Source organism: Macrobrachium rosenbergii, chromosome 19 (genome assembly GCF_040412425.1).
Source record: "Macrobrachium rosenbergii isolate ZJJX-2024 chromosome 19, ASM4041242v1, whole genome shotgun sequence".
Lineage (NCBI taxonomy): Eukaryota > Metazoa > Arthropoda > Malacostraca > Decapoda > Palaemonidae > Macrobrachium > Macrobrachium rosenbergii.
Window position 1 is genome coordinate 22,575,776 of NC_089759.1, and position 72,089 is coordinate 22,647,864.

Here is a 72,089-nt window from a genome sequence, read left to right on the forward strand (position 1 = left end):
AAACACACACATACACACACACACACACACACACACACCCACACACACACACACACACACACACACACACACACACACACACACACACACACACACACACACACACACACACATATATATATATATATATATATATATATATATATATATATATATATATATATTTCTTTTTCAATATTGGGTTGCTTTCCCTACTGGGACCCTTGCGGTTGTAGGATTCTACTTTTCCAATTAGGGTTGCAGGTTGGGCTACAATAATAATAATAACAATAATAATAATAATAATAATAATAATAAAAGAAAAAGATGTCTGACTTGCTCAAAAAATTTTAAATGAAACGTAAGCTACACGTATAGTTCAAATACTTTCCATAACGAAACAAAGTATTTTTTCAAGATCTAAATTCTGTTGTCCGATTAAGGGGTCCTGGAAATTAGCATGGCTGAATAAAGTTTGGTTGAGTTCATCCAAAAATCATGTCAGTTGGATTGGAAGTTCTGTTCAAAATTCATGAAATGACATCAGTGAGAAATATTAAGTACTGACAATCGTGTATCGTACATCTTATTGAAGACCCCAAATATAATAGAGGAATTCCCACCCTAAATCTGCTTGAAATTTATAAATAAAAATAAGTAAACATAAGTGATGGAGACAATAAAGAGGATTTAGATCATTCGTGATAGCACCAGGACCGGATATAAGAGAAGTGATAAGCAACAAGCCCTGGAAGTCTGGTGCAAGCGGCGGTGGACCGCGATCAGACCGAGATGATGACGCAGACTAAGATTATATAATTTTTCAAGAAAATAATGATTAATAATGTTGTGAATTAATGCTGCATGATAAAACAGTTTCAGAAATAGTTATCATTGGTGGATGGCTAGCAACCTCATTCTTCGTGAAATTCCAATAAAATAAAACATCATATATAAAAGTAATCAAGAATACAGTAATCAACATAATATGATTGATGAATTCTCTCTCATATCCAAAGTGATAGATACACAAGCGTAACTTTACGTATTTAAGTAGGAGTAAAAACATTGTTCTGCACAAGCAAATATATCTTAAGACATCAAACATTGATTTCACGATTTACCAAGACAATAATTCGCCGAAGCTTCTTCGGCGCATTCGAGTTTTCTGTACGGCCGCTACGGAGTATAATCAAGGCCACCGAAAATAGATCTATCTTTCGGTGGTCTTGGTATAATGCTGTATTTGCCGCGGCTTATGAAACTTTAACCACGGCCCGGTGGTGGCCTATCCTATATCGTTGCCAGAAGCACGATTATGGTTAACTTTAACCTTAAATAAAATAGAAACTATTGAGGCTAGAGGGCTGCAATTTGCTATGTTTGATGATTGGAGGGTGGACAATCAACATACCAATTTGCAGCCCTCTAACCTCAGTGGTTTTTAAGATCTGAGGGCGGACAGAAAAAGTGCGGACGGACGGACAAACAAAGCCGGCACAATAATTTTCTTTTATAGAAAACTAAAAACTGTTAAATAAAGGAAATCTTGTGCTCTCCGGGCGTCAGCATACTCGGTTTACAAAGAAACACTTCTTTTTTATGACTCTCCTCCACGCAGCTTGACAAAGAGGGGCAAAGTACACGCAATACTGGAGTCTTTTGTCACGAATACGAGGTTTTTTCGGCTACTGGACTTCGAGTGCGGAACTTTTACTGGTGGGGCTACTTCTACTACTACTACTACTACTACTACTACTACTACTACTACTACTACTACTACTACTACTAATAATAATAATAATAATAATAATAATAATAATAATAATAATAATAATAATAATAATAATATTAATTATTATTATTATTATTCTTAATAAAAATGCATTATCATTGCACAAGCCAAAAATCTCTTCATTATTATTATTATTATTATTATTATTATTATTATTATTATTATTATTATTACCAAACGTGCGGATTCACTGAACAAGACAAAACCATCTTTATTATTATTATTATTATTATTATTATTATTATTATTATTATTATTATTATTATTATTATTATTATTATTATTATTATTATTATTCATTCAAGAAGCCAAAATAAACTTGAAATTTCTGTGTAACCTTCCACGAAGCCAAACATCCAATTAGCAAATAAAAAAACCAAGGCAAAGAAGGAAATGAAAGAAAAAAGTCTGTTTGCTGAAGAGATCGATTTAGTCTGTTGACTAAAGCTATTTCTAACGCAGCTGAATATATTTGATGAAAACAAATAAAGAGACTGAGTCAACGTAATGTTTAAGTTTTATAAGTTTGACAAACTCGTCGGGAAGAACAGTCCCTTGTAATGATGACGTCATTCTTTTTTTAAATAATAATAATAATAATAATAATAATAATAATAATAATAATAATAATAATAATAATAATAATAATAATAATAATAATGTGTAATAAAATCCACAATTACATAGTAAATATATTACTATGTAAAATTGTATAATTGTGGATTTTTATTACACAAATTTTTTTCTCGAGATTGTGAATTTCTTAGCAATAATAATAATAATAATAATAATAATAATAATAATAATAATAATAATAATAATAATAATAACAGCAGAAATGGAAGAATAGACAACGCTCTACGATAATCGTCCACTTGCCCAAATAGAATATCTTATCGAAAAAAGGAAGAGAATTGCTTTGGTCTTTTCGAAACAAAAACTTCTTGACACGAGAATCATTGATTTAGCGCTGTAATCTAGTGTCACAGAGTCTTTGGTCAACGACGTCTGCCAACCACATGTTTCAGGAAAGAGTAATTCTCTCTCTCTCTCTCTCTCTCTCTCTCTCTCTCTCTCTCTCTCTCTCTCTCTCTCTCTCTCTCAGAGAGGAACACGGGAAATGTGCTGTTACGTTCTAAAGAATAACTCCCACTATCTTATCGCCATATCTTCAAACACCACGCCTTACCTATCGCTTAGATTTACCTATCGCTTAAATTTAACTACTGTTTAGATGCTTCACTAGTCCACGCCTTAAGCAGGAGAGAAGCTTAAAGCGCTGGGAATTCGATAAGGTTACAAGATAACCAGATAACTTTATCAAACGAAAAGTGGGTTACGATATCACTCTCAGTTAAGGAGTGTTCACTTTTCAAAGGTATCTGAAGATTTCTAAGTATCGCATTGGGGATATACCCATTAATGTCGATACTTCCTTTCTTATATTTAATTTTGATCGAGGGTTTTGTGTCAGATAATACATGGCTTGCTAGTTTTACCAAAAGAGCAAACTTATAAAGTGAAGTATAAAGATTAATAATTCTTTCGCTCCAGTTTCAGATATTTTTACTAAAATGTGACTAAACATCTAAAAAAAATAACTCGGTTTTCGTAAGAACAGAGCTAAAAAAAAAACACTTAATATCTATAGTAAATTAGAGCCTTTTCAAAGTTGAAGGAACAAGTTAGTCACTTACACATTACGCAAAAGATAAGCTTCAGCGTTGATTTGCTTATACAACAAAATAACATGCTTAGTGGCTATGTGATCGTGAGAGACAGACCATCCGTTCGCTCACGCTGTTCGAATTTTCATCCCTTGATAAAGCAACTGACCCCATTTGACGATCATTTGTACGTTTTCTGTTATTCCTTTCTAATAAACACCATATTCTTTGAAAGCTTGAATTTCAAGTCAATGGCCCCCGTGGGATTGTTCCGTATGAATAGGGTTCATCTTCCGAATAATATAATAATTATAATAAGTAAAAATACGATCCCTTATTGATGTGATGTGATGTGATGGCTTCATGAATATCTATGGAACTAAAAGCAAAGCTATTAATAAAAGTATTTCCCTGGGAAAAAATGAAGCAGGTTATATGATTAGGTGCATTGGAAAATGATAAAGATATACCATTATACAATTTTTCTCAACTCTGGTATATTTTTGTACCGTTTATATTTATTTGTTTAGTGACATAGTTCACTGTTGCTGTGTTTCTCCTCCGCGTTTTGTGATACTTTTTTTTTTATCTTGTTTTCCTCTTTTGAAGAAAATAATAAAAAGGTGGATCATGCCGTGACGTCATCTTATGACCCCTGTAGCAATGAGCGGTCTAACGGACTTTCATCACATGCACTGAAACACATTCTTACAGGGAGCCAGATTGAAGACCCATTCCCCAGTTCCTTTACATAAATATGCCAATCATTCAAGTTTTTCTTATGCTTTGGTGACTGACTTATGATTTCTCAGTCATATTTTGTTCAGCTTCGCAAAAAGCTTCTGCGCAGTCTCAGAAGTTATGGCAATTACACGAGCATAAGCAGGTTGGAAACAGGAATATATAACTGATCCCCGCTCTGGCAAAAAGGCAAGAAATATTGTTGGACAGAACAAGGCTGTAGTTTCTGTAATTAGATCTGATTCAGATCGCTTTGTGAAATTGATTTTTCTACTTAATTTTATAAACAGATCTTGACCAAGTCTTGAATCGAACCAATCTTAGTTTATGTAACTGACTCTCTTTTTACTTCTGGGTTATATTCCAGATTTTATGGATTGGTCATTCTGGATTTTCATCATCATCTTCGTCATCATTACAGTTTTAAAATCGGATTTTCTGGACCATAATAGCGATGTTAGTTTTATAAAAGGACCTCACTAGGTCTAGCCCATCTTTGCATTTCTTCAATTCTGTATTCACATACATCCACATACTACTGTCGTCTGTAACATGTATGGTGGGTCTCGTCTTTACTTGTATAGTCGACCTCCCCCTCAAAAGAAAAAAAAATAGCAGACGCTGTATCCCCATAAGCTCTTAAACACTCACTGGGCAAGGCACTGGGCTAGTGGGCTATTCCCTCCTTCTTAAATCTTGTTGCACCATTACCCCTTCAGTTAGCTTTGTAACTCCCCCTCTTTCCCTGATGCAATTTTCCAACGAGCTTGAACTCGCATTTTGTCATCGTTTTTCCCTCCTCCTGCCAGTCGTTTTTCTAGTATTGATCCCCCTTGCCTTCAAAACCATTTGCGTGCTCGAAATTTCCCTTTGGCTCCTGGTCTTTAAATAATCCGTGGCGTGATGGGTTCGTAAGACGCAATCTCTGAAACATGATCTCGGATTATTCCTAATTACCTGGGTGGTTGCCTGTTAAGATCCCGGGGCAATCCTTTTCAAGCTTACGTAGACGAATTAGGAAAGCTTCTCGACGCCTATTCGTGGCTGCCTCTACCGTCACAGCTTACGTGACACTTCTGGCACGGCGTTTGTCTTCTTGGATCAGTGTAATTGGCGGTGCCTTACAAATTCTTTATTCTTTTCTCTTATGACTGGCTAATGGTGCTTTCTTTTTCCGGTTTCTGTAACTTTTAGTCTTATTTATCAAAGACTCGTTCCTTCTTTTGACGTCCAGTGCGCTCACGTTACCGTTTTCCTTCTTCGCATCTCGGCTGTCTATTGTCTGATTACAACTTCACTAATCTTAACGCCAAGAAGTTCAAGAGTAACAATGCCCATTAAGGTAATTATTAATAAAACTCTCTATTTCAAAAGTGTATTTGAGAGTCATAAAAACAGGCTTTTCTCAACAGAAGCATTTGGCGAGGAAAGATTGCTTACCTGAGAATGCTTGGTATAACTTGGGGAGGGGTAAAGCTTCATGAAATCTGAGACAGCCTTTATTGGCTATCCTTGAATTGATTTTAGTTATAGAATCTTATCTTCTATTTTCTATAGCAAGTTTAATGCATCTCTTTGATTCTTGCTTGCCTCTCTTCAGTTCTTTATCAAGAAATTACTAAGTTAGATGTAGGCCCAAATTTCCTATGCCGAACCTACAGTCCTTATCTTCTAATACTTACATATTTGAATAAGAAAGGTACCAGGTTACAAATGACAAAGAAAGACATGGAGTGACTGCAAAAGGAAATAACAGTGTCTTCAGTCCTATGTTGAGATGAAATGTGATTTAAAAGTGTACCGAGTAAGCTATTCAGGGAGAAACGCGGCGGTGCAAGTTAGTCCTATGTTGCTCTTTTTGAAGAAAGTATCAAATGACGAGGTCCCACGCGGCCGACATCGGTATATATGACATGACTGAAAAGACAGGATAAATGAGGACATGTTATGAGTCACAGTATGACAAAGACTGGATTCACGTCAATTGCCCGAGGGCTCCTGGGATTAACGAAACATTTCGTTTGGAATGGAATTCACGCCACAGTTTACGAGGGAACTATATAATTGATCCTTTGCGGTAAGAGACACGATAAGGGAACCATTTCTCTTCCTTCAATAGTCCATGTTATATATTTGATGAAACTGATAATCTTACTTTAGTTTGGGTAATCAAATTGGCTAATAATCATTAAACGCACCTATACTTAGATATAGTACTATTAGGAAAAGTGAGTGACCTAGGATATTAGGGTCTAATTGATAGTAAATATAACTTTAAAAAAACATAAGTATTAGCACTTGAGTAGCAAGCGCTCAAAAGCAATACCATTTCATTTATGGGAAATATGATGATAATAATCAGGCCTATGGTAATACTGATTATTGTAAGAGAAGGAACAGCAACCATATCATTCATTACGATTGAAAAATGGGAATGTCTCCCGATAGCTTTAAGAAGTATAATTATAATATCAGTATTATTATTTGTTTTTGGTCGGTAATATTTATATCTTAGGTTGATGGCGTTTGATGATTAATATTCGTTTCTACCGTTTTTTATGGGACTCATGCAAATCCAGTGATTTCTATGAAACTGTACCTCTCATCTAAAAAGATTACATACAGCACCTTTACCGTAATCTTTCAAATAATTGAAAATGTCCACAATTTTTCAAGCCAGTATAAATGTAAGTACAAAGACTTCTGATCGTTTAGGAGGAATAAGCCTTTCCTTAGTGGCGCTCAGGAATACCAAAAATATACATGCGTAGGTATGCCATGCTTACAAACGTCTTCTGCTTAGGGAAACGTCACATACTAAACATGGCTTCTTGTGGTTCATTGAGCCTATTCCACTAATTTTTTCTAGATTCCTAAGGCATTTTGAAAGTTTCCAAGCAATCACTTTTGAGAAGAGGATGTTACCATTCTGCCTATGTATGGTTACGGGAGTTAATGCGCCAACGATATCTGGCAATCATTCATTGTAAGTCCAGTGGTGTAGAAAATGCTTCACTACTGTAGCCATAATCAGGAAAGAGAGTTATATAAATAATCCTTTATAGATTCTGTATAAACTTTTTGTTTACATAAAGAACAGGAGGATATAAGTCTACAAATGTAACGCGACCCGGTGATTATAGATGAGGACGCCTGTGGATCAGCCCTTTCGAGCTGAAAACTAAAATATCGTCTCTTGATTTCTAACCCTACAGCCTAGCAGCCCTCTCCGTTCCCTGTGACACTCAGCAAGGGAGGTAAAACGGGGCTGTTTTATTGGCCACCTTGACAATATCAGTCCATGACCAGCTATGGGAGAGGGATGGAAACGCCCATCCCCCGCCCCACTAAACTGCAGCACCAAACCGAACCCACCCACACCACCTCCGCGCCCCTACGAGCCTTGGCTTAGCCCTTAAAAAACGCGTGGAACGACACGTGAGACGGAAGAAGGTGAAATAGGTGAAGGTTGAAGAAGAAGCCCGGAGAGGGGAAAGGACGCCTTGGCATCAAAGTTGTGGGTCAAGAGGAGCAGGGAAAGGTACAGCGAGGCGAGGTGGTGGTTCCTCCTGTAGACGACTGTTGCGTGGGCGAGAGAGAAAAAAAAATATCGATTGTGTCCGTTATACGACACGCACAGAGGCAATCACTCGATTTGCATGAATCCCATAAAAAACGGTAGAAACGAATATTAATCATCAAACGTCTTTCCCTCTCCTGAAATCGCCCTGCAGTCCGTATTTTAAAAAAGTAAAACATGCAAAAGCGGCTAGGAAGCAATTTGACGGGAAGAGGTCGTAACTGAAATGTGGCGGGAGAATCCCGTAGATTTATGTATCGGTTCGTGCCGAGGCATCGACGGGGCGGGTTTTTCTTTCCGTTTTAGGGGGGAAAAGCCTTTAATCATTCGGGGTCACGTCATCCAAAATGGATCAAAACCTAAGGATAATCGTTTTTTAATCATTATAGGGGTAGTTGCGCCATTATGAAAACTTCTTTCTGTCTCCTTCCTTTTGATATTCTGCAGAGGGATCATCAGTGACCTTGCGTTGAAAGCTGGCGGATGAAACTTCGTGAACTTGCAAGAAACAGTTCGTGAAATGGGATCGTTTTCCCGCGAAAAACTGAGGTGATTGTGGAAGCCATGGCTTCCTAAACATAAATTACGACAAAGAAGTGGAATGTAAAGGTAATAAGATGGAAGAAAGGAGGGCAGTCCTTGCGTTCACAGAAAGGTCTGACGCACGAGGTCCCTTCTCGGTTTTTGAAGCCTCGCAAATGAGTCATGATATCCTTCAAAGAAGTGTCTGATGAATGAGTTCACCTTACGGTGTGGTGGGGCGAGGGTTTTACCTTGGTCGAGCCCTTCTCTTTTTAATTACGTAAAATGTAATCTATAAAGACACATTTTCCTTGTACTACACAAAAGAGGAAGAAGGGAGATGGCCTTTCGAAAGCTACGCCAATTCCTTTTCCGTGTTTTGTGGGTTTCACTAAATTTATGATGGCAGTCATTCTAACAAAGCCCTGATCACTCAGGTCTCTTGTTTTCTTCTGCATTTTTCTCTCCAACCATTACCTATCCACGGGAGTCTAGTAACAACCAAGTACCAAATTCACCGCTTGGGTAAACAGTCATATGGTATTTAGAAGGAACGCGTATTCCTTTGTGATGCGGTTGCACTAAGAGAGAGAGAGAGAGAGAGAGAGAGAGAGAGAGAGAGAGAGAGAGAGAGAGAGAGAGAGAGAGAGAGGAGAATACTACTAAAAACAAAACAGGACGAAGAGAGAGAGAGAGAGAGAGAGAGAGAGAGAGAGAGACAGAGAGAGAGAGACAGAGAGAAAGAGGAGAATACTAATCAAAGAAAAACAGGCCGAAGTGAAGAGAGAGAGAGAGAGAGAGAGAGAGAGAGAGAGAGAGAGAGAGAGAGAGAGAGAGAGAGAGAGAGAGGAGAATACTATTCAAAGAAAAACAGGCTGAAGTGAAGAGAGAGAGAGAGAGAGAGAGAGAGAGAGAGAGAGAGAGAGAGAGAGAGAGAGAGTGAGAGAGAGAGAGAGAGAGAGAGGAGAATACTAGTCAAAGAAAACAGGCTGAAGTGAAGAGAGAGAGAGAGAGAGAGAGAGAGAGAGAGAGAGAGAGAGAGGAGAATACTATTCAAAGAAAAACAGGCCGAAGAGAGAGAGAGAGAGAGAGAGAGAGAGAGAGAGAGAGAGAGAGAGAGAGAGAGAGAGAGGAGAATACTATTCAAAGAAAACAGGCCGAAGAGAGAGAGAGAGAGAGAGAGAGAGAGAGAAGAGAATACTAACAGAAAAACAAAACAGGCCGAAATGATAACGAACTTGGAGCTCAAATCGAAGAGGGTCATTATAGATCTTTCGCGTCGAGTGAAACTCCATTGATATCAGCAGCTTAATGTCTCCGAAGAAGTTACGCTGACGTCCCGTCTGCTTCGGGAGACACACTGCCCCCTAATCACCGATGGCTGATGGCGAGTTCGCACGAATGACCGACCAACAGACCGCTTTCCCGAATGCGACGGTGATTATCGCAGAAATATTACGGCGAAGTGTGTTTTTGTTCTTGTTCTTGAAGTATGTTGGTTTTGAATGCTACTACTGCTACAGCTGTTGCTACAGCTACTTCTACTAATACTGCTACTACTACTACTTCTGCGCTACTAACAGCATTAGCAAGGATGATAACCGTGGATATTATCGTAGCTAGTGATTGTGTATTTATTGGAAAGCAATAATAATAATAATAATAATAATAATAATAATAATAATAATAATAATAATAATAATAATAATAATAATAATAATAACAATAATAATAATAATAATAACAAGTCTTCGTTCATGAGCCATGAAGTATTAATAATAATAATAATAATAATAATAATAATAATAATAATAATAATAATAATAATAATAATAATAATGGCTTTCGTAGTTGGTAGTCTTTGATCACGAGTGAAGAAGTAATAATAATAATAATAATAATAATAATAATAATAATAATAATAATAATAATAATAATAATAATAATAATAATAATCACTTTATGATCTTGATCTTAAATTGTTCCCCGTTTCCTTAGGAGGTTAATGCCCAATTTCTATTTATTTTTTTTTCTTTTAACAAGCCTGGTCCAGGCCGGGAACTGAGTTGTTGAAATAGTTTTTTGCATGTAATAAAATTTACGACGGTAATCACGCGATGTAGAGGAGATAGAAAAGAAAATGGAGAGCCCACGCACATACACACACACACACACACACACACACACACACACACACACACACACACACACACATTTTTTCTGATACCAAGCAACCCTATCTATTCATACGTTTTTTCATCTGTATAAACGGCTCTTTCATCGCCATCCAACTATTCCACGGAATGTCAATTTGCCTGATTGATATGATTATCGCCACGGGGCACTGGTGGCTAATCGAGGTCACCCACCCAGTCGGAAGACAGCCTCGTCAGTAGCCACAGGAGTCAACTGGACCGAAGGGGCGTGAATTCGCCGAATGTTGAACCTCATTTCTCCTGCGAATTACAGTAATTCAGTCCGACATATTCTTCGCTCTTTACGAAATATTGTTCTTACGCGAAATTATCTTAATAATTGGATGATTGCACATAATCATTCGAATTTCCAGCTTATCAAGTTTCGTCTTACAAATCTGACGGCGAGACGGAATTACTGACGCAACGTCATTTTCTATCTTCCTTTTTTTCTTCTTCGCGAAGGCACGCACGTTCTCACGTACCGGAGGAAAAGCTTCCATTATAAGCAAGAAAAAGGTTTCTATTTTACGCCAACTTTAAGTACTGCAAGAAAAAAAAAGAAGCACTTCAGAACAAAGGTAAGAAAAGAGTTATATTATAGATTTTCTGTCCAGGACGCGTGAAATAAGTAGCAAAAATGTCTCCCCGCCACTTGGGGTTTATTTGACGAGAGAGAGAGAGAGAGAGAGAGAGAGAGAGAGAGAGAGAGAGAGAGAGAGAGAGATTTAATACCACTGTTTCCAGTACAGCGTGAGTTCCGCGAACTGATATTCGCGGAAAACCGCATCGCCGAATGATTTTTCTATGGACGACAGCAAGAATGAATCATGTTCCCTCTCAGGGTAAGAATTCGTTCCTACCCAAACGATAGAGCGACTTCCTCCTGTAATGCCGTCTGGAAAGAATCGTCGTATCGCATCTTCGTGGAAATTGCTCTGTGTCAGCCTCTGTTGCCTTCAGAGAAACGAGCTGCCGTTTAAAATTCGGAGGGACAGGAGCAAAAACAATTTCGACATTTAATGCCAAGGCTGACATGGCGGGACACTTAGGAATTCAGGTTTTGCACGATTCCTTAACTCGCTTCTTTTCTGAGGACATGTGGTTTATTTGTACTCAAAATAGTATTTAGGCAAATTCTGTTTCAGTTTTGACACATTCTGAACAAAAAAAAAGCAACAGCAACACCAATAATAATAATAATAATAATAATAATAATAATAATAATAATAATAATAATAATAATAATATACTTCACAGCTACTTGGCTGTGTTAGGCAGTCTCTTCTCTGACCTGCTTACAGACATTGATTGCCAGGGTTCTCTTTGTGCGCTGAGAAAAAATTATAATTCTTCTTTATATTACAAGATGTTTATCGTCGCATAAGACGACTGATCCATAATTAGATCATTTTCCTCATCGATTTTACAAGTTCTCGGGACTAAAAAACACGAAGTCTGAAAGTGGAGAATAAAGTAGAATAAAAAACGAATATTTAAGTGATCTTTCTACTCTGTGTACTGACTCAGGCTTCACGAGCAGATGGTTCACAAAGGAAAGCGAGAAAGCGAAAAGCGGTACTGGGAGTGACCGTTTGGTTGTTCTCGTCTGAAATTCCTGCATGACTGGGTAACTTGGCCACGTGACCTGTATTTTGCAGGCTCTGTTTCAGGTCAGTATGCGAGATCATATTGATTCTCTACAATGTCATTTCGCTGGCGGAGAAAAGTAGACGCATTCCTACATTTCTGTGCAATGATTATTCTTAAGAATAACACACTAGATAACAAGGAAAAGTGTGACTTTATAAGTTTCTGACACGACATGAGGAGCAATAACGTTCAACGGAGCCACTGAAATCTCGATAGTTCCATCGGTGAATTACGAAAGAGCATTATGTATAGACAACAAACGGGTCAAAAACTAGATTACTTGTTGCCTGCAAAATATGTTGATTAACATCACGAAAAAATCGGAATGATTAACTGGATTAAATAATCTGGCGTCGCAGAGGCTATGATAATCGACGTCGATTTCTGAATATAGATGTTATTTGTTGACCGCAAATTGCATCATCGACGCAACGAAATGACGGTTCAAGTGAAGTATGTCAATGCAGGAAGTAAACAAGCTTAAAAAGGATTTACTGAAACTATAATTACTGCAGATCTTATCAGAGTTTCAAGATTAGGCTACTTCAGCAATGGGGACTGGCACGCATAGAGTGACAGAGCCCTAAGTGTCGTACTACAAGCACATTTTCCCGCGTCTTTTAAAATCTTGCCACTTTAATTGTCCCCAGTTTTCTAAGTATCCCATATTGAAGGCGGAAGTGAGGAAAACTATACATAAAAATTGCCTTTAATACCGGCTGTACTTGGTATAAAGATGCCAAAAATGCCAGAAAAGTGGAAGCGTGGCCACACCTTAAAGAAAAGAGGAAGAAGAAGAAGATGAAGATGAAGCACATGCCACTGGACACACCGGAAGGTTCACAGGACCCGGTAACCTAAACCGGCATTTTTTCCTTTCTCCTAAACAAACCAGACACGCGTATGGAAGAAATCTACTCATGCGAGCTGCTCACTGAGCATGCGCGAAACAATTAACCAAGCAGGCCCCTATCAGGAACGATCGAGACGTTAGCCAAGTTCAAGGGGAACATGAAATGACCGAATCTCCCCACGCCTACTTCCCTGTTTGTACAGCTGCCTTTCTCTTCGTCGACATCGCTGAGACTGGTGTAATAGGGGAGGAAGAGTGATGAGGGAAGGGGGTGGTTATGGGGGAGAGGGGAGGTCTCCCCATTACTCACTTATTCTTCGAAAACCGCCTTAACTTTGCCTATGCCCCTTTAGACCTACAGGACTACTTCCCATGCAGTTGAACGTGTTGCGAGTGAACTCCTTAAATGTTAATGAGTTGAAGGCTCTTGGATATGATACGAAAAACCGTATAGTCAAACTCTGATAGGAAGTATGCAGTTGATTCATTCTAATTTTAAAATCATAGTCCAGCGCCGGAAGAAAGGAATAGCTTTTCGCAAACTTGAAAGAAATTTAAGAGGAAAAAAATTTTACTTTGATCTATATTAATCAACCTTTAGAAAGAATTCGTGCCTCAACTCCATATTTCTTTTTTTACATGATATTAAAGTACCGAAACGTATAGTTTTAAATTGTACTGTACAGAACATGGTTATTAAAGAAATAGTTTAGTTTAGCATATAAAAAATGTAGTAATATTATTCATTGCGCTCTGCCACCAGTCCTTTAAAACAAGAATAGTTTACTCTTAGATTTCATTATAAACACAGTAGTTGAAATAGTCTTGCGGGCTGCTTTCAGAGCAAGAGCCCGTGCGAGCAGCAGCTGGCTTGATCGTACAGCAAAATAAATAAATAAATAAAAATAAACAAATAAATAAGTGAGTAAACAAGATAAAATAAAATAAACAGTTTAAGTCGTAAGTACGATTCTGTGAAAGCGTTTGGTGAACTGTAACGCCACGTCTATGAAATTAATAAGTCCCTTTAGTTGATGATCCGTGCTTTTGTAGTATTACTTAGAGAGCTTGTAGAAGAAACTGAATGGGTCAGCGTATAATAAAATAAAACTAGAAAATAATACTTCAAGAGAAGAGGACTGAAATATAATCTAGAATCCTGGTTTAAGTAAACTTTATAGTCGACACGCCTAAAGCATAAAGATAGTTAGAGAGAGAGAGAGAGAGAGAGAGAGAGAGAGAGAGAGAGAGAGAGAGAGAGAGAGAGAGAGAGAGAGAGAGCATTAGTCTTCAACAACACTTCGTGCACAAAGTATCTGCAATCCGACAGAAAAACTTTTTTTATTATGTTTGTGAAAAAAAACTGCAATAACACAAAATTATCAATCCCTCTGTCAGGTTACTGAAAGAATGATTGAAGTTCACAAGGACCATAAACATGTTGATTAAAAAACCACTACAAGAGGCTTAAAAATAATTTCCCCTTACCTGCAAATTATAAACGTTCTGATAAATAAAAAAAAGTGGCTCGCCCAAATCAATAACTAAATAAAGTGATAAATAAATAAGGCAACAACAGATTGCCATGGAGTCTAGAGTCAATTCGTGTCAAACTGACCGACCCATATCCCCAGGGAACAACTGTACCTACGTCAGATCAATAAGGTATGGATTCGAAAATCATACCTCCCCTTTCTTGGTAGTGATCAAGGTCATATCATTATCAGGAGCGATCCATCTGGACCAGTCTCTCTGAAAGAAAGGTGTGGGAATCTTCGAGTCTTCGGTTACCTGGAGAATACTTATAGTACAAGATCCTCACTGAAGCAAAAATAAGAAAATTGCGCCGAAGTTTCCTCGTCGCAATAGATTTTCTGTACAGCCGCTGCAGCATATAATCAAGGCCACCGAAAATAGATCCATCTTTCGGTGGTCTCAGTATAATGCTGTATGAACCGCTGCCCATGAAACTTTAACCTGGGCCCGGTGGTGGCCTATCCTACATTGTTGCCAGAAGCACGATTATGGCTAATTTTAACCTTAAATAAAACTGAGGCTAGAGGGCTGAAATTTGGTAGGTTTGATGATTGGAGGGTGGATGATCAGCATACCAATTTGTAGCCCTCTAGCCTGAGCAGTTTTTAAGATATGAGGGCGAACAGAAAAAGTGCGGACGGACAGACAAAGCCTGCACAACAGTTTTCTTTTCAGGAAACTAAAAATTAACAAAAGGCAACAATAAATCAAAATTTAGTTGTTTGAAAAATTTATCGTCTGCCTGTCTCGTTTATAAATGAATTTGCTTTTATTTATTTGCTCTTTTTAAGTATGTTTTCATACCGTATTTCCCTTAACCATAGGTTTTTTTTGTTTATTTCTTCAGGATTTATATTGGTGATCCTGTTCAGAGGATTCTTCTTTAGTTCCTTAATAGGTTGTTTGTATTAATAATGACATTTTTACTCTAAAATGTCAAGATGGAATTATATATCAGTTCACTAGAGTACCCGCGACTGTCTATTCCTGTTATGAGTGCGTGATTGCGGGCTTCCGTTAGCGTGTGTTGACATGGTCTGAAATATCCTATAACTGACGTTGTTTATAGGCAATAATTTTGAAAGTTTACACATCCCCTGTTTCTTGTGACTAGGTTAACAGTCCTGAGTAAAATATTCATCTCTCTCTCTCTCTCTCTCTCTCTCTCTCTCTCTCTCTCTCTCTCTCTCTCTCTCTCTCTCTCAGAGATAATCTCCAAGAATTTATGTTCTCTTCCTCATTCAGGTCAGGGGCCGTCTCGAGAGAAATGGTTCCACGGGTGCCTCACACGACTGGCTGAGTCTAGCTACTCCTCTCCTTCCTTCCCTCTGTGCCGCAGCTCATTTGAGCGGTCTCTTCTGTAATAATACTTCACAAAGGGTTCAAAGGGAGGCACTGAAAAGAGAAGAAGAAGAAGAAGAAGAAGAAGAAGAAGAAGAAGAAGAAGAAGAAGAAGAAGGAAGGGTAAGGAATGACCTCTCTGCTGCGAACAACAACGTGCACCAGAAAATTCACATGTGACGATTTCTGCAATCAATAGTAGGTCACGTATGGTGGTTCAAGTCTCTCTCTCTCTCTCTCTCTCTCTCTCTCTCTCTCTCTCTCTCCAGCCGTCAGTGTTCGTCTGTCTGTCTATCACATGAAATGCGAAGAGAAATAAACGATCGGTAGCTGTCATGAAATGACAGCTCGACAGAAATATAGAAACCTTTTAATGTTATTGTGGCAAAAAAAAAAATAGAGTAAATATTTTCCGTAAAACGAATCAGATCTTTTATTGTAGACATTTATTATGAAATATACTTGAACTAATCATAGTTTTTTTTTTTTAGAAGAATCACTTACCCCGTGGTTTCTCGGGTCTTATTGTAGTCCATTTTCACTGACCTGATGAATTTTATCTTGTATCTTACACTGGCGTCACAACAGTAAAGGTCACTGATGACAAATAATGAAAAAAGGTACTTAGAGAAGAATACGTAAAGTAAACTTGATAAAAAAGAATTGAAAACATCAATCGTATTAGACTGTAGCTGAACTTCCACTTCCCATATTTCTTCCAGGAGAGAGAGAGAGAGAGAGAGAGAGAGAGAGAGAGAGAGAGAGAGAGAGAGAGAGAGAGAGAGCCAAGCAACGTTCCGTGATGTCGTCGTCCTTCGAGGAATTCCACAACACTGTATCGAAAATTATAACGACGAAGAACACTATTTACGCCTTCGGACGAATCACGAGTAAGTAATGCATGACCCTCTTTATTTCAATCTTTGTTGCTTGTTTCGTACAACGTTTCTTTCCAGATTCTACCACAGTGAATCTGATACTTGTTTATTTTAGAGAGCTGATAAAAAAGAGAGTATATACTTTACATAAATATCTTGGTATGTAAAAAAAAATACAGTATTTGATCTAGAGAATCATTTTTTTTACTGGAAAAGACGGAGAAAATCAATATTCCAGTGAAAAGTCCTGAAAAATAAATCACATCTATCGTTTGTTTCTCTTCGATGTCTGTCAACAACAACAATTCTTCTCTTCTTCTTCTTCTTCTTCTTCTTCTTCTTCTTCTTCTTCTTCTTCTTCTTCTTCTGTAACTTTATTCACTTCTTTGATAGATGCCTCTGAAATTGCTGTTTGTGAACCCGAATGGCCTAAGTTAGTTCACCGAGAAGCAAAAAAAAAAAAAAAAAAAAAAAAAAAAATCGATGATCCAGAAAGGGTTGGAGTTTGGTGGGATAGGAGGGATACGAAAGATTATTATCATTATTATTATTATTATTATTATTATTATTATTATTATTATTATTATTATTATTATTCATAATGAACGACGAGCGTACATTGAACTTGTACGAGAAGCTTCCATAGAATAAAGGCTACAAAGGGAAAACATGAAATGCGAATGAATTAGTAGATATGAATATATATCTCCAAGATACAATAATCTGAATAAATATATCTAATAATAGCAATAAAAAAAATGAAAATATGTAATCAATAACGTTAAATGAAAAGGAATACGGTGGAAGTATCTGACAACATATGAAAATGAGTCAATAAATAGAGGAAGTATGCCCTAGCAAGCGGTAGACAGCAGACAACGAAAAGCAGAAAAGCAAGTGACTTGGGCATACCCATCTGCTCTACGCTGGTGGCGTGCCACGTCGAGAAAGAAGGAAATATTGAGAGACTGGCGATAAACGGGGAGGTCACTTCCTCGTAATTCAAATGTCAACAAAGAGAGAGGGAGAGAGTGGTGTGGGGGGAGGGTGGGGGGGCGGTTGGTTGGCGACCTCTGTTGACTTTTTCATAAAAGTATTTTCTCCAGTCGAGATCATAGACCCCTGGTACCCCCTTTTGTGTCCAGACTGGGGCAGTCCGAAATTAGGCATAATTCGAACGCTGTGGAGATTTCTTTATTAGGATTATCGTCTCTAATGCATACATATATTTTTTTGAGCAAACTTTTCCTGCCGCACTTTTTCTGTCCGCCCTCAGAGCTTAAAAACTACTGAGGCTAGAGGTCTGCAAATTTGTATGTTGATCATCCGACCCCCAATCATCAAACATATCAAATTTCAGCTCTCTAGCCTTAGTAGTTTTTATTTTATTTAAGGTTAAAGTTAGCTATGATCGTGTTTCTGGCAACGCAACAACACAGGCCACCACGGCCGGCTGAGAGTTTCATGGGCAGCGGCTCATACAGCATTATACCGAGACCACCGAAAGATAGATTTATTTTCGGTGGCCTTGATGATAAGCTGTACAGAAAACTCGACTGCATCGAAGAAACTTTTTACTTGTTTTTTGTTATTAAAAATTCCATTTATCAGAAGTTTGCTTAAGTTTCGTGTACGCTGGTGTCAAGTCCATCGGGTGATCTCTAAGATAAGATCACCAAGGGAGATAATTAGAACAATCTTTCTTTCGAAACCACCAAAATAAGAATTCGTAAGTACCCGACTAAATCTATTTTATTGTTCCATCAGAATCCTCTTCGAGTAGTAGGGGATAAAGACCTTTATTTATGATGGAAATTTGGATGTATAAATCACACACAGAGTGCAGTCTGGATGGAATAATTGGAGGAAGATGTCAGGTGTCTTGTGCGACCGAAGAATCAACATACAAGTTAAAGGAAGAGTATATAAGACAGTAGTGAGATCAGCTTTGATGTATGGAGCAGAAACCATGGCTGGTAGAGTGCAAGACAAGAAACTGGATGCGGTAGAGATGAAAATGTTCAGGTGGATGTGTGGAGTAACAAAAATGGACAGGATCAAAAATGAAAGAATAGGAGGAACTACTAAAGTCGTAGAACTATCAAGGAAGGCCCAGCAAAGAAGACTGCAGTGGTATGGCCATGTGATGGAAAGTGGTGGGACATATGTAGGGAGGAGACTGATGCAGATGGAGGTGCCTGGTGGGAGAGCGAGAGGAAGACCGAAGAGGCGAAGGTGGATGGATGTAGTTCGAGAAGACCTGAGTGACAAACAATTGTCAGAGGACGATGTATCTGACCGAGCCAGGTGGAGGAGCAAAGCTGTCAGAAACATCGACCCCGACTGGGAAGTGGGAAAAGATGCAGAGAAAGAAGAAGAAGATTTTATCATTACCAAATGACAATAAAAGATTAGATATGATAAAATAATAATCTAAATCAACTGCTGTATTCTGAAGTCTAGAAAGCCCCTTTACTTTTAACCTTTTAAACAAAAAAAGGGGTGTCTACATTACAGCAATTATTCAGAAAGGCAATTACCAAGAAATGATGAGGTGATCAGTACCAGATAATGCTACAGAATGGATGCCACATTATAGTGAAGTTTCTTTATATTGATGACTGTGTGATCAAAGAATCGAATTATTTACCTAATTAAAAAACTCTCTCTCTCTCTCTCTCTCTCTCTCTCTCTCTCTCTCTCTCTCTCTCTCTCTCTCTCTCTCTCTCTTACGAAACGAAATTGGAGCAAATGCACCTAATTCAGCTGCAAGCGTTCCACTGCCTCATATTTTGATTTCAAGAAGAAACGTATTTTCATGTAATTGAGGAAAATTTAACGCATTATCAAATGTCATTGAGACAGACTGCATTTTCTGTTTGTATTTAGTTAGCTGAAGTCTGATCATAATTTTGGTCCTTTTGGGATCCATTGCTTATAGTCAGTATATGTATATATAAGTGTATATATAATATATATATATATATATATATATATATATATATATATATATATATATATATATATATATATATTATATTATATATAAATATATATATATATATATATATATATATATATATATATATATATATATTTATATATATATATAAATAAATATATATGTATATATATATATATATATATATACATATATATATATATATATATATATCCATTGCTTATAGTCAGTATATGTATATGTGTATATATATATATATATATATATATATATATATATATATATATATATTATATAAATATATATATATATATATAAATAAATAAATATATATGTATATATATATATATATATATATATATATAAATATAAATATATATATTTATTTTTTTTTACATATATATATATCTTTACATATATAAAGACACAATCCAAAGATCAGTTTTCCAGCTTAGTCTTCCAAAACGCGTTCCCATTTACCTCAAGTTATATATACCTGGGTGCGAAACACGTTGGCCCAGGTCGCGATCTCATTAACCAGACTTCCCTCCCCCTCTTTTTTTTTTAATGACCTTTTAATTAGCTGTTTTTATTTCGACCGTTTTCCCCATTCCCTATCATGCCACATTCATCACCGGCGTGATAGGACATAATCTTACTTAAACAATGAAAAACAAAGACTTTGTTTTTTGCGAATCGCGCGGTCGAGTTCAGCAATTTTTTGGTTGATTTTTTCTATTTGATCAACATAAAAAGGGCTAATTATATCTAAACATGGAAAGAGCTGATTATACATTTTTTTATGACAAGACCGTGGTGGGGTCGGATGCCCACAAAAAAGGTAAAAAGGGTAAAAAAAAGGGGATATGTGGTATTTGACTTTTATACTGACAAACCTTTCTGAAAGGAATTACGTAAAAGAAATTTAGGGTCGTTCATGATTTCCATAACGTTTGTGCAATTTCTCTATTTACGGAGACGGTTGATTGTATTAATGTGAAATTATAGTCAGTTTTCGAAATGACACCAGGGAACAGTGTCAGCCATAATTTTGTCTTCACGCTGGTTATAACACGAATGAGTCTTGGAAAGAAGATAGTAAGTATAATTGTAATAGTACTTAACGCTACGCCGTTACTGAACAATTATTTTATTTTTTTGTTGACAATCAAAACTGATCTACGCACAAAAAATTTCAGACTCAGGCTAAAATAATTCGGAATATATATGTTCGTTACAGCCTCATTGTATTTCTTTTATTTCCTAGGAAACTGATTCTCATAGAAGTGAAGCTGAATGCAAAATATAAATGAGAAAAAAAAATTTTATCAAAAAAAAGTTCTCATAGATTCCTGTCAGAGTACGCTGGGGGTGAATTTCTAAATCAACCATTACCATTAACCATGGCCTTACCATATGGAAAAAGCTTGCTTCATAAGTTAATTGCCACGAATGAATGAAAAACCGTAATTATAACGTTAGGTATGGCCTTAGGCTATATGCGTCATTTGAAAAAGACCTGTCTGTACTATATAAATATATATACATATATATATGTATATATATATATATATATATATATATATATATATATATATATATATATATATGTATGTATGTATGTATATATTATATAAAAAATATGTATATATATATATATATATATATATATATATATATATATATATATATATATATATATATATATATATATATATAGCAATGGGGCAAGAAACATGCCATTATAAAAATCAGTGTCTAAAACTTTGCAGCAGACCACAAGGGCCTGATTTTGGGGCCACGCGTCACAACGAGACGCGGAAACCGAAAAACGCGCGACCTCGACACTTGCGACGAAATGTATCATTGCGTATCTTGCTGAGAGTCAAAGAAAAAAAAAGAAGAAGAAGAATGAAGTCATAAAACACAGGATTTACGACACGCGATCTGAGGGTCTACAGGATTAACTGAGATTTCTGAGTGCCGGATTTGCTATCATTTTCTTGCTAGCTGACGTCAACAAGTGTGTAATCAATGGTATTAAGCTAAGCCCTCTCTGGTTGCCAGCTTTGTGATCCTAGTTACTGGCAATTTCCATTTTCACTTTTTTTCTACGCTTTCTTGCATCGGTGTAATGGCGCGTAGTGTGCAAGAAGTCCTTTTCTTGCATCTTTTTGGCTTCTTGCAACAAACTCCGCGTTAAGCTGCCAATACTGGTGGCGATAATGGAGTCACGAACATGCATGACTTCAATTCCACCCCCAATATTAATCAAATTAACGCAGGGTTTTGGGGCTAGATGCTCCAAAATGGCGCAAAACATTGCCCCGTGGGACGTGGCTTCCATGACTCATTCCTCGACGAAAGGAAGACACAATATTTTCAGAACATCACCTTTTTGATTTACATGCATTTCTTCATTTACTGATATTGAATTTATTTTATAACATGTTTTTACAAAGATTCAGCGATGAGTTTAGAATGTCAGGCACATCCAAACCCGAGGAACAAAAACTGACAATTTTAAGAAAAAACAGTTTCGTATCTGTTGGGGGTATTGCCCCAGCAGCTTTTATTGACAGTTACCCAATTAGTCCCACAGGGAAAATAAAGGAATATTAGAAAATAGACATAGATAACCGAAGATATATGATTTGCTTAAAGACACTCTTATACCGCGTTAGCGAGTTTCCACTCTCTATGCTCGTACTCTTTCAAAGGCTGGGGAAGACACAAACTGAGTGAATACTAGATTGTTACTTGAGGGAACAAGGTGTTTCTGTGCTTTGGAAATGTGGCAGTGATATTGACCCTTAAGAAATAATACATTTCTGGTACTGAAAATTTTTCCAGAGTAAAAAAATTGTCCAGCTTCGAAATTATTGAAGAAAGGCTTGGGAATCGTGAGTTTAAAATGCCAAATAAATAAATAAATAAATTTATATATATATATATATATATATATATATATATATATATATATATATATATATATATATATATACATATACACATACGTTTGAGTGTGTATAAGTGCTTCCTTACAATAATTATGGAGTGACCCGTTTCATTAATTTTTAACGTAAGAATTATGCAAGAAGTGTCACCATGAAAGCAGGAACAATCAGGCACTTGAGTCTCTCTCTCTCTCTCTCTCTCTCTCTCTCTCTCTCCAAGACCTTTATCACAGGATCCCATGTCTTTTGGCTTAGTAGCCATCATCCTGTTTAGATGACTCAGACACTGCTTTTTCTTTCTTTCTTTCTTTCTTTCTGTCTTTCTTTCTTTCTTTTTTCTTTTTCTTTCTTTTCCTGTCTTCGTCTTTCTTTCTTTCATTCTTCCTTTCTCTCTTTCTGTCTTTCTTTCTCTCCGTCTTTCTTTCCTTCTTCTTTCGCTGGCTCTTCATACGGCAAACGAAGTTCGTGTTAGATCTAACTGAAGAGATCATAGCATGTAGCAAATGTTCGCGAAAGGTGTAATATTTCATTACATCACTCGATTTACACGGATTATGAACGGCCTGGGAAAATATTATAGATAGGGACCTACTGGTTAACGAGGAGCGTGAGCAATCTCAGGAGCGAATCCTGAGGAACTGACTTAATGTGTAGTCATCATCTAAAACGTCAGTTTTGGAACTTTTCAAGATGATGTTAAAGTGTAGCTGACTTACAGACTGAAGTTATTTTTGTCAGAAGATAGAACCCTTTCTGAAAAATAACAATATTGCTTACTCAAATACATCCGGATTCATCTGAAAGTTCAATCTATATTTCTAAGACCAACAGTCAAATCAAATTTCGCTAGAATTCATCATCAAATTTTTGAGATATCTTGTGGATAGACACAAGCAAGTAGATGAATGCATACCCTCTGTCTAGTTTTGCTGGAAAGGAAAATAACGGAAAGAGTGAAAGGAATCTTGTATTCAGCATTACCATCTTACTGTAAACACAGATGCTCTTGACCCGCATCAACCTCATTACGGGATTATCTTCCTGACAGCCATTTATATAATTTTATTCAAATAATCGCATCGTCCATAAAGGCTGTGTGTATGTGTGTGTATGTGTGTGTGTGTGTGTAGCAGTCATGGCAAAGACTCTGCTGATGAAAGGTACGACTGAAATGTGAAGACGGTGGAAGCCTATTCTCTGACGTGCAGGTAAATCGGCTTAATGGTAGGCTGACAATTACCCAAGAAGCATTGACATACACATACACACACGCGCACACACACACACACACACAGAGAGAGAGAGAGAGAGAGAGAGAGAGAGAGAGAGAGAGAGAGAGAAAGCATTAGTTACGGTAGTAATGATGATGTATGCATCCAAACTCCGTTTGAATGTTACTACAAAAAAAAAAAAAAACATACGCCAATAAACTAGTTCAATTGCGCAGTCAGTCAATGTTTTTCAGAGTACCTTAATATCTAATCAGAGATTAAGTTAAACTAACGACTTTTTCATATGCTAAAACCTTATTTTTTACCAAAAAATATGATTGCATTTAACTTCAAAATATCTTTTTTTGTATACAAAATTTGAAGAGAATAAGTTTATATGTTGCATATTCAACATATATCGGTACTTTTATCAAATAATGGTTTTCTTGTGTTGTGAAGAGATAAACGCGGTCATTGACTGATTTATGACTAAAAACCGGCGTCACAGTAACTAGGGTCAAAGACCAAAACAAGATCGAATATTATGAGGGAAGAATTTAAATGGACTCCCTCCTTTCTTATGTGATGATATATCTGCCTTTCCAAACGAGCGCAGGAATGACTTGAGGAAACACACAGGAAGGTAGAAAGTTCCGTATCCCCCAACTGAAAGGGAGGAAAATATTTTTCCCTAGTAGCCAAGAAAACACGGCAGGACATCCAGTATGCGCTTTTCTAGCCCAGGCCAGGAAAATAAGGAAAATTATTAGGAGAGAAACGGCCATTGAATCTGCCAATATGAGGTTTCCGTGACTTTTGCAATTTATTTTTCAAGTTGGAGAGGCTGAGTGCTAGAGGATGAACATTTCACAGTCTGGTGTATATATATATATATATATATATATATATATATATATATATATATATATATATATATATATATATATGTATATATATATAATATATATATGTACAGTATATACATGTATATATATAATTATATGTAGATGTAAAAATATATAAGAATATATACACATAAATATGCACATATATATATAATATACACACACACACATATATATATATATATATATATATATATATATATATATATATATATATATATATATATATATATATATATATACACACACACATATACGTACACGCTTCCGCACTGAGAACTTAAAAGATAGGAAAGGATCATGAAATGACAATAATGAATGAAAACTGGTTTGCATTTTATAAATCAAATGAACGCCCAAAACAGATGTGTCTGAGTACACCATCTGGAAAATGGACTGAGTTTTGGAATATTAAAAGTGCTGTTCTATTAGTCACTGGATATGTACTCAATTACTAATTTTCCAAGGCCCGTTTCTTGAGTCATTTGTCAACCTATGCGCTTGTGACAACCAGGACAAAATAGGACAATAAATGGGGATGGATAAGTGAGAAGCCTACGCCTGAAGGGGTCAGTGGATCCGCCTCTTGGAAAAAGCAAGTTTATACAACTCAGGAAAACAAAAGACTAATTGTTTGCGAATGGTCAGGCCTATGGGCAAACTCCGTATACTTGGTAATCATCTTACAATGATTTAAAGGATTATTTAATTATGAGAATACGGACATTTAAAATATTTGAATAATCTTGTTCTTCACAAGACCGTTTGCTGGGGGTATTAATTTGCATAAATTTTCATAGTCTGAATGATGAAAAATACTCCTCAGAAAAAAAAAAAAAAACAGAATTCCTGAATAGTCCCGAACCATTAATGTGGCCCTTTAAGGTAAGTGATCATATCCTTGGATGTTGCTTTTGTCGTTCTACTGTGAAAGCGATGTTTTTTCTGGAGTGCTTGCAATGGTGTCACAATATTCTGTTCTCTCTGATATGCTTGCCATCGTGCTAACAACTTCTTTGTTTTTATCTGATTTCCTAACTTACTACCTGCCAATTTCAAGAACGATTTTGAAATTCTCCACCCCCCAAAAAAAATGGGTGAATGTTTTCTTCTCGGTGTATTTCTGAAACCTCTTGCCTGAAAGACTTTAGCTGCTACCTTTCATCCAGGAAGTCTATCGATTCGTTATAGATTTGTAAGCCCTGTGGGAAACATATTCTTCCACTACCGTAAAATTTAAAAAAATAATCGATTCCTTAAGTTGCTCTATTCGGCAGGTAATATTTTGAATGTACCATTGTTTGTAAAACTTGGTACGGTGTTAAAAATATATATTTAAAATCCTTAAGCTTTACGAAGACTGCTGTCCTCATCTTCAGAGAATTCTCAAAAAGGTTCTCTGGTCTCGTAATCTTGTGTGACGTTTTCAGTGCGTTAGGTTATTTCTCCCGCATTTAAAATCGTTTCGTACGACTGTCTGTAAATCATTACGATTCTTGCAGGTGATTTCAGTATCAAAGATACTATCGTAGTATTATCTTTAATATTTTAACTTCTGAACAGCTGAATTATAATGTAGGATAATTCGTGTCTTTTAAAAGAAATGTTGCAGGCAAAATTCAAACTCAGTTTAAATTTTCAAATTCACATGAGGGAGTTTACGTGAAGTAAATTCATGGTTCAGGTACATGCTTATATTTTCTGTAGAAAGCTCGTGAATCCTTAGAAGAGAAGCAATAAATAAATAAATAAATAAATTAATTAATTAATCAATCAGAAACAGGCTTTGAAAATCTATGCTTGACTGAAGAATTTCAGTTCAGAATCATTGTCCTATTCGATAGACCTTCAACTTTCATTTGAAGCAGAGAAGGCACCAGCATTGTCTTTGCATGAAATTATCTCCACTGGTTCTTTAAAGTGAAATCTTCTTGTGGCTCTGAGCTTACCATTTCTTACATCTGCTTTTGCCGTGTTATGAGATGCCAAAAAAAAAAACATTACGTTTTGTTTTTCTTCTCTGTGGCTGCCCTGCAATTGTTTATTCTCTTTATCTAAGGCTTTACTTGCGCCTCAGTTATTTACAGAAATGAGATTTGATTTCATTATTCCCCTTTTAGAGCATTCTAGCCTTTTTATTCTCTTCAAAATCCTATAGCTAGAGCATACGTGGTCACACACACACACACACACTTTTCCTGTCAACTTTTACTGAACTGTCGCCCAGCAAAGGAAAGGCTAGCAAGTACTGGCGACTAGATTTAAATCAGGTACGCTCGCGTCTTCAGTGTTGCCACCAGCATTGTCTACAATATACCTGGAACTAAGTTTGGTGATAAGAAGTTGAGAGATGACAGAAAACGTGTTCTTATGACCCACTGATAGCTTACAAAAAAACTCAGCGAGTCTGACTGCTTTGTGTTCAGCTTCTTTTTTTGTGAAGTGAAGATATTTTTTAAAAGCTTTTCCTTGACATTCATCTCCTCGAGTAGAGAACTCGGATTACTAGACCTAATTCATGTTTAGGTTTCCCGTTTTCTGCGTTTGCGCCATGACTCTCCTTCACTGTGACTCCCTCACTTTTGTTCTGCATGTTTGTCTTCCTGTCGTGACGTGTGTGTCTCCTTTCTAACCTATCGCTTGCTAACCGACAGAGTATGGACCAGACGAGTTTTGTTCAACTTGCTTGCCTACAGAAACTGCAGAAGAAGGAGGAGAATGCGTCTGCGAGAGCAAACAACCTCGCAAGATTCGCGAAGTTCCTCGTCCTCCAGCCATTGAGCCTAAGACTCCAGCTCAAGAGGAGGACGAAGAATGGGAAGAGGCCAATGACGATGATGATGATTCCAGCGACGATGACAGCAGTGGCAGTGACGACGATTGCGAGGTTGATGGTGACGGCGGTGGCGGTGGGAAAAGCGATGGCGACGGCGGACGCCGGAAGGTCACGAAGAAGCCGCTGCAAGTGAAATCTTTTTCTAAAATACGCAGCTTCAAGAAGGTCGTCAGGAGAGTGGTTCAGACGCAGTCAGTGATTCAGACGGTGGAGAACAACGTAGGGAGGAGTGAGTACTTCTTTTTATTTCAAATAAAGATGACAAACATGAGTGAAAGTTTTTCTTGGGAAAGTAATATCTTCATAACAAATTAATTCTTCATTGTTTTGTCCATGAGAAATTCTCATTGTAAAGATGCAAATAGAAAGCAAATATAATTCTTGAAAGAGGTAGGCAATCGTTGTCAGCGGACACTATCTTCATAACAAAAAAACAATTCTTCTTTATATTGCATAGCTGAGATTATTCATGTTATGATTATTGAAGATGAAATTGACCTTTCTCCAGATATCTTGACAAATACTAAATTTTATCTTTCCGTGAAGTTCTTAAAATATTTATATTTTCGGTTACAGACAAAGTTATCGTTGCTTCAAAGAGCAAGGGACTGTCTAAGGTCCCTGTGACAGGAGGCAGCCCGATTTCTGAAGAGATTGCCATTGTAAGTAAAAAAAAAAAAGTTATTTGGGTTTAATTAACATTTATAATGTGCCTTCTCAAGCTGGTTGCTATTTGAGTACGCAGTAAGGCTTTTTGTTTCAAATTTCAGGTAACATAGAAAGATAAGTTCACCCCGCAAAAAAAAAATCTAGTTTTCTAAAAGATATTTAATCTAGTGTTAAATCGATATAGTTACGAATATCTAACGAAGAGGCAGTTTTTCTATACACCTTTATTCTGTTCTATTCTGTTGCCATATTGAAGACTTAGGGAGGTGCGACTTAACAGAAGACATTTGCAAGTAAAAAATGCGCCGAAGTTTCTTCAGCGCAATCGAGTTTTCTGTACAGTCACTACAGCGTATGATCAAGGCTACCGAAAATAAAGCTATCTCTCGGTGGTCTCCGTATAATGCTATATGAGCCACGGCCCATGAAACTTTAACCACGGCCCAGTGGTGGCATATCCTGTATCGTTGGCAGAGGCACGATTATGGCTAACTTTAACCTTGAACAAAATAAAAACTACTGAGGCTAGAGGGCTGTAATTTGGTATGTTGAATGATTGGAGGGTGGATGATCAACATTCCAATTTGCAGCCCTCTAGCCTCAGTACTTTTTAAGATCTGAGGGCGGACAGAAAAAAGTGCAGACGGACAGAGAAAGTCGGCACCATAGTTTTCTTTTCAGAAAACTAAAAAGGACAAGGAATCAGTAACGGCTATGGAACGTGCCACTTGGAGACCATTAAAAAGTGGGGCCTAATCTTGCCTCTTGAAAGCAAGAAGATTATAGGAATTAAGAAAAAAATCTGCATGATTATTGATTATTGTCTAATATAGAGGAAGCAAAAAAGATACTAATTTGCTTTTCAAATCGGGCACTGCATCACAGAAAATGTTCTTAGTGCTTTGGAAGTTTAATTTTCTTTTATCAGTAACCAAAACGAAGTGACGAACGTTCAAGTGGATTTCGGAGAAACAGAAAACAGCTACCATACTTAGCTTCGGCTGAAAGACATGAACTGGCGTCATAAACAGAGAAAGGTGAATTTTCTTGGACATTTGCTACTATTGATCTCTTGCATTCGTGTATGAGAACATGGATTTCAGTCTGCGTTTTATTTCTACGTCTTTTAAAAGTTTTATGATGGCAATTTTCTATTTTTCTTTGGATGTTTGAAATTAGATGATTATTCTTCATTCTACATCGCAATGAAACTGAATTTGTAGGTGTTACGTCATTTATTCTAAATTTTCAAGAGAAAAGAACGATGTTATTAGGAACCTAAGCCTGAAGAAAGGGGAAGAATAAAACGGAAGGAAGACTCATCAAGGAGCAGACGTTATAAGAGAAAGTAAAGACAGAAGTAGGAAGAGAATTCCAAAACCTGGTAGTAAAGGGGAAAAAGTCATTTAACCGATTTATTGTCATTTATGTCTTTTGTGGTTTAGATTTCCTTTGAATTGAAGAACACAATCAAACTGCAAAAAAAAAAAAATAAATAAATAAATAAAAAGAATCAAATTATTGAAATTTATTTCGATTTAATAAAAATAAATTATTGAACAAATAAAAATAAAAATATAGAAGTAATTAAAAATAAGGAGTAAAATTGAATAAATAAATATAGGTAAAAATAACTGTACTGAAATTGACGGTCCATGTTACCATGTCCGGCTAGAACAAAGAGCAGACTTTGCTGTACTGCTTAACACAGTCGACGAAGCTGCAGAAATGTTTTGGCTGCTAACGTCAATCTTTTGAAACACTGACTTTTGAAACTGCACCAATTTAAAGCATGTTGGGTGACTGACAAGTTTCTATCGTCAAAGTTCCCGACGACCACAGATGTACCCAAGATCGTGTGTATTCTAGTGAGTCTAAACGTACCCAAAAGTAAATGCTGCAGAGGACGATATCAATTTCAGGGTACATTAAGAGTCGCCCTTCGGAGTAAAAGTGGTAAAACACCCTTATAATAGACCGTTATGCAAGAATCCAGCTGTTTGAAGGTATATTATTTTATGACAGTAACTGGGAGGCATCCATGGTTATTCTAGGTTAGGTTCCCAAGTTTTAGTGATCTAGCATTATCAAACAATCAGACATCAAATCCACTGCGGTCGTGTTTGTAGGACTGGACACTGCATATCAACCAATCACCTCTGAGTACGTTTTGTACCGGGACACTCACTTGTGGTAGTTGGTTAAAATTACCACAAGGACTGTGAGACCTCAAACCAGTTCCTGTTACTTCATAATTTTCTCTTCTTTTCTCCCTTCCGATCTTCTAATTCTTCTTCTCGTTCCCAGGAGCTTCGACGTCGGGTCTTCGGCAGTGCCGAGCTGATCGGATCGTCGCTGGGGGAGTGGATGGGCGTCCCCTTCTGCTTCCAGGGGGGCCAGAAGCAAGGGTGCTCTTGCCTGCTGAAGATGAAGAGGGCAGTCACGAAGGGATTCCTGATGTGCGTCCAAGGGTACATCCTGAAGCACATCCTCTTCAACAGGAACGTCAAAGTCAAAGAGAAACAGAGACTTCTCCTCACGACTTCCATGAATTCCGATTCTCTCAAGTGGTGAGGAACATTATTTTGCTTGTCTGCGGTTAGTCATTGAATGGTAATGATGGATTATGATGGTCTTTATATACAAGGCTATTGTTGCTTAATGAAAAATTATAATTATGATATACTTTCACAGCTATAATCATGATATCATTATCAAAGTAAACCTCAAGGCAAGAAATTAGAGAATGGTTCGACACAATCCTTGAAAATCAGTAGTAATGATAGCTGAAATAATAATAATAATAATAATAATAATAATAATAATAATAATAATAATAATAATAATAATAATAATAATAATAATAATAAAGTTCATTTGTATTCGTTGCGTTAGCAGTAGGAGTAAGACAAAAAATATCGGAATAAATAACAAGAACAATATCAAAAGCAAGCTCATTATCAATAACATCACTGAGTGTGACCAAGAATGACTCAAAGTCAAGCAAATTAAAAAAAAAAATGAAAGCGAAATCTGTATCAAATAATGACTATGTGACCACCAAGCTCTTGCATAACCATTCTGCTCGGCCAATACCGAGACACCACTTATTTGGGATCGATACCTAGACACAATAAAGTTCATTTTCGTGCAAAGAATTTGGCCCGTTTCCCAGGAAATCGACCCAGAAGAACGACCGGCCGAGGATGGATTACGGTTCTCGAACCATGTTTATTATTTTCTCGAATTCTATTTTCCTCAGATGCGATACTTCAGTTCTTATTCGCTCGGGGTAACTTCAGCAATGCACGTAAATCTGGTGAGGGGTATAAACAATTATTCTCTCGGATGCAGTTTTTAATGTTCGAGGTTGGTTCCAGTGTTGTACCCTCACCCACACACACACACGCGGTCTCAAAATAATGAAAAGTAAAAGATTATACAAAAAAAGCAACACTACCAATTTGCTCTCTGCTGCTGCAATGTTCTTGCAAAATTGATGGTAATTTCTATTTCGCAACAGAATTTGCGATTCACTCTACATTACACTGTCACGAAAAGCTACGTGATCAGGTTACGTGACACGTTCTGCCTGTGAGTTACGTGAGCTCAGTCACTTCATTCTTGACTTGAGTGAATACTTATGTTGGAGTGCTTGAGTATTAAGTGATGTCAGGTTCACGGGGTATGTGAATAAAAAGTAAAAAATTAAATTTTCAGAAAATATAAATCATTTTTGTCAGCAAGTCCTAACTTTTTCAAGAAACAATTCCAAAATTTTTATAACACTGCCACCTTTTAAATAAAATCTAATTTACTACAAATGAACTTTGCACACAAAATTACGAACTAAGTCTTCGGGCCAGCCCTTAGAAGAGTTCTTTTAGATCAGTGGGTTGATAAAACTAATCTTTAAAAAAAAAGCCTTACATTTCCACTAATTATGGGAAGTCTGAAATTTACCTTTCTGATTTATATCTTGGAAGTACAACATTTTTCCCCTTTCGTGCGGTAATGTCTAAAATTAGGATAGCTGTTGAAGCAAAGTCCAGGCCTTTCTTTATCTTTTTGCGCACATTGGATAATTTTGCTGAATTAAGATTCGCCAAAAATATATTTGGGAAATGGCAAATATAAGAGCAGTAATATACTGGTTTTCGCGTTAAATAATTCACAGAAGTAATATGTAACTGACCCTCGTACGTTCTCACTAAATTATTGGATTGTGTGAAGGCCAAAAGACCATTCACCCCTCACGACAGAACGATTTCCCAAAACGGCTTTCTGGCAAGGCTCCGAGGGGCATTTACACACTACAACAGTCAAAATGGTCATATGTTTCTTGTGATAATGGAATAAGCATTTTGCTGCTTAAATAATTCAGTGGTCACCTAGAGTCATTTGTTTCTTGTGATAGTGCAGCACTAAGAAATTTACTTTATAAATAAGTCAGTGGTCACCAAGCCTATAAATAAGTCAGTGGTCACCAAGCCTATGTGACAACGTTGAAAAGTCATTGACGCATTTCCCTATTAGCTTTATGACGAAGCTTAATAAATATTAAAGCACTATAATAACAAGTAAAAAATGCGCCGATATTTCTTCGGCGCAATCGAGTTTTCTGTACAGCCGGTACAGAGTATAACCAAGGCCACCGAAAATAAATCTATCTTCCGGTGGCCTCGGTATAATGCTGTATGAGCCGCGGTCATGAAACTTTAACCATGGCCCGGTGGTGGCCTATCCTATATCGTTGCCAGAATAACGATTATGGCTAACCTTAACCTTAAATAAAATAAGAATTACTAAGGCTAGAGGGCTGCAATTTGGTATGTTTGATGATTGGAGGGTGGATGATTAATATACCAATTTGCAGCCCTCTGGCCCCAGTAGTTTTTAAGATCTGAGGGCGGACAGAATAAAGTGCCGACGGACAGATAAAGCCGGCACAATAGAACGCTTAAATGCTCAACCACGCTTTGCAAGTTTACTTGTTTCAGGATTTTCACTTGTTTGACTGCCATTCACAGAACATATGTATCATAAAGCGAAGGTATAATTAAAAAAAATATCAATTGCGAAGGAAGAGGAGCAGGTATAATTAAGAATAATAACCAATCTATTTTCTTTTTCATGCGGGAAAGAAAATATTGAGTAAAAAGTTAAAGATTCTCACGCAAGCTTCCAAAGACGAAGTAGATAACATGAAAAAAAAACCTGAATTATTTGTATCAAGGTGTCCCACGTGAATATAAATTCTCATTGCGATACCGACCACTTCCGGTACATTTTCCATAAAAATGAAGTAAACATGATCAGTTTTTGTCGTGACATTCAACACTCCCGCTACGCATTTCATCAAAGTCATGTATCGAAAATTTTCCGTGTAATTAAATCAATAAATATTCAAGGGATCTTGATTATTAGCGATTATTAAGTGTTTTACGAAACGAACGATTTTTTAAATTTTTTATATTTAGCATGAGGACGATTTTACCATCTTGCAGTTCGTGTTGCCAAGTATTCCCACAATTATTTCTCTCAATATTCCTTCTTCTCTTGAACGACGTACTGAACGGTTCCAGTACTAATGAATGGCGTGTACAGAACATAAGATGATTTCAGAAGACTTGCAAATCAAACTGATTCTTCAGGATAGTTTCCTCAAGTGATGTCAAGCTAGTCTGTCTCTTATTATTATTATTATTATTATTATTATTATTATTATTATTATTATTATTATTATTATTATTATTATTATTATTATTATTAATCACAGTGCAACAAACAAACAAAAAAATAGACACAAAGAGCCAGGCAATCTTCCATAGGACAGAATACTAATTTGCAAAAGAGGAGATGTTGGAAAAACAGAAAAAATAATTATTAGAATAACATCGTGATTACTCTACTAGTCCACAGACAAAGGCAAGATAATCAATTTTCAAAACCAAACCGCGAAATGAATATGACATTAAGTGGCTCTTTGCGTCCTTACTTTTACGACAGTATTTCTTCTCGCGCAAATATCACCCCCAAAAACAGCCATTAAGCCTAATATCTCAAGCAATGTCGCAATTTCCTCAATGGCTGTCCTAAATCAATACCATTTTATTTTACAGCGTTCGCGTGAGGATACGTCTTTCTTATCAAAGTTTTCCAGAAATACCTGTCACGAATTCGCGCACAAAGACAGACTTCCCGAAGATTTTTCTAAAAGTTGAAATCGGGTGGAAACATGCTATATGTGGAGTTTCTTAAATTTAAAGTTCCCGTGGGGTGATGCATTGGTTTTGTGCGCAGTAATTTTCACTGAAACGAATTTGTTTCCATATTGCTTGTATGGATATAGAGTTCAGGACAAAGGCCAAGCACTGGGACCTATGGGGTCATTCAGCGCTGGAAAGGACATTGAGAGTAGGTAGGTTTGAAATGTGTAACAGGAGGAAAACCTCGCAGTTCCACTAGGAAATAATTGTCAGGAGAGGGTGGATTGCAAGATGGAAGAAAGATAACAAGGATGGAGGTAAAGTAAAAGGAACGAAAGGGGGTTGCAGCTAGGGGCCGAAGGGACACTGCAAAGAACCTTTAGTAATGCCTACAGTGCACCCCGTGAGGCGCTCTGGAGGCACTACCCCGCTGCGGGAGGATTGCTTGTATGGGTGATTATAGTGTGGTAACAGACCCGGAGAGAATGAGCTAATGGAAAGAGGCATCTCAGTCGATAGTACGCAAAAATCAGTCGTTAATTGAGAAGGCTCTACCTTATGCTCCTCATCCAGTAATTTCAGCATCATTTGCGCCCCTCACGAGTCAGCTGAAGAGGGGCATGAAAACCTTCTGCAATACAACATTCTACCGTCTCTGTTTGTTTCCTTTGTTGTCTGAGAAGCATAGATATCATCTATGCATGTAGGAATACATACATGTATATATACATATATACAGTAAACTATTTATAAGTTCATAAGTCTCGGTGGTTATATATATATATATCTATATATATGTATATATATACGTAATGAGGAACTGGTTGAGATTATAAGAATATACATAAAAATGCATTATTGGTTTGATTTATGTTTATATATATACACACACATATATATATGTATATATAAGTCAAATCAATAATGCACAGTTATGTATAATCTTATAATCGCAGCCAATTCCTCATTATGTGTGGATGTCCCACTTATTTACAGTAATATGTACTGTTATTGGAGTTATAAATATGAACTAAAGTATATATAAGACCAAAAGGCATTCAGATTTGCAACAGCTTATCGTGGCGCCAAAAAAAAAAAAATCGTGACCAAAATTTATTGACAAATTGCACGTATTGAGTAGAGATTTCAAAGGAGGACGATTTTTGAAGTGTGCACGCAATATCAAAATTTGACAGCCATGATGGTTGTTGTGATTCAGTTTTTGGCGCTTAACTAAAGCTGTCCATCTTTTGCAGGATTTAGTTGCAATGAAAAAATCAAAAGATATTGATATTTTCAACTTGAAATAGAGTTCCTTTTTGTTTCACAACTCTCTCTCTCTCTCTCTCTCTCTCTCTCTCTCTCTCTCTCTCTCTCTCTCTCTCTCTCTCATCGAATCTGAAATAGATGTAGCAAGTAGAATATTTTCACCTAAGCAACCTTTCGCATTCTAACAAATCTGTTGCAGCGAAAATTCACCATCGGAATTAGTAGTGTGCCACTGGCGATCTATGGTGAAGCTGAAATGGGTTAGACATGTTCTCTGATACTTTCATTCGACTGTTTGTGTTTTCAGCAAACTCTCTGTGGCAGCCAGAGCTCAGGAGGAATCTCTGGCTGTGGCTCTGACCGATTTCCTCTGGAAAGCTGGAGAGAGGAGGTCGGCCGTCGTCTGTCTGTGTGGAGACAATTTTAACGTCAACTCTTCAGAACATTATCAGTCTGACGGATGCACAGAAAGGGTGAGGATTATCGATTAAAGTTTTGGTTAGTTTTGCTGCAACTCATGTCAGTCTTTCAATGAACAAATGGTGCCACTCATGTCAGTCTTTCAATGAACAAATGGTGCCACTCATGTCAGTCTTTCAATGAACAAATGGTGACACTCATATCAGTCTTTCAATGAACAAATGGTGCATCTCATGTCAGTCTCTCAATGAACGAATGGTGCATCTCATGTCAGTCTTTCAATGAACAAATGGTGCATCTCATGTCAGTCTTTCAACGAACAAAAGGTGACTCTCATGTCAGTCTTTCAATGAGCAAAAGGTGCATCTCACGTCAGTCTTTCAATGAGCAAAAGGTGCATCTCATGTCAGTCTTTCAATGAACAAAAGGGGCATCTCATGTCAGTCTTTCAATGAGTAAAAGGTAAATCTCATGTCAGAGTTTCAGTGAGCAAAAGGTGCATCTCATGTTAGTCTTTCAATGAACAAAAGGGCATCTTACGTCAATCTTGCAATGAACAATAGGTGAATCTCATGTCAGTCTTTCAATGAGCAAAAGGTGCATCTCATGTCAGTCTTTCAATAAACAAAAGGTGCATCTCATGTCAGTCTTTCAATGAGTAAAAGGTGAATCTCATGTCAGACTTTCAATGAGCAAAAGGTGCATCTCATGTCAGTCTTTCAATGAACAAAAGGTGCATCTCATGTCAGTCTTTCAATAAGTAAAAGGTAAATTTCATGTCAGACTTTCAATGAGCAAAAGGTGCATCTCATGTCAGTCTTCCAATGAGAAAAAGGTGCATCTCATGTCAGTCTTTCAATGAACAAAAGGTGCATCTCATGTCAGTCTTTCAATGAGTAAAAGGTAAATCTCATGTCAGACTTTCAACGAGCAAAAGGTGCATCTCGTGTCAGTCTTCCAATGAGAAAAAGGCGCATCTCATGTCAGGCCTTCAATGAGCAAAAGATGCATCTCATGTCAGTCTTTCAATGAGCAAACGGTGCATCTCATGTCAGTCTTTCAATGAATAAAAGGTGAATCTTATGTCAGTCTTTCAATGAACAACAGGTGCATCTCATGTCAGTCTTTCAATGAACAAAAGGGCATCTCATGTCAATCTTTCACCGAGCAAAAGGTGCATCTCATCTCAGTCTTTCAGTAAACAAAAGGTGAATCTCATGTCAGGCTTTCAATGACTAAAAGGTGCATCTTATGTCAATCCTTCAGTGAACAAAAGGTGAATCTCATGTCAGTCTTTCAATGAACAAGAAGTGCATCTCATGTTAGTCTTTCAATGAACAAAAGGTGCATCTCATGTCAGTCTTTCAATGAACAAAAGGTGAATCTCATGTTAGTCTTTCAATGAACAAAAGGTGCATCTCATGTCAGTCTTTCAATGAACAAACGGTGTATCTCATGTCAGTCTTTCAGTGAGCAAAAGGTGAATCTCATGTTAGTCTTTCAATGAGCAGAAAGTGAATCTAATGTCAGTCTTTCAATGACCAAAAGGTGAATCTCATGTTAGTCTTTCAATGACCAAAAGGTGAATCTCATGTCAGTCTTTCAATGACCAAAAGGTGAATCTAATGTCAGTCTTTCAATGACCAAAAGGTGAATCTCATGTCAGTCTTTCAATGAACAAAAGATGAATCTCATGTCAGTCTTTCAATGACCAAAAGGTGAATCTCATGTCAATCTTTCAATGAGAAGGTGAATCTCATAGCAGTCTTTCAATGAGCAAAAGGTGAATCTCATGTCAGTCTTTCAATGACCAAAAGGTGAATCTCATGTCAGTCTTTCAATGACCAAAAGGTGAATCTCATGTCAGTCTTTCAATGACCAAAAGGTGAATCTAATGTCAGTCTTTCAATGACCAAAAGGTGAATCTCATGTCAGTCTTTCAATGAACAAAAGATGAATCTCATGTCAGTCTTTCAATGACCAAAAGATGAATCTCATGTCAATCTTTCAATGAGAAGGTGAATCTCATAGCAGTCTTTCAATGAGCAAAAGGTGAATCTCATGTCAGTCTTTCAATGACCAAAAGGTGAATCTCATGTCAGTCTTTCTATGACCAAAAGGTGAATCTCATGTCAGTCTTTCAATGACCAAAAGGTGAATCTCATGTCAGTCTTTCAAAGAGCAAAAGGTGCATCTTATGTCAGTCTTTAAATGAGCAAAAGGTGCATCTCATGTCAGTCTTTCAATGAGCAAAAGGTGCACCTCATGTCAGTTTTTCAGTGAGCAAAAGGTGCATCTCATGTCAGTCTTTCAATGAACAAAAAGGTGCATCTCATGTCAGTCTTCCAATGAGCAAAAGGTGCATCTCATGTCAGTCTTTCAATGAACAAAAAGGTGCATCTCATGTCAGTCTTCCAATGAGCAAAAGGTGCATCTCATGTCAGTCTTTCAATGAACAGAAGGTGTATCTCATACCAGTCTTTCAATGAGCAAAAGGTGCATCTCATGTCAGTATTTCAATGAACAAAAGAAAAAAAATGGTCTCCCTTTCACCTAAGAGAAGAACAGGTTTGATTGTACGAAATTTAGGCTGTAAATCCAACCACTGGAGCACTTTCGACCATTCAGTGTTTAAGATAGTGAAAAAAGGGAGTTGTAGTGTAGGTAAGTAAAATAAAGAGATACAGAAAATAAAGGTGAAGTACAATTATCTCAAGGTGGAACTGGGAGTACAATCTCTCATTTGCGCTAAGAATTAATAGTTAGAGAAATTGGATAGCAAGAGTGAAGAAAGGAGGCGGGAACGGAGGTAAAGTAAAAGGCTAAAAAGTGAGGGCCACTACAGACACCCTTTAGCAATGCATGCAGTGCACCACGCGAGGTGCATTGACGGTTCTATTTCCCCACGGTGAAGAATAATAAGTGATAACTAGCTTTGCTTATATTTGAATGATTAAGCATACCACATCAGGAAACCCTCTGACAAATTATTAATCATTATCATTCTCCAAATCATTATAATTATCATTCATTTACCATTACCGTTTATCACTATCCTCATTTTTCAGATCCAGATCTTCCAATTTCGTAAACAAGAGGATCTCTACTCCTGCATTAAGACGTACCTTTACGAGGTAAGTATTAGGGAATTTACACATGTGCATATATATACATACATATATATATGTATATAATTGTATATATATATAAATGTATATTTATATATATAAATATATTTATATATATACATTTATATATATATTATATATAAATATATATATACTTATCAATATATATATATATATATATATATATATATATATATATATATATATATATATATATATATATATATATATGTGTGTGTGTGTGTGTGTGTGTGTGTGTATGTATAAATGTGTATGTATATATACACATACATTATATTACACACACACACACACATATATATATATATATATATATATATATATATATATATATGTGTGTGTGTGTGTGTGTGTGTGTGTGTCTGGGTGTGTGTTAGTTTATTTATTTAAAGTCGTGGAATTTGACTTGTTCCATAAGGGTGTCGGTTAATATTAATAAAAACAATAATGATAATAACAATAATAATGATAATATAATAATAATAATACCCAGAAAATTCTGCTACCACCGTAATGTTATCACTATTTTGTTTTACTGAGCAGTCGGCGAGAATTAGATTACTGCCAACCACAGAACATAATGTCAGTTTTAGTACACTGCTTACAACTATTCCTCACTGCTTTTGGAAAGCAAATATGAATGAAATCATCATAAAATTTAATGCTATGCGTTTTCTATTTTCAGTTTACAACTATCTTGCACTGAACTATGATAGACACTAAAACATAATTCTGTTACCTGCATATCGCTTTCACCATCACAGAACCATTATATTTCGTATTAAAAATGGCTTTTGACATTTCTCTTTACAGTTCTTTTGTGAGGAGGGAAATGGAATTCTACTGGCGCTTTACAGTCTGGTTTTATCTAGAGGTTTTGATAGGTGAGTTTACAAGTAGCGTCTCTCTCTCTCTCTCTCACTTTTTCACAGGTCCATACATTAACCCAGACTTATATGTTGTGCATTTACATAAATGTATTTTGTGCGCCATGTCTGCATGCATGTGACGTATGCAAGAACACTTACACACACACACACACACACACGCATATATATATATATATATATATATATATATATATATATATATATACATACATATCAACTTAGGCTATTTATGCGTTCATAGGTCACTGTTAATATATATATATATATATATATATATATATATATATATATATATATATATATATATATATATATATATATATATATATATATATATATATATATATATATATATATATATATATATATATATATATATATATATATATATATATATATATATATATATATACAAAAATACAAACCAATAACGCACAGCAATGTATAATTTTATGATCTCAACAAATTCTTCATTGTTTCGAAAACCGCTTATTTATTCGTTGACAAAATATGAAGAACTTTACATTGCTATTTCTCCCTCATCATTAAACTACGAAGAAAATGACATTCCTCTCTATTCATTGATAATATTTCATATACACCTAAAAGTTTGTAAAACCGTTAAAATACGACTACATGATTATCCACTCTTGTCTTATAATCTTTTCCAAAATTCCATTAATAGAAAATAGATAATTTAGACAAATACATGTCCCTGCTTTCCTAAAAGCCATCAGCGTAGACTTAACGAGTATCCTCCATTATTCTCCAGGTTAAAAGAGGATCTGGAGGGAGACAAAGACCTCACCTTGGTCCAGATTTCGGGGAATATTCATCCCTGTGTGGCGAACCTCATGATTGCGGGAAGGGCCACAAAACATTTGCACAACGGAATCATCTTCGAGGGAAGCACGCAACGAGCGGTAAGAGTCGGTTCGGATTTCGTTCCTGTTTTGATCAGTGTCGACGGAATTCAGTTTAGAAGCCATGATTTAAATGAAAACAGACGCTGCGGGTCAACTGGTATGATTTTTTTCAGGCCGATGTTTTCCTGTTTAGTACTAAAATTCTCAATAATTCTCTCGACATTATATGTTTCATAGGCGTTCTAACCTTGAAAATTTCCTTAAAACTTCGAGGGTGTTTAGGTTTACCTAGGCACATTTGTCTTTTAAAACCACTGGTTTCTTTGCCTAGCATTTCAGACTATTTGGAATTATCTAGTAATGCAATTTGAAATTTGGGAACGTCATGGGTTTGTAAGCTGTTACCTTAGAAACTCTGCCAAGTGTTTTGGAATATCTAAAATCTTGTTCATTCTGTAGAAGTGAAAACTAACCAAGACTGCTGGATTACAGTACTGAATACAGGGGAAATTAAATAAAATTAAAACAACCTGCATAATTTAAAATTACTAATTTGAAAGGGTCAGTCCATGATATATTTCTTTATATTCTTCGAAACTTCTTCAATCCTTTTATTCATGCACAAAATTTGTGACATTGTAAACACTTCAGAAAAGCGTCCATAGTTAACGAAACGCGGCGTCGATGACTAGAGTTTCTGTGACGCCAGTTAACATCAGTCAATCATCTAACGAGACAATGACTTGCTATAGCAGGATTAAAGCCGAAAGATGCTGAAAGGTTTCCAGATATAGATGGAAAAGATGACCAAGTCATAATGCGCAAACAAGCATAATTTAATCAAAAACCAAAATTAACTGTAATATTCATGCAATGATAAAGTAACTGAATTTTATATAGTAGGAATCTTATGTAAACAGGATACAGACTACTCAGATCATCAAGGAATCTGAAAACACTTCACAGACGAAAGAACATTATGGGTAGAAGTTTTAAGAAAATGTTGCCAAAACAGATTTGTCTACTGATGTGGAAAGCAAAAAATAAATAAATTAATTAATAAATAAATAAATAAAATAAATAAATGAATAAATGAATAAATAAATAAATAAACAAATAAATAAATAAATAAAAAATAGAACAGAAAATGAAAAATAACGGAGGAGAGATGGCTCGGGTAACGTCAGTCTAAGAGAAATGTAATTAGAATCGCAGATAGCGTAAAACAAGATATTAAAGCTCCGTTCACTAAGGAAGTTTTCAGGTCTCTGTGTTGATAATCTAACAAAGAATCTAGGGTAGGCTTCGTATCCCTTCGAAGGCTCATTAGCGCATCGACAGATCTCTTTCGATAACCAAAACGAAGCATAACGATATTGGGAAGCTTAAATGAAAACGCATAAAAAAGGGAGATTCTACAATTAGCCTCAGAGTCGCTGAAGGTAAATGGGCGAATTATGAATTAAAAATAAGATGAAATGTTAGGTAAAACCTCCTCCTCAGCTGTTTTGTAGATGTATCGAATGAAAATGACAATGATAACAGCATCAATATAAAATAAACGTCCTCTGCAATTGGGAGTACTTGAAACACTGAACACATTTGCTCCTAACGCGCCATCTGAACGAAAATTTAAAGGACCAAATCACATCCAATAAAAAAGAAGAATTTGTTTTTACTTTCCAAGAGCAGCAGGAGTTAGCTTAACAATAAAAAAAAAGCAAAAAAATGCACCGAAGTGTCTTCTTCGAAATCGAGTTTTCTGTACATTGTATAATCAAGGCCACCGAAAATAGATCTATCTTTCGGTGGTCTCGGTATAATGCTGTATGAGCCGCCGCCCATGAAACTTTAACCACGGCCCGGTGGTGGCCTTTCCTATATTGTTTCCAGAAGCACGATTATGGCTAACTTTAACCTTAAATAGAATAAAAATTACTGAGACTAGAGGGTTGCAATTTGGAATGTTTGGTGATTGGAGGGTGGATGATCAACATACCAATTTGCAGCCCTCTAGCCTCAGCAGTTTTTAAGATCTGAGTGCGGACAGAATTAAGTGCTGACAGACAGACAAAGTCGGCACAATAGTTTTCTTTCACATAAAACAAAGGAGCAAAACAAAACAATCTCGGATTCACGCAGCAACCTAAAACAAGAGTGACAGCTTATATGGGATGTATGGAGCCTTACCTTCATGAAGGATTAAAGGAATAAAGAATAATAATAAGACACAGCGAAGAAAAGACTTGGGGCCTTTCGATCGCTTTGAGAGTACGAGAACCATCACATAAGAAGGTCAACGGTAAGGAAAACTTAATTGTCTTTTTCTAGCCCAGGCCTGAAAACGAAAAAAAGGAAGCGGGGAACAATGGCGAGGCTGTACCATAAACAAATCGTTAGACCTGCTTCTTGAAGGAAGAAATGTTACAAAAACTAGAAAACAGAAGCTGGTAGAGAATTGCGAAGCTTGATATAGAGATCACCCTACCAAATTGCGAATCGGAATACGATATAATTTAACGAAACCATACTGGAAAATTCCATAAAGAGTTTACGCTTGCAGAAGACCAGGCTGTTATTAGAACAACTACAACGACTGCAAGATTAGAAGGAATATAACTGTATTAATTGACATGTAGTATTAATAACTTTTTTCAGTGTGAACAGTTTCCTTAGCTGACTCTTCCATACTGCACACACACACACACACACACACACACACACACACACACACACACATATATATATATATATATATATATATATATATATATATATATATATATATATATATATATATATATATATATATATATATATATATATATATATATATATATATATATAGCACACTTTCTCGCTGTGTATCATTTGGACACTAAATCAGCCTCCATTTTTGAACGGCATAATCCCCGATTTTCACAGGCCAAGATGAGGACGGGAGTTCTATCCAGGTGCGAGATCGGGCTGCTCGTCGGGTCAACGGCAGACGGCGAGAGCTCCGAAGTCGGATCGCGGCTGAAGACGCCCTCTCTCCCGCTGTGGGTCACCAGATGCAACGGCCACAGCTACGGAATCCTCTTCAGTCCGAACAGGGAGCTCATCAGGAACTATCACGCAGAGAAGACGTGAGAATCAGTCTAAAGTTTTGTAGACTTAAAAATTAAAATGGAAGGCTGAAAAGTTCCAACTGTCCTTCGACCATGACCAAATAAATGGTTACTTCTTCTTCTTCTTCTTCTTTGAAAGTACTGTGCTGTATTATTTCTTTAACTTATATATACTCATTTGAAGTCAAATATATTATTATTATTATTATTATTATTATTATTATTATTATTATTATTATTATTATTATTCAGAAGATCAACCTGTTCATATGGAACAAGCCCACAGGGGCCAGTGACTTGGAATTCAAGCCTCCAAAGAATATGGTGTTCATCTGAAAACAATAACAGAATATAAAGGGAAATACAGACAGAAGACATCTCCCATTAAAAAAGAAAACAATAAATTAACGCATTAATAAATAATTGGTTGCTATGCTTTCAGTTTAGGGTGAAAAGAAGGGATAGTTTCTTAATGAAAAACATTTAAAAGTAATCGATTATAAGAAAATATTTAAAAAAAATTTTCAGCCTAATTGCCTGTAACCGCCCGTGTATGCTTTTGTATGAGACCACTTGAAGCTGGTTTGATCGTCTGAACCCATTAATACGGTTAATTGCATTTTAAAAAATACTATCTCTAAATTTTGTTACTTTGCAGACATGTTATCTGTTTTCTTTTAGTACCCTAAACCCAACTTGACACCAAATACCAAACTGGCGTCAGAATTAGTCGCATATGTTTGCACTCGTTTGACATTGCCCTAACAAGCATGTGCTACTTCTATTTTGTTACTAATTAATCTGATTGTTACTATGATTAAGTACAAATTGTTAAAACACGCAAGGAAATGTCGTCGTGGAACATCGGATCGATGTTAAATTCAAGTCTTTAGTCATTCACTGCTAGAAAGACTTCGGTAGTTTTAGACCCATCCCCATGTGCAGTCATATCGGTCTCATGACAGGGTAGATGAGGAGGTTAATGAGCGACAACAAAGCTCAAAAGCTAACAAAGTTATACCGTAATGAAGTTTATCGTAATTTCATCTTACAGATTCGACATCTATTATTACTCGTGCAGCGGAGGACAGATCACGCCCACTTTCCTTACTGTGGACACGAGGGAACAGCCAGTGAGGGAGGAGGCTGGCCCTCCGGTGCTTGAAAACGTCATCAGGACAAAGTAAGTTGTTACAAGGTATTAAAAAGAATAAATCAACGTTCATTGTAACCGGGGTACCGAATCTTTCTTCGCTAGCTGGATTTTTATTGTAGCTTTTCCTATAAAGTTAAAGTTCTTGGCTTCGGAAGTGTATTGGCAACGCTTGATATAATACTGTCTAAAGATCTGTTTAAACATCCTTGAATATGATGTGCTTAACGTCATAGGGGTATCATCTGGAATCACATTCTCCAAGGGGTAAAATGCCGAAAGTTAATATCAGACTTTTTATATATAAAATTCAGGTTTCAACTGACCTAACACTTAATTCTATTTTTTTACTATTACAGATGGCACGATGCTTACATAGACTGGCACGGGTCTACGCCTTATTTTTAGACAGATCATCATTACAACAGAAAAAGAAAACCGTATATTTACTCTACAGTGCGAATGTGTATGTGTGAGAGGAGTTGTGTATAAATAATTAGACAAAATCTGGCGTATAAAAATAGGTGAGTGACTTTGCCATACAGAAAAGCTTAGAAAAAATAAAATGTAAAACAAGCAAAGAAAGATTAATACTAGAGACATATTCAAATGCGAGCCAGTGCTATATCATGTGAATGTGTATGTGTGAGAGCTGTATATAAATAATTAGATAAGCTTTGGCATATAAAAATCGGTGAGTGACTTTGTAATTAGAAAAAACGTAGAAAAAATTGAATGATAAACGACCAAAAAGAAGACTGGTACTAGAGACAAATTCAAACACGAGCTAGTACTACATACAATTAGTCGAGGCAGAGGCTTATAACGCGCGCGACAAATATTATGCTATATGTGACAGGGAGAGATCAGGTATTTTGCTAAAATGTTTATGCCATAGTTTTAGTGACATAAGGTCCAAATTCTGCTCTTCCATACATGCAAATACTAATATACTATACACACACATTCGTACGCAGAAACGTATACATACGCATACATACATATATATACATATAATACATGTGTGTGTGTATGTGTGTACCTACACTCACAAACTATGACGTATACATTTACATTGCGTAAGTCCCTGTGTAAATGCTTAGCTATTATTGTACAAATACAGATGCGCAGTATATATATCGACAATGCATTGCCTAATAGTCACTGAAAAATGGTCAGACCATAGGATGGAAGCTTTAATAAAATGCTAAAAAACTATTGGCGTCTTTTATTTACATACGAAACCCTTTAAATAATATAAACTTCACCACCTGAAACCTTTATAGTTAATCTCGTATATTATCTCATAGTTCAGAAACACCGTTTATAGTCCATTTAAATTACTTTCAAGGATGACGTAACAGCATTACTTCGTAGAATATAAAACAAAAGTACAATCCCAGCTCTTCAAATTGATCATTGCTTATGAAGAAGACAAATGAAAAATGCGCCGAAGTTTCTTCGGAGCAATCGAGTTTTCTGTACAGCCGCTACAGCGTATAATCAAGACTACGGAAAATAGATCTATCTTTTGGTAGTCTCGGTATAATGCTGTATGAGCCGCGGCCCATGAAATTAACCACGGTCCGTTGGTGACCTATCCTATATCGTTGCCAGAAGCACTATTATGGCTAACTTTAACCTTAAATAAAATAAAATCTATTGAGGCTAGAAGGCTGCAATTTGGTATGTTTGATGACTGGAGGGTGGATGATCAACATACCAATTTGCAGTCCTCTAGCCTCAGTGGTTTTTATGATCTGAGGGCAGACAGAAAAAGTGCGGACGGACAGACAAACCCGGCACAATAGTTTTCTTCTACAGAAAACTAAAAATGAATTCCCATGTTTTCCAGTGGTGACATAAGAGGGACATTTATCTTTATATTTGTGGTCTGTCCACAAATTTATTTCTTAAGAAGAATCAGACACTTTTTCCATATTTCTGGGACTTAAAGTTTTAATTTGACCCTCATTTCTTCATAAATGAATTTCCAGTTAAAAACTCTTTACTCAGAAACTGTGTAGAGATAGGTTCATAAGAGTACATTTTTCTACTGTTCTTCAAAATATCAATATGTAAACCTCAGGCAGCCATCCAGATGGGTCAGAATCATGTAAAAGTAAAACACCCAACTGACAACCCCAGTCCCAGTTGGTTGTCCGGGGCTAACGGTCCACACTAGGCCTTTTTCATTGCTACATTTGACTCCTTAACATTTAAGGGTCGACTGAGGAAGGACCCGTGCTGGTATGAGGCCTGCTTAATTTAAACCAGCTACCAGCCTAGACTAGCCAATCTCGCCAGTTGCTTATGCACCTGCACTGTCCTGTTCAGGTAAGTATCTGGATCACAGACTCTTAGTCTAGGTTTCATAGGCCCCAGTGAAACCACAAATACATTAGGTCTTTTTTGGGTGGATAAGTAAGAACCTAAGCTATCCATAGCCATCCACCGGCGAAGGCAGGGCCTCTGGGTGAGTCAAGTTCCATCTGCAGTATCGTGGCTCACGTATGTAACGGCTATAGCTCTTCTTTATCTCTGACCACAAGAGCTCTAACTTCAATCCTGATTACAACAGTGTTGCTCTAACCTTTTTACTTTTGCATCTCCTCCATCTGTTCTCTGTTGCTGTCAGTTAATTTAAGTTATTTTTCAGTCTAGGTCTTCTGTAGGGATTATTGCTGCTGCTTCTGACACTGTGTTGTTGGGGTGGTGATGAAGGTATGTATATTCATTCTTTTACCGAAATGCCCTCTTTAAATAAGCTATGGTTTACCTAGTCTCCTCTTTGGCCATTCAGGCTTCTGTCTATAAAGCTGGGTGCGACTAAACTGATCCTCGTAGCTCAGTTTCCGATAAAAACGATCTCCAAAAACATTTTGTGAGTCTATGTTTCTCCCACTTGTCCAAACCAATGGTACTACAAATGCACATCCTTCTGAAAAATAAACACTCATTGTGGTTTAATGGTTTATTCTATTCCATCCTTTGGCGATTCTACTGCAGGTAGTTCTATCAATGAATCTCTTTCCAAGCCTATGCCTTTTGTGAGCGTTGTGCGCAAAGTCAGCAGACTACTCTAGTCTCTGAAGGCAAAAAATGGGCAATGTTGTCAACCATTTTCAGTTCCTCAAGGAGTTTGAAGATAAACTTGCTCGATATTTTATAGATTTTTCTGCACGAGTCAAACTGGTCAACCACTTTTCTATATCTGCGTTTAAGAATAAAGTACAATTCATATACTTGGATATCCAACAGGCCAAGGATGTTTTCAGGCAATTAATGTCTCATTATAGTATTCATGTCCAGAAAGTTGAATTCTCTTGGACTTGTAAATGAAAGGTAACGGTTTATTGAACAACAAATTTTCTGAATTTGTGGAGCGACAGTGAGTCTCCTGGGCAATGGTATTTTGTTAGAGCTTAGTAACTGAATCCACAGACGATTTCATGCTGTTCATAAAAAGATTGTTCAAAAAAGACATCTGAACTGCAGGGACTTGCTTCTCGCGAGATTTTCGCATCAAAAAACTTTTTGAGCTTGCCTACTTCTTCTGTTGCATCTGAAGCTAGTGCCATTTCTGCCATTTGTAACTAATTGTTATCTTTGGCATTACCATGTAATTAATATTTTGTGACGTATTTTAGGGCTTGTTATTGAAAGGATAACTATAAATCCTCTAAGACACTTTTATTCACCATTAGCAGTTTGTGGCCACAAGTTCATACCGGAAACTGCTGGGCTACATTTTTGACTTGAACGAATGCTGTTTACTGTACAAAAAGAACACTCCCAGACCAATTTGTAACACAGCCGTTCCTTCAGCAAACGCTATCCTCAAGTGTAATAACTTATTCTTGCCTTCAGGTTCAGGGGCAAGAGGAGAACAATACACTTCCTTTAGGGCAATGATGGTCTAAATAACTACCAAGTATTTCTAACAATATCAGGCGATCAAACGTAAGGTGATTATTTACCATCTGCAGAAGTGTCCCAGTTCCATGATGAAGAGAAATAAGACAACTGCAGGTGCCCAAATCGATCGAAAACGATGTTCATAGACTTCATTTGTTTATTGATGACCGTGATTAAAAAGAGGCAGGCGTTATGAATTTGGATGGAAATAGGAAGGCAATGTTCCACATTTTGGAAATGTCTAATCCAAACGTTACCTTTCAATCTATATTTCAGGCTACAGTGACAGTGCTCTTGATATTAAAATCACTGCAAAGTTAAAACAAAGGTATTTGTCAGCTTCACCACTTTTGGCAAGAGTGAACTAAATCACAGTTTCTTTTTATCAATAGCAGTTTAGTGTTGAGTGTATCTCGGTTATGCTGACAGATTCTTGATAACACTATAAGGCGGAGCTCAAGTTTACTGTTCCGTGGAGGAGAATTAGAATTAAAAGCTAGCAAGCGTTCCTCAGTTTGCTGACGCACTGGATGGTAGGAAGCTTTAACAAAGGTACCTCCGAGGACACTTAGGCCTTGGGATAAAAAGGCAATGCTTGAATGCTGCATCTTTTTATGCAAATGGATGTCCTTCCTTAGTCGATGCCTTACAAGGTTGGAGAATAATTATTCTTACCATTAAGGGTTCAAATGAATAGCATTTACTGACACGTATTTAGTTTCTTGGTGCTTCTCATGAATCTCTAATGGTGGCCTCAGATACGGTCACCATTGGTGCAATACGGGACCCTGTGTCTTCAGAAGCCCCTCATAACACAAATCTAATAAGTGGTAACCCTTTACCCCTGAGCGTCAAAGGGAGCAATAAACGAACGATGGAATTAGGAAATTGAAAACAAAAACTTTTTGGTGTTTTGGTTTTATTTTAAGGAACAACTTTGTATCAACAAGTTCACACACAGCCTCCACTGTCCAATCCGTTGTAGAAGATGAATAAAAAAAAAAAAGATTGACAAAGAGGGAATCGAACCCCGATTCGATTTTCTTTTGTTTTTTACTACTCGCTCCAAGTGGGATCAAATCAAAACGAAAGACAATATAAATATATGACACCTTAGAAGTCATCGCTGAGCAGCCAATTCCCAAATGCATATAGCAACAAACAGCTAAAAAAAATTTGGTTACGTTTCTGAGAGAGAGAGAGAGAGAGAGAGAGAGAGAGAGAGAGAGAGAGAGAGAGAGAGAGAGAGAGAGAGAAAGGATGAATGCATGTTGTGAAGAAGTTTTATCTGAATGATTTCAAGTGTTTTGTTCAGGTGTGTAGTAACTTAAGAGCCAAATAGGAATTACTTTTATTCTCGTCATGTCATGGCCAAATTATTGTTTACAAAACAAAAATGCATCGTTATGCTTTTTATCTAAGGGTAGTGGACGACGATGGAAATGACGATGATGAACATATGAATGATACCAATGAAGATGTTGATGATAGTGATAATGATAACAGATAATGGACTGCGTTTGAGTAAGAGTTTTACAAATTTTACTGGTACGTTATTGCGTGTTTTGCGTACATCTTCGTAGGCCTATAACAATATTCTATCTTTAAATCCCGGACAAATTTGGAGGTTGAAATTTAAAATGAAAGAGCAAGTTGAGCAAGATGGCTGAATATGATGTTCTTGTTGTGTTGTAGTTATAACGGTTATTAATTTTGCATTATACTGAGCTTCACCCATAAAAACAATTAAGACTACAGCAATGCTTTCAGCGATTGCACAAGCAAATAAACCTCTTTGTCATCTGGCCAAAACTGAGTTTAGCTGAGAAACCAACTCCTGACATGGAGAAACAACACTCTGAAACTTTTATTGTATGTGTTAATCCGAAGTGGTCTTGATTAAGGCTAAATTTGAAGAAAAAAAAAAAGCATTTTAAACAACAGATACCTGGGACTGTGTGTTTTTTAAATTTAATTCTAAAAAACAATTTCTTGCAACAAAGATTTCTTTAAAACATAATCAAAACAATCATAACGGAATATGAATATTAGTGCATGCAAGAAATAATTTCTTTACAACGTCAGTAACCTTTGGATCAATCAATTCGCATTCAAGAACTTAACATTTTTTTTTTAGCGAAGTCTGTGTATATACATACTCACACGCATACACATATATGTATATATACACACAAGATACTCGTTTTCCTTAACGATTCGGAAAGTCTTGATGTCAATAGCTCCTTGTGTAATAATACCAACTCACTTCGGTCATACCCCTGGTGTCTGTACGCCGCGCAGAAGCGCGTTCTGGGAAACTGGGTCTGATGATGGAGTGTCTGTCTGCATTTCTCAGGACGAGAGAGAGAGAGAGAGAGAGAGAGAGAGAGAGAGAGAGAGAGAGAGAGAGAGAGAGAGAATGAACGAAAATGAAGCACCCTTAAGTGGAAATGATGTGATGCCAAAGTGTGCTGTAACGTTTGCGACGTGTTCCGAGTTGTACGTAAGCTGAGAGAGAGAGAGAGAGAGAGAGAGAGAGAGAGAGAGAGAGAGAGAGAGAGAGAGAGAGAGAGAGAGAAAGACAGATCCACAGCGGTAAGAGTGACAGCCATAATTGACCTTAATACTTTTAATCTTTTAACCAACAGCCAACGAAGTAATATGGGATATTAATTATAAACCTTTGTGTCTGAAGACAATGTTGCAAGTCGCTGCAAGTGTTCTCAAGGCATTCGAGATTCAACAAAAAAAATTATTATGACAAAATATTATGCCAACTTTCGTCCTTATTTCCATTATTTTCGCTATGCGTGTAAAATTTGTTATGTAACACACGATGGGAAAAAAAAGAGAAGGAAAATAATTCACCAACGAATTTATTCCACCGCTTTTGCATCAAATTGAAACGCACTCCGTGGGGATATTTAACAAAGATATTAATTACAAAATCAATGCGAATCTCGCGTTCCGGTTTTTTCATCTTCAAACCACCATTGTCGAATCTTCCGTGACAACCTGCTGCATTTGATTGATTAATGACAATAATAATAATAATAATGATAATGAGATTAATAAATGGATTAAATATCACTGGAACTATGAAAATACTAAAAAACGTCACACTGATGCTGGCAGAGCTAAGATTTGCGAGGACGGTCTAATAGAATACCAGCTATGACCTTCTCATTCTATGTTATGATCATACATTCGCCCATGCTTCAAGACACATGCGTACATACATGCGTATATATATATATATATATATATATATATATATATATATATATATATATATATATATATATATATATATATGTACATATATATACAATATATATATATATATATATATATATATATATATATATATATATATATATATATATATGAGAGAGAGAGAGAGAACTGTCCTATTAGCGAACATGATGCTAAACAGCATTACAGAAACAGTATGTTAGATATTCCCAGTGGGCTGATGTTTGGAGTCAAATGAATATGTATTTCTCTCTTAATGAAAGCCAATAGTTAGCTGGTTTAACAGACAGAAATCTCTCTCTCTCTCTGTCTCTTACTCTCTCTCTCTCTTTCTCTCTCTCTCTTCCTGGGGCACCTTATCCTAATAAAAAGAGATGGCGTTGCAGCAGCTATTTCTATTCATTCCTTGGAAATTCAGGTCTCCCCAGGAGTCACGATAGTGACGTCACTCGAATGGTCTGATGTCGTCATCATGACGATGACGTCATCCGAATGGTGCGATGTCATGGCCGCTGTGCACTGCTCAACATGCACAAGTAAGAGGAAAAGAAAAAAAAAATTTACAAGAACACCTAACCTGATCGAGGAGAGAGATCACACTCCTCACACTGGAAGAAATATAAACAGAAAGTGAAAAAAAAGTTTTCGACCGAGACGTGATTTCAAAATCTAGAGAAGGTAATTTGGAAAAGAAGAAGAAGAAGAAAATGAAGAATAAGAAATAAGAAGAATAAGAATAAGAAGAGATGGATTGTTGCACCAGGACATAGGCAGGAACCTTATTCAAAAGAAGAGCCACTCATCTCACCACGAGAGATAAATATATAATCTATCATTTCCAGCCAATAATATATCTCGTAAGGCTCTTTTGCTGCATGAAGGAGGAGGAGATTTCTCACTTTCATTATTTATTTATTTATTTTTTTCCTAACAACAAAACTTACTATTTCAAAACACCTATCGGTCGGTAAAAGTTTGAGAATTTAAAAAAAAGAACTTCCGTTCATTAGCAGAGAACTCCTTACCATCATACAAAAGGCACTCAAGTAGTTTTATATTTCTCAAAACGTCATTATTTTTTTTTTAAATATTGTAGGTCTTCCACTAGCAAGAGGAATGAATCATATCCACAAATAATAAACGAAGAGGGAAGTTATCATCAGCGCTCAGTTTCGTCTTTGCTACGCGTAGGAAAAACGAAACTCACGCTGACAACGCAGGAAGTAACACTGGCTAGAATTATTACTATTTGATAATATCAAATGTTTATCATGAACTGTTTTCACAATTGATAAGGAGCAATTCACTAAAAAGAAAAAAAAATATGATAATGGCCCCTTGACAGCATGAGGAATAATTATTATGAATGATGACTGAGGATCGAAGTGCCCGAGAAACCTTACGCCATTCCTTCACAAGAGTTTCAGTCATGTTTCTCATAAAGGTCCAGGGAAGGCTCGGTTGGTCTGTTACAGAATGGGCAGATGAAATCTGTGATGAAGAAACTGTCCACGAAAAAAAATACCGCAGGTGGTACGTTGCTTTCTAAATGTGTAAGCGTCAATGCAATGTGCATCCACATTGCGCGATGCACACGCACACACACGACGTTGCAAATTTGAGTTGGAATTTTGCAGAGACACACCACAAGAAGTCCAACTGCAACACAACCTGTATGACCGGTACATGCAACCTCCGTTGGGTAGCTCTGGAGCTTAGGACTAAGAACAAACGTCCTTACTAACACCAAACTATAAATTAATAACAAAATGAATTTCTAACAATTCTTTCTAAATTGTAAAGGAACTAAACAATCATTTTGGTTAAGCGTGATGCCTCCTAGTCAACCGAATAGCCAAATCATATTTCATGTAGAACAAAAATAGTCTTCTTTTCCCTACTAAAAGACCCTACCGGCGGGACAACATTTGAGGCCAGCCGACAGGCACAAATATTGCATATAAGACAATGAAATGACAATACACATGTTTACTTTCAAAAGACAAAAACATAGTACAAAAAGTTAATACTATGCCACAAGTGCATTGCATTTGAGAGAAAAAAAAAATAACAATTTGAGCTAACAAAAGAGAGAGAAAAAATGCAAAATATCAAGCAGAAACGTGTCATTCTTCCATACAGTATCTCTCTAATGATATACCAAAAAATAATAAATAACATCAGAATTCAATGACTGAAAACTGAACAAATACAATGATGATGCTTTTTCTTGCTCCCCTCCTCTCGTTTATTTGTAAGTTTAGTTTTGTTTCTTGTTGTTTCTGTGAGTTTCTCTGTTCATGTTTTCGTGTTCCTCTGCTGAGAAACACCCGGGGAGACCTGATGCAGACGGCCGTTTTGTCTGCTTCTCCTCTGTACACTGCCTCTATTCAAAAGTCAATATGACCTCTGGCATTAAAGAGGCATTTCGTTATATAATTCTCTTAAAAATTGACCAGTACTAGAAATTACAATAATATAAATCTGTACTGAAATTGACAAATATTATCATGGATAGGTGGATAGAAAATCTAGTGCCTATTATGCAAGTACGGCGAGAGTGAACCGCCGGGGTGTTGTGGAGTGACTTTGCAGCTGCTCGAGTCTTCCAGAGTTGAGTCGACGTGGCTGAAGTCACAGTCAGTGGTAGCAAAAGATGCTATGTACAGAATAACCCCAGCCATTATCAGAGTGAGTTTGTGGTCAGGTTATGAAGGAAATGAGGCACAGCCAAAACACTCCACGAGGGACAAAGAGCTCATCCATTATAAGTTTGCATTTTGAAATCAATTTCTGGTTTTCTCATCTTTTGTTGAAACCGAGACCTCCACGGAGTCCAGCAGAGATGGCTCTCTTTGACGTACTTCTCTGTTTTCTATTGAATAATGTTGCCTCTTCCTCCCAACCCCTAGGTCAGCATAGGTTGGCTCAGGTGTGGGTGGGTGGATAGGCAGGGTCATTATGAGCTCTGAACCGCCCACCTGAGGACATCGGCTACAACGGTGGTGGTGGTACAAAAAGGGACGGCTCACACTTGGGCGGCAGGACGCGGCACGAACCATAACAAAATAGAGATTCTGACAGCACACACACACACACGCACACACACGTGAGCAGGCAAGTCGCAGGCATAATCTGCTGAGGAAGGCACGGGGGGCGGCCAAGGCGCAGGATTGCCCTGCAGGGCTGCCATATAGACTGCTGCTGCTGCTACTGCACGGGCACTCCCTGAGGTGGGACTACTACGGCGAGTGTGTGTGAGCCTCACGTGGCGGCGACGGCAGCAAGGAAGGTAGCCTTAACCACCTTTGTCCTTGCTGGCTGCTACGACAGAAGTTTGAAGAACATCAATGCCAACGACAAATTTAGGAAAAGGATGAGCATGACTAGCCGCTGGCGGGAGAACCAATCCTGTTGGAAGAGTCATCATGTTAGAACTGGCTTCAGAGTAGAGCAAAGTTTTAATGAATGGAGTACCAGTTTACCTACTTATTGCATAAAGTAAAACAATCTCCCTGACAATCATCGACGTTTTATGCTGTTCAATCATGAACTTTAAACATGCCTGTTAAGAGCAAAAATTGGAGACAACTGTTTCACTTGTGATAGTTTTGGCTACTTCATGGAAGTTCATGCATATCTGTTTTCAGAAATCAATCAGATATATAAATGGAGAGTATCTAATGTGATTATTTAATCAGATGCCCAAAAGGATCCAGTACAAAAAACTTGTGATAAAATGGAATCATAACTGAGAATCATAGTAATTCTCAACGCCATGTAGAGGACATAAGTACAGATACATGTTAACCCTACCTACAATCAGAGTTGTAAGCCATTAATACAATATCAAAAGCACGGTGATATACTGTTCTAATATTTACAAGAGAGAGCCAAATATTTGCATTTAAAGTTGTCGCTAGAAGTGGAGTGGTACTGGGAGGGACACTAGACACCCAAGGGGTACTGGAGTGACACTTACTTGGACCGCAGGACTCGTGAGGTATAAGAGTGGGTTTGCCCTGTACAATTCGGCCTCCTCTGCCTGACGACGGAATTCCTGCCTTTGGGCTGAACTAAGAACAGAAGCTTCCTCGCGTGACATGATGTTAACTGGCAATGCTTGTACATCTGGCAGCGACTTCTTACGTTTGACAATAGGTGGTGGCGCCACCTGAAGGGATGGAAAGACAGATTTATTCCTAGACTTGTTGCAGTATGGGAAATAATCTGCCTTAGACAGACTTAAATCAAATGAATTTGAGTTTCTTTCGAACAAATTTCAGCCACATAGCTGAAGACACTGGAAACATTATACTGAAATTAACTTCAACTTTCTATCTATACAGTATAAGCCCATGAAACATGATAGCATACATAGACAACTTCTCATAATAGATACTGATTTTGAATATGGGACTTCAATATTCAAGAACTTAATTCTATTATTTGTGAACCTGATATGGGTGATTTCTTAAAAAACTAGAATAGAGAGAGTGGTGTACCTTGACTTGCGCCTGACGCCTCACAATAGGATTAATGTAGAGGGATTCTGTGCGTTTAACGGATCCCTGTCCCATGGGAGTGGGTGGACTGGCTGGGATCTCTTGACCACAAGCCCTTTGCCTCAAGAGCGCTTCTGCCTCCTGCTGTGTAGCTGGGATAGTGTAAGGAACAGTGAAGCCACCACCGACTGAACCATTCCCTGTGAGGGGGGGAGGAGCCTCGCTAGATATTATAGACGCTGGCCTTGAAGAGCGCCTTGATCCAGCAGTGATGGGCACAGCAGCTTCATCCTCATAAACCCCAGAATCAGGGGTCCAGTCTTGGGCAGTGGTTCGTTGGGCTGATGGAGCGCGTGATCTCGGGTTTATTAGTTCTGGCGGTACTGGAGTCTGTCCTCGAGAGGTGAACCTGTCCACTGATCTATCTCTGGAAGGTCCTCGGGAGGGAGGTCGATTGTAATGATCAAAACGATCGTTCATGATAGCACTTGAAAATCCGCCGAATTCCATTCCCTTTTGCTTTAATCCTCGCATCGATGCACGACTGCTATCGAGCGCGTTGCCTATGTGTTGTAACGAGCCGTCAATACCTGGATTTGCATTTACAGACGTTCTTCGAGGAACTCCGAGATCAGCTGTCATGTCACCGCCGCTCAAGCTGTAGGTAGTGTATCCTGGACCTCCCCCGCCTCCGGGAGGTGGTGATAAGGAGTCAGCCTCTTGCGTTACTGTCGCGTCTGTTCTTGAAATGTAGTCATCCATTCCGCCTTTGACATACAGGGATTTGGATCTTGGACCTCCGCTCTCGTCTTTTGGCTTCGCTGGAGGCAGTTTGGATATATCTGTCTGCCCTCCACGTGCTGCCAAGTTCGCTTTGATTGCATCCACTCCTGCAGAGTGAGTCACGAATTAGGACTAGTTCAACGAGTTTTGGCTACGCAACATATTTCTATACTAAAAGGACGCTGATTAGCAACCTGACAACTAATGATGGTTTCACTCAGAGATGGAAGATATCTGGAATTACCTTACTTACAGTAACAGAGAGACATCTGTAACATCAGTTTAGCAACAAGAATTTCATCTCAGTAAAACAGGTAATTGCTACAAGCCATAATATAATTACAAGATCAATAAATAATAAAAAGAGAGTAAGTTGTTGATAACAGGAGCAACGGACTAATAATCCTGTTATTCACAACACGTAAACGATTAGACTAAATGAAGTTCTTACCTGGTTGGTGAAAATCTGGAGCAAACTGTTTGGCAAAAATTCTGGCTATATCTGAGTCCTCCCTAGCATGGACTGCCGATATATCTGCCTGTTCGGCCTTGCCTCGTGCTGTGGCAGTCCTGCAATGGGAAAATGGAACTGAATTACACTGAAATTTGCCAGATAAAACATGATGAATGTGGTCTCCGATACATGTACAGATGTAATTATTTTCTGAGGGCCTTCATGAAATTACTGACTAAATGAAAGGATGTGGTGTGGACCAAATCTGTCACCCTTCTTGAGTCTCAACAAACAAATAAATATACAAAACCTAATATTCTTGTTTTCATAAAAGGCTTTCACTACTGACAGATATCTGAGGCTGTTTCTTCAATGTATCCAAACCTCACAACGATTTACTTTAGAAAAAGTTCCGATACATATTTTTCAGGAGGCCATGAAAAACCCCACCCCCTCAAAAGAAGAAGAAGAAGAAGAAAAAATATCAACACAGAGCGACAGTTCACCCACAACAAATCAGTTACCATCGCCAGATATCTAGCTCTCGAATTTAGACTGTAATGATAATGGAAAGCCTTATTATATGAAGCTTACTACTATTTGACTCATACAGAAGAAGAAGAAAAAATATAAAGTAACATGGATCGATAGATCCGCCAACGAATTGATTACCATCGCCAGATATCTAGTTCTGGACTTCAGACTCTAATGATGATTTTAAGTCCTATTATATGAAGCTTTCCACTACCTAACTTATACTTCTAAGTTCAAAGATTCGTCACAAAGAATGAATTACCATCGCCAGATATCTAGCTCTCGACTTGCGACCCTAATGATGATTTTAAAGCTCATTATATGAGGCTTTCCACTACCTGACTTATGCTTCTAAGTTCAAAGATCCGTCGTAAAGAATGAATTAAAATCGCCCGATATCTGGCTCTCGACTTGCGACCCTAATGATGATTTTAAGTCTTATCATATGAAGCTTTCCACTACCTGGCTTGTGTCTTCTGTATTCAAAGGCTCCACTCACCTGGAAATAGCGATATCCTCCTTCTGCATGGCAATTTTTGCTGCTCTTTGGGCAGCTGCAACGGCTGCTTCAATTCGCTCTCGGAATTTGGCTGAGCGAATGAGGAACACGTGCTTCTTCTTGTTCGATGTGATCAAGACGTTGTTCTTGTACTTGCCTTCTTCTTTTGTGCCATCCTGCGTGACGAGGGGAGAAGAGGAAAAGATGCATCAAATGAGATTGCAGTTAAAAGAGGCGAGATATGAACATGTGATAAAGGGAAAAAAGTGACCCAACAAAGAGAGAAGATTAAAAGACAGCTGCAGGGAGTGTTGAAGGTGAAGCTGGTGAGCGTTAGCTCAAAGAAGTAGTCGAACAATGGATATTTCATGTATAAAGATATTTGTGCAGACGTAACTTCTACTGAAATAATAAGCCAGTAAGCCATACAATTTGGCAAATGAGATATTGACGTTTTACCTAAAACATCAATAATTATTACATACATAGGTTTGCAGCTAACGGCCCCCCCCCTCCCACCGTAAAAAAATTAATTAGCGGTGATAAACATCTTATAAGATTTGATTGATACAAAGAGCAGACTGCATCGAGGCAGGTTTAGAAAGACACTGTAAAAAGAATGTCACTAGGAATTTGCGTAACTACAGTTATGTGATAAGTTTTATTTCAAGAGAATTGGCGATGGGGAATTGGTTTAAATAAGAGGTCTTCTGGTGACTGACGTCATGTTTTAAATACAAAAAATAGGGGAAAAAAAGGCTACAATCCTTCATGATTTTTACAAGTACAATTCAGAATGCAATTATTTGATAACAAACAAAGCTGACAATACAAAGACTGCCCCTATTCCCCTTCCAAAAAATTAGAAGCAAAAATAAACAGAAAATAAAACCATGGAACAGGATGGATAATAACGACGCCAAATAATGAAGCCCCTTTCATTTCATTTTGAATGTTGCCTTTTCTGGGAAAAAGGAAAAGTAGTAAAATAAAAAATAAACTATATGAAAAAGGTATTCATAATCAAAGAACATTCAGAACATTTCCTGAACTTAGAATATATTATTGACAACGACGTAAGCTCCCTCTTTGGAGCTTGTTATCTACGCGTCATTTTCTTCGAGATGCTAGTACTAAACATGGGTGAAACTCCTTGGGACGCCGTGTTTAGTACTAACCCCTCGGGGATCAAAGTATTACATACCCTATTTCTATATTGTGTGGTCGACCAATTATACCAATAAGCGATATCTTCGTGCGTTCGTCTACTTTACATTTACCATACGGTGTTTAGTACTGTACTAGCACCTCGGAGTAGGTGACGCTTGGGTAACAAGCCAAGTAGCTCCAAGTAATGTTTATCTTGGTGTACTGGGAAAAGGAGGAAGAATCCCAAGGGAAAAATGATCAGTAACCATTTTGTTCTTTGAAGGTAAAAATGGTTTGTTAAAAGCCGGTAAAAGTTTAAAAATTCTAGTGAGTTTGGGCTGACGAATTACTTAAACGTCGAGAAAAATTATCTGAAGAGTTACCACAATTAGTAAAACACCAGGTATTCGAATATTTCTTTATCTAATGGCGATATCAAAATGACGATTTTCTGTTTTACTAGCACAAGGGTAATTTAAAACTTCTGATCAAAACAGTTTTGTTTCCTGGCTAATCATCGTGAGATTTCAAGACAGAACGTGAAATTCGTTACTGGCAGACCTACTCAGAACAACCAAGAAATTATGTTGGAATTTCTCATATCCATTTATACCAAAAATATATATATTCATCTCAAGTCATTCAACATTTATTCTATTTTGTTTCTCGAAAACAAGATGAGATATACGGTGACGAGAAAAAAACTTCTGTAAACAGGACGTCGTGAAATTGTAACTTCAAACGCTTCAGCGAAGATGCAACGCATTACTATCCTAATACAGTTGTCCTTGTATTTCAATAGTTCATTTAAATTTTTATCTATTTATTTATTAATTTGTTAATTTATTATTTTTTTTAATAACTGACCTCTTCTTTCTTTCTGTATTCCCTTTACCTTCTGTTACTTCTTTCTAGTGAACATCATATTCTTTGGAAGCTTGAATTTCAAGTCAGTGGCTCCTGTGGTGGGCTTGTTCCATGTGAACAGGGTTCATCTTCTGAATAATAATCACAATAACTGAGAAAGAAGAGGTGAAACGAGAGAAGAAATAAACAGTAAGAAAAGAGAAAAATCATAGGCCTAAAGCTCACCTTGAACGTTGTGACGCCGTATCCGTATTTCTTGTTGTTGTACCACTCACCCTCGTACTTGAGACCGTCCGTCCTCTCGGAAACACCGAATCCGCACCGCTTGTCGTTCTTCCACTCTCCCATGTAGTTCTCGATCACGCTGGCGTCCAGCTGTTCATCCTGCTGAAAGGGCCAATTAGAGATTCAGCTCCCTTGTAATAAGACACACGATCTCTCTCTCTCTCTCTCTCTCTCTCTCTCTCTCTCTCTCTCTCTCTCTCTCTCTCTCTCTCTCTCTCTCAGGAACTCGGTTACTCACTGTATTGTACTGCTGTTTGAATAACAAAAAAGCTTTTGGTTTATGGAAAAAATTTTTCAGACTATTATATTGTCAGTTTATTTTCAACTTAATAATTTTTGTCAAAATTTAAAATCATTTCATATACGAGCACTGTTCATTAACATTGCTTTTTTTTTTGATCTCCTAGACTTGCATGGACTCAAACTGAGACTAATTAATGCTACACACGCGCACACACAAGCACATTTACACACCACAACATCAATGAACACAATGTACATGAATCCTTACATAAAATAAGAAAACTGTTTTCAAGACATAGTTTGAAAGCTCATAATGCCATGACAGCCATTCCTTACTAAAGATAAAAGTTTATGAATTTCAATTTTTCGTACTGTAAAGCGCTATTCTAAATATTTTTACGCAACACGACAGTTTTAGGATGCAAGAAAGTTCTGGAAAGACAGATAAAAAAAGACTAATTACATCTATTGAACAAACTTCATGATATGCATAACTGTGACAGACAAAAGCTAAATGTCTATGGAACACTTTTCGATATAAATGAAGACAATAAGATGCATCATAAAAGAAATGTATATATATAAAAAAAGCGAATGAATCACGTCTATGTGCTGTCCATTTTCTATGACTACATTGCAGCAAGAAAGGAAACGGGAGTCACGATATGAGGGGCATGAAGGCGCCGGGGACAGTGACATTTCATAATGAAGCATTTCCTTCATCGTATGTCTTCCATATGGGCGTACTGAAGCTGATATTTAAGATAAAACCATGGGATGAAGGTCCTACAACTTGAATACCTTATAAAATAAAATATTTTAGTCTTTTCTCACATTACTAAGGGGGTGACTTTCGTTTGCTTAAATCTTGTTTTTAAGTCTCAAGGTTTAAAAGTCTATTAGTAGCGGCTGGGTACTTCCAAAATAAGTAAAAAACGACAGGAAAAGAAACTGAAATGTCACTGAAGACGAACAGATGCCATAGAAACAAGACGACAGATGAATGATGGAAATAGCTGATGGCGTCTGTAGTTACAACAACACTCAGCGGAAACAGTAGCATCAGCATCAGCATCAGCAGCAGGAGCAACGGCAGCGTCAGCGCCGGCGACAGCACACAGTAGACACAGCAGAAACAGTGTCAGCATCAGCAGCAGCAGCATCAGCAGGAGAAAATTCTACTAGACTGGCGCTACACGCACTACACGTACCAACCCTACCTCGATGATGAAGGAAGCATTGGAACCCTCGTCCGGAACGTCACCGGTAGTGTACGCCGACTGGCCGGAGTCTGTGGACATCCATGAAGCCGAAGACCCCGTCGATCGGATGGAACCGGACGCGCGCCCGCTCTGGATATCACCCGTACTTCTCTGACGTCGCATCTTGAGACCCTGTCGAAATTCGGCGAGGTCACCAGAGGGTTACGGGGTACAATACGGAAAGAAGAGCCACTCACGTCCTCCCTTGGAGTTTGGGCCTTATGGTGACCCATTCCCTCGCCAATTACGCCAGACTCATATGGTTTGATGCAGATTTTTAATACATTTGTTCTCTGAGCTGATGCATCTTTAGATGTATGTGGTTATTTATTTCTTAATATTTATTTAGTATTTTATTTGTTTTTATCTTGGTTCCAAAATCTTGCCTAGTTAAGTTAATGACCTTTCTGGATAGATAAGTAAGCATGTCCTCACACTCTAAATAATAATTAAAATGAGATTATATTATTAATTATAATAATGGTAACAACAGTTAACAAATTTTTAAATATGAGTCATTAGTGATTAGTGTCTGTAGGATATAAGGTCATATCAATGAATATTATGGATTTCTGATTCTTTGGATACATTCATAATTGGGAAACCTCAAAATAGATAAGGCTTTAGTGACTTGAAAATCTTACTCAGCATGCATTAATTCAAAATCAGTCATATAACAACACTATTCTAAGCAAAAATCATTTAACGTGTGTGTGTGTGTGTGTGTATGTATATATAATATATATATATATATATATATATATATATATATATATATATATATATATATATATATATATATATATATATATATATATATATATATATTATATATATATATATATATATATATATATATATATATATATATATATATATATATATATATATATATATACATATACACACACACACACTTTTACGTGTTTCCAAAATGTACCGTTTGACAACACTTTTATAACTATTTAAAAAACTTTTGTCTTTCTGTGCTACAGCAAAAGACCGAACAGAAAAGACTGCAATTCCTATACATATAATTTCTTAATAGCCCCTCATTACTGCCGACAAATAACTGAATCGCGAACTAGAATTCCAGGGCGTCATACATCTGTGTGAAATATGACATTTAGAGCATCCAGGAATACCCAAATCGCCTCGGACGTTTTATTTGTTCGGCTTTCCCTTTGATACCAGAGGGAACAGCAAAGAGGAAGCTCACGGAATTTCAAAAGAGAATTCTATGAGCGTTCTAAATCTGAACATATTTGACGGTATTTGTGCGTCGAGATTCTGGTAATGGGGAGCATCTCGTGTGGTGTTAAACCTCTGGATCTTTCCTACTATCCATTTTCTCAAATATCTTTCAAACTAATTATTTGATCGAAATTCTACTTTGACACAGTGTACAAGACACCTCCCGCTAATTTTTGGTAATATAGTGTAGTGTCAAATACACTATATTACCAAATAATTAGTTTGAAAGATATTTGAGAAAAACGTTGACTCGCGGTTTCTGAAATGGATAGTAGGTAGTGACCCCCAGGGGTCAATATCTTTATGATATTTAGTCTTTTGTTTATGTTTTTAAGTTAATCCCCAACGGGCTTGTACTAAACACGGCGCAAAGGTGGATACATACCAGGTTAAAACCCTTGGGGGTCACTATCTAGGAAAGATTCGAACCTTTCGCTGATACTGGTTTATTTGTAATTCAGACACTCTGTGGTTCACTAAGGATTTCTTTTTTTTATTATTTTTCAAATGGCTTCTTAAAAATGCCGTATAAACCAGCTTGCTCAATGATGGCTGTTGTCATCCACGGCAGGCGGACGAATTTTCTCATCTTCGATCGAACTCATTCAAGCATTCAGCTTTATTTTAAAAAACCGCATTTCAGACTGCAAACACTCATAATTGAGGAAATATTCATTACATTTTTTACTACACCAAAAATAACAAAAATATCCTTTATTATAGTGAATAAGCTTTTGGGACTTTCAAAAAAATCTTCAGGACTAGATAACGTATGGTGCAGGAATAATATATATTAAGACGCAGTATGTATACGGTATAATAACGGTCTCATCTCAAAGGGTATGTACCTTAGGTATAGATGCGTACAAAATGTTTGCGCAGCAGTTTTTATTTTATCTTATTTCATTTTATTTACTTATTTATTTTTACTTTGGCGCACACGAATGCCAACTCACCTTGAATACATTTTTGATGTTACTCGACTTTTCCACAAGGCTCCCTCGTCTTCTGGGTACCTCGTCACTCCTTGCCCGTAATACGAACCCGCCGCGCCCGTCGTCCACCTGAAATGACAGAATGTGGTCAGCAAGTTGAACTAAGCTGAAGTGAAGTCAGTCCAATTACCAATGCTTCTGAATTTGTATCATACAAGTTCTTCCAGCTATAGGTGTCATGGTATACATTAGAGTTTTAGCTATTTTCTCATCCTTGGTGCTCATTACCACAGACATCCCGTGGACTGTTCTTTTCTTTATCAAAACATTTTCACTGTTCTTGTCTTTATCGAAGCATTTTCACTGTTCTTCTCTTTATCAAAGCATTTTCACAAGAGCAGACATTTTCCCAGGCAACTGACAATCTGCTCGTTTACTTTCATGGTCATTCTTCTATCTTTTAATTTTCTTGGTTCAATTGTCACCTTGAAGATTTAGTTCCTTACTTTAAATAGCTGATTTTGCTATTCACGTCTACTTCGGAAAATAAGAGATAAAAAGAAAGATATGATTATTCCGATAAGGCAACCATCTCTCGACCATCCCTTGCTAATAAGAAACAGTTTCCTTATTTCTTTTATACCACTAGGGAAGAATAATAAAAAAAAAAAAACTGCAAATATCAGCACACCAAACCATTTTCTTTCATTTCTCGAAAACGTGACAAAACTTTGGCTGTAACTAAAACAAAAAGCAAATTATTTTCTGTGTGTGTGTTTTTTTTTTTTTTTTTGGTGTGGGGAGGGGTGGAAATCTTGGAAGATTGCGTGAAGACATCAACACTTTTTCACTCCAGTTTATTTTCATTCTCGAAACACGTGACTAAACTTTGACCACATTCCTCTTTTTCGTGCTAAGACACTGGGAATATTTTTTGTTGTCTTTTTAAATTTCTGGGATAATTCATGAAAGAACCTACAATATCTTTACATATTCTACCTTCATTTTTCATTTCCCAAACACGTGACAAATATATTGAGAATATTATTTCTTAAGTTTTCAAATGGGAAATGATAGGCCTATGTACAAAATTCAACGCGAGTCCACATTGCTGATTGATTACAAACAGTGACTTGAGTTCCTATCGCAAGTTGAGTACAATTCGAAGAGAGAGAGAGAGAGAGAGAGAGAGAGAGAGAGAGAGAGAGAGAGAGAAAGCAAATCACATTCTCTTCAGCACGTTCGCCGAGGCTGCTACATCTGGTTTAAGAAGATTCCACCAGCCGTCCCCCAGAGCGGGTAGGGGGGTTGACACGCGATATACCTCCCGTTACTTAAAAGGAACCGACATCCGAGAATCTTTATATACGTATATTTAGCAGATGGCTCCACTCTTGATGTGGAAATGGCTTCCCCACACTCCACCCTACACATCTTCCACTCATAATGTGTCTTGGGTTTTATCCAAGGAAATCTGAGTTCATTATTAACGAAAATGATCTTCTCTTTTCGACTGAGAGAGGGGTTATGTCTCCGTAGACCTCGTGCATATTTTGCTAATAGTTTAGGCCTATTCTGATAACAGTTTTAATAACTAAAACACCTTAAGTGGCTGCATGCTTATACATTCACTTAATGCTAGTTAAACAGGAAGTTGAACTCCGGTGTTCAATATTCATTAGAACGTGGAATATAAACAATAAAAGGAAAACATTAATAGTAGAATACATAGCTGATTCTGTGGATAAATTCAGAATTGAATAGTTCCTTCCACTACAGGGAAGTGACAATAACCTGGACAATGCAGTCAGGCTTAGTGGATTTAAATGAACTGATAACGAATAGTCTGTTGGAAGATGAAGAGGATAATTATGAAGAAATGATTGATTAACATCAATATGGAAAACATACATATCGTTCGCAAGAATATATAATAGTTATGTAAATAAAAGAAATATTGAAAATGAAGAATGGACAAATAATGAGAACAAACGCGTTACAGAAATAGTAGTAAACAGCTATGCATATGTGCACTAGTGTATATAAGACGCGTATGAATATATCTTTCAAAGATATACCCTTCGTTGCTCCACCTGAAGGAACTTGAGTGATAATCTGTTAACATATTTATTGCTCTCTTGAAACACTTTGTTCGTATGTCATAATTTCTTTTTATTTTATTAACTTTGAGATGCTGCTTATCGATATATTAATCAATATATTAACTTGTATAGATATATTAGTTACTTTCTTTACTTATTAGTTTACCGATCTTTTATTTGCAAAATAATAATGCTTCTAATCTCCCCATTCTTGTGGAATCTCCCTAGTGACGTAATTACCTTTGGACATGTCCCATAAGGATATATATAGACATTATTTATGAAAATAATGATAATCTTGATAGAAGTAAGCTGTCGTAAAACTGGCTAAAAGAATTCGAAACTGAGAAGCACCACCAGGTCAAAGCACCAAATGTGTATCATGGGAAACCGCCGTGTGCTTTGGCATTGCCTAATCGAATGACGTCAGAGCTTTCTCCCAGGAGTGGCAGCGAGCGACTCTTTAAATACGGCTGACTCAACCAACAAAATATTCGACGAGGAAATAACAAGGTGCTTAAGGGAGAAGAAGAAGAAGAAGAAGAAGAATATCCTTCAGGAAACTTTTGAAAAGAGTCGGTTGCTTGTCACTTGAGAAATCTGTTGTATGAGACTTGGATGTCAGTATAAGTTTAAGTGAGGGCACGTAACCGGCATGACACAGTAGGTTATCCTGATAGACCTATGTTGGGATAACGTCATCTCTCTCTCTCTCTCCCCCCCCTCTCTTTCTCCCGCCCCCTCTCTCTCTCTCACCGTTAGACTTACTTTTCTATCTCTGTCTGCTAGGGGATCACCAGCACCGTCGGATCGTAAGGAGGTGGTGGAACCCCTGTTGTTGGCTCTAGGTCTACTGACGGAGGCCTGGCCGAATTGTGCGGAAGTCCTGACGCCGTATCCATGCCGAAGGCCTCTCAGCCACTGACCCTTGTATGTACCTGAGGGAAAAAAGGGTATTTCAGGATTCTTCAAATACAATCCTCCACTCATTTCGGGATCTGTTATGAAAGTGGGAATGTACATTATCCTAATGCGCCTCGGCTCTCTTGTAACATAAATTTGGGAGAAAAATCCATAACTACTACTATAAATGATAACATATCCAAAAAGCAAATTCCATAGCTTATAAAAATACCGACAGTTTACCTAGGAAGGATCGTCACGTGAGCGAGACAGTATTTATTCAATGTGATTTTTTAAAACTGTATCTTTAAATTATTTAAATTTTTAAGATAATTATTTTTGTATTTATATTCCAATATCAGTGTCGATACATTGTGAAGATTCTGAAGAAATTTCAACAGGAATGGCTGGAAATTATTTTACTTTAAACTAACTTTAAACAACAAAATCTAGCTTTTTTATTTTAACTAAATCAACTTCATTGCTGAATAAAAAAAACTGAAATTACTTATTAATAGGCTAGATTGAGTTCCTAAAGTGGAAGTATTATTCTGAACCCGACAATTGTTGCAACATTTGTTTATTTTCTATATTAACAAAATACTTATAATGTGGATAATGCAATCACTCTGAAAATTCGAATATTAAACAAAAAGGCTGTAAGATGTTAGTACTACGTGAAAATTTAAAACTTTCTTATTATTGCCTTGAAATGAAAAAAAAAAAATTAAGCCTAAAATTCAGTACCCGTTAGGTCTTAGTACCACATCAAAAACAAAAAACCATTAGGTCTAGGTATTTCAAACATGAAAAGGTTCTCTTTAATAGCAATAAAAGAATCTGTCGCGCCTCTTACCAGAATCGGCGTATGTCTCTGAACCGTAGCCATCTTGGAGGCCGTTGGCCCAAGTACCCTCGTACTTGGCTGCCGAAGAGGTGGATTGTCTGACTCCGTAGCGACCTTTGAAACCCTGAGTCCACTCGCCTCGGTAGACCCAACGGCCTCTCGTCTCAACGCCTAGTCCATGACGCTTGCCGTTCTGCCATTGGCCTTCGTAGGTGCTGCCGCTGTAACGGACGAAAAGGAGGGACGTTAATGCTCACGCTCTGATACAGAGGAAGCTGATGAAATCAAATAAAGGTAAGAAAGGAATCGTTCGATGTTGAGAAAGCCATAAGATTTACTTTCTTGTTACCTTCTTGAGTCTAAGGCTGAATTTTACCTCTTACGTATGTAATGAGCGTGTTTTGATGTTTATAACAGTCATAGACATACATGCAGGAAAGCAATGATACGTGTTCATACATATGAATATAGGTCTACCACGATTTTCTAAAGACACCGTGTACCCTTGTCAGACCGGAGCGTTCATGTAAACAGGCATGAAGTGTTGAATTATATTTACCCACATAACACAAACCGGAAACTGCTGAACCATTTTGCACTTTAGTCATGGCCTATATTTCCGTTTTCATATCGTAATAAACCTTCCATGCTTTTTTTTATTTTCTTGTTATCCACTTTCCAGCTTAACGAAGTCCTGTAAAGAATTTCGACAAAACAAATGGATTTAGCAGTTTTCTTTGAGTTTACAAAACAAGGGAGATCCTTATGGCAACAACCAACCCTCACCCTCCCCTCCACCGGAGTCTGTTGATCTGCTCTGCCGGAAAATCTGACGACGGGAAGGGCTTCGCCGAACTTTCGAAGCGTCGCGGTTACCATGGCAACGGCCTTGCCGGTGTGCTTCGACTGTTAAACAATCCAGCCAGGCCTTTTGAAAAAGCGCATGCGAATGTTTTCCATCTTTTCCACTTCAGAATTGGACGAGAAACAGGTTCCGAATGCAGCCTCGAAGTCCATTTTGGTAATCTAGTTGTTAATATCATAATAATAATTACTATAATTACTATTTAACATATAAAAACGTTTTTATACGAAATACTCCTATCTCTCCCAAAATATAATCACTTGTTGCCAGTCACAAAGTTCTTCTTAAGAGGAACCAAAGCCATAACCTCGTGCAGTTGAAAATTGCATGCATATCAAGGGCAATAATGGAATGCATTCATTCATTTACATTTTATGTTGACTTGTAACTCACTGTTGTGTGATCAGTATTCTATTCTATCTCTCCTCTATTTCCTTATTTTATTCTTAAAGAATAATAATAATAATAATAATAATAATAATAATAATAATAATAATAATAATAATAATAATAATAATAAAATCCGAGAGTATCTGATCTTGTTTGTCCTCCCCTGGGTGACAGTAGGGGAGACACGACACAGCCACCCATCACCCGTAAACAGGTTTGTCCGACCTGGGTGGGGCAGGGTAGGTAGGGGAATGAGAGAGTAGGGGAGACATCCACCCTCCTCTGCAAGCCTGTTTGCCCACCCCCATGTAGGTAGGGGATCGAGATGGTAGGAGAAACAGCAGCCCCGAGTTCCAGCGCGCGTAGCGTGCGCCAACAAGCTTGTAATAATGATAATAATTTTGTACCTGCGGTTCTCAACCTCGCTTCATCACTGTGAGGTATCTGGCAATCAGTGCACTGTAGCGAGTCACAGACAGTAGGAAAAAGGACATAAGGCAATCTTCGTAGCGGGGTGGTGCTGTCAGTGCACTTCAGGCCGTCGTCAGTGCACCTCACTAGGTTCAATGTAGGCATTACTCAAGGCTCATCGTAGCTTCCCTTCGGCCTCAAGCTGCAACCCCTTTCATTCCTTTTACTGTACCTCCATTCATATTCTCTTTCTTCCATCTTGCTATCCACCCTCTGCTAACAATTGTTTCATAGTGCAAAACTGCGAGGTTTTCCTCCTGTTACACATTTAAAGCCTTTTTATACTCAGTTTTCCTTTCATAGGTCCCGGCGCTTGGCCTTTGGCCTAAATCTTAAATACGATACTACCCTACACAAGGGAGTTCACGTAAGGACTACGGAGAGATAGACACCTGAAAGTGTGTGTCTGACAGGGGGATAAGGAGCGCGGAAATGATTATGTTTATCCCGCGCACGTTTATTTTCGCAGGGCGTGAGGAATCGCTTTTAAAACAACTGGCACACTCACGTGCGCACGTCTCTCTCTCTCTCTCTCTCTCTCTCTCTCTCTCTCTCTCTCTCTCTCTCTCTCTCTCTGCATGTCTGATTCTTTCTCTGTCTGTTTACCTTGTGTTATTCCACTCTCAATCTCTCTCTCTCTCTCTCCCCTTCTTTACCTGACTGAAATATGTCTGATTTTCTTTACCCCTTTGTCTGATTCTTTCTCTGTGTTATTTTCACCTCTCTCTCTCTCTCTCTCTCTCTCTCTTCATGCACAATTTAAAGTCACTTGATGTAAGAGAGAAAATAACCTCGCCATCTGTACATTCTTTTTAAACTGCTAACTCTATGGAACAAGAAACCTAGCACCCTTATCTAGCCCAGACCAAAGAATGGGACCTTAACCTATCTTAAAAGACACAAGATTGTAAATCGGGAAAAACGGAAGTAAGAAGAGATTGCCAAAGTTTTCGCATCCATTTCCAATTCGTCTTAGAATAGAATAGAGAATTTAGGCCAAAGGCCTAGCGCTGGGACCTATGAGGTCATTCAGCGCCGAAACGGAAACTGGCAGGACAGTAAGAAGGTTTGAACGGTGTAACAGGCGAAAAACCTCCCATTTGCACTATGAAACGATTGTTAGAGAGGGTGGAAAGTCAGATGGAAGAGAGAGAATATGAACGGAGGTACAGTAAAAGGAATGAAAATGGGATGCAGCTAAGGGCCGGAGGGACGCTGCAAA

General features: G+C 37.2%; 2 protein-coding genes across 4 annotated transcripts in view; one reads left to right on the forward strand and one right to left on the reverse strand.

Moving 5' to 3' along the window:
• Positions 1-16,664: 16,664 nt before the first annotated feature.
• On the forward strand, positions 16,665-46,564 carry LOC136848514 (inactive ubiquitin carboxyl-terminal hydrolase MINDY-4B-like). Its single transcript, XM_067120784.1, has 11 exons — positions 16,665-16,752; positions 27,430-27,840; positions 28,188-28,273; positions 30,588-30,850; positions 36,066-36,231; positions 39,247-39,312; positions 40,141-40,211; positions 40,990-41,140; positions 44,009-44,211; positions 45,248-45,376; positions 45,706-46,564. The coding sequence occupies exons 1-11, from the start codon at positions 16,665-16,667 to the stop codon at positions 45,752-45,754; spliced, it is 1,683 nt and encodes a 560-aa protein (XP_066976885.1). The 3' UTR covers positions 45,755-46,564.
• Positions 46,565-53,423: 6,859 nt separating this feature from the next.
• The window catches only part of jp (junctophilin), a 190,040-nt gene continuing 171,374 nt past the window's right edge, over positions 53,424-72,089 (reverse strand). The window contains exons 2-11 of one of the 3 annotated variants that reach the window (XM_067121269.1): positions 69,151-69,362; positions 68,160-68,329; positions 65,311-65,418; positions 63,059-63,232; positions 61,536-61,694; positions 59,295-59,470; positions 58,259-58,377; positions 57,025-57,914; positions 56,502-56,693; positions 53,424-55,930 (exon numbers count right to left, since the gene is read on the reverse strand). In XM_067121269.1, coding sequence (XP_066977370.1) covers positions 55,844-55,930; positions 56,502-56,693; positions 57,025-57,914; positions 58,259-58,377; positions 59,295-59,470; positions 61,536-61,694; positions 63,059-63,232; positions 65,311-65,418; positions 68,160-68,329; positions 69,151-69,362 — 2,287 coding nt within the window. In that variant the 3' untranslated portion in view covers positions 53,424-55,843. Of the gene's footprint in view, positions 55,931-56,501; positions 56,694-57,024; positions 57,915-58,258; positions 58,378-59,294; positions 59,471-61,535; positions 61,698-63,049; positions 63,233-65,310; positions 65,419-68,159; positions 68,330-69,150; positions 69,363-72,089 lie in introns of all 3 variants that reach the window. The other 2 variants (XM_067121268.1, XM_067121267.1) reach the window with 2 other exon arrangements.

What these genes read in the sequence shown, in the direction of transcription:
- LOC136848514 (XM_067120784.1), top strand. Translation starts at nt 16,665, where the DNA reads ATGTCGTCGTCCTTCGAGGAATTCCACAACACTGTATCGAAAATTATA. An exon ending in TTTCTGAAGAGATTGCCATT is followed by an intron (nt 28,274 to 30,587) that starts GTAAGTAAAAAA and finishes TCTCGTTCCCAG; the next exon opens with GAGCTTCGACGTCGGGTCTT. An exon ending in GAAAACGTCATCAGGACAAA is followed by an intron (nt 45,377 to 45,705) that starts GTAAGTTGTTAC and finishes TTACTATTACAG; the next exon opens with ATGGCACGATGCTTACATAG.